This window comes from Podarcis cretensis (genome assembly GCF_951804945.1).
Source record: "Podarcis cretensis genome assembly, chromosome: 6".
NCBI classification, from domain to species: Eukaryota; Metazoa; Chordata; class Lepidosauria; order Squamata; family Lacertidae; genus Podarcis; species Podarcis cretensis.
The window spans coordinates 1539526-1599640 of NC_137175.1; the positions used below are offsets into that span (position 1 = coordinate 1539526).

General features: G+C 47.6%; 2 protein-coding genes across 2 annotated transcripts; one reads left to right on the forward strand and one right to left on the reverse strand.

The window, feature by feature from the left end:
* Window positions 1-18818: 18818 nt before the first annotated feature.
* On the reverse strand, window positions 18819-25660 carry LOC307217882 (uncharacterized protein). The gene is made up of 7 exons (XM_079979905.1): window positions 25238-25660; window positions 23437-23577; window positions 22052-22210; window positions 21595-21732; window positions 21295-21477; window positions 19854-20021; window positions 18819-18995 (listed from the first exon to the last, which is right to left on the reverse strand). The coding sequence occupies exons 1-7, from the start codon at window positions 25320-25322 to the stop codon at window positions 18973-18975; spliced, it is 897 nt and encodes a 298-aa protein (XP_079836031.1). The 5' UTR covers window positions 25323-25660; the 3' UTR covers window positions 18819-18972.
* A 10143-nt stretch (window positions 25661-35803) lies between these two features.
* Window positions 35804-44450, forward strand: LOC307217836 (actinia tenebrosa protease inhibitors-like). The gene is made up of 8 exons (XM_079979791.1): window positions 35804-35909; window positions 37889-38056; window positions 39252-39404; window positions 39933-40088; window positions 42084-42221; window positions 42333-42515; window positions 43914-44090; window positions 44255-44450. The coding sequence occupies exons 1-8, from the start codon at window positions 35822-35824 to the stop codon at window positions 44278-44280; spliced, it is 1089 nt and encodes a 362-aa protein (XP_079835917.1). The 5' UTR covers window positions 35804-35821; the 3' UTR covers window positions 44281-44450.
* The last annotated feature ends 15665 nt before the right edge of the window (window positions 44451-60115 follow it).

Consider the following 60115-nt stretch of genomic DNA (forward strand, 5'->3'; position numbering starts at 1 on the left):
CATCAAGCCTAAAAACAGAAAAAATAAGAGTAAATAAACCATAAGATTTCACTATCTTCTAAACATCTTCTAATATTAATAATGTGAATGTTTATTTAAATCCTGCCATCAAGTCTATTGAGTTTCTTTGTTTCTGCAAATATAATATAAATGGTTCCCATTCTCTTTCAAAGTCGGTGTTGTCTTTTTCTCTTAATCTATCTGTCATTTTTGCCAGTTCTGCATAGTTCCTCAACTTCTCTTGCCATTGTTCTTTAGTTGTTACTTCTCCAGTTTTCTAATTTTGTGCAATCAACATTCTTGCTGCTGTAGTGGCATACATAAATAAAGTCTTCGTTTCTTTTGGTATGTCTTGGCCTAGAATACCTAGCAAAAAGGCTTCTGGTTTTTTTTTACAAAAGTTATTTTCAACATTTTATTCAATTCATTGTATATCATTTCCCAGTAGGCTTTTACCTTTTTACAATCCCACCACATATCATAGCAAAAGGCTCTAACCAACTGAGCTATCCAAGTATGATACCTTTGGTACATCTATTTTGGTTTTATTTCATGTCTGTATTTGGTTGGTAGCAATCTCTAATTGTATATGGACTATGTAGGTCATCAGATCCTGTTTAATAACACTATAATTTGCAGAATTTATAAGGAGCTTTTTTAAAAAAAAACAAACCTAAGTGCTTTTAAAAAGCCAAAACCAGAAACAGTAGTGACTCCCCCCAACTGGGATTCCCCCCAGGTGACATTAAGGGACCTGGTGCCTCTGATAGTGGAGGGAGAACAGAGCCACTGGGTGGGGGGCCCGATTCATCCTCTGTGAATATGTATTAAAACACCAGAAGAGACCCAGGACATCCTCCTGGGCTTGGCAGACTGACATAAGCCAAAAGGATAGCAAGGGCAGCTCCAAGTGCAGCTTCTATATATTTTGATTCATGAATTTCAACTCTTTCATTTGCTTTGGGGACCCCATTTTGAGCAAGAAAGTGGTGATTACTGAATTCTACACCAGTGCTTCCTAAAGTGGGTGATAGCACCCCCTGGTGGGGAATGACCATGGGGCAAGGGAGTGGCCGGGGGCAATGGAGGTGCAAATGACTTTCAAAATTTGAAAAGCTGGCATCTTTGCATCAGGTTCATCCGCTTTGTGCAATTAATTAACTTTCAAGTGGATTTTGAACTGTTTTGAATTTCACCTTACTAGGTTGGTTCAAACCCCTACTCTGAATAATGCTATGTGTAGTGTTGGAGGAGGAGACTCTGGAGAGTCCCATGGACTGCAAGAAGATCAGACCTCTCCATTCTGAAGGAAATCAGCCCTGAGTGCTCACTGGAAGGACAGATCCTGAAGCTGAGGCTCCAAGACTGGCCACCTCATGAGAAGAGAAGACTCCCTGGAAAAGACCCTGATGTTGGGAAAGATGGAGGGCACAAGGAGAAGGGGACAGCAGGACGAGATGGTGGGACAGTGTTCTCAAAGCTACCAGCATGAGTTTGGCCAAACTGTGGGAGGCAGTGGAAGACAGGAGTACCTGGTGTGCTCTGGTCCAGGGGGTCACAAAGAGTCGGACACGACTAAATGACTAAACAAAAACAAAGTGTAGGAGGCACTGCGGATGAGTTTATGGAACCAAGTGGGCAGTGGCCAGAAATAACTTGGGAATATCTTCTTCGACACCTTGCTTTCCATGGAGGAGCAGATTGCAGCTACAACAAAGGTGGCATTTTTTTCATCTCCGCTAAGCTAAGCAGTTGGCGCCTTACCTCTCTCGCCCTGACCTAGCTACTGTGATCCACACGACGGTCACCTCCAGACTTGATTATTGTAACTCGCTCTACATGGTGCTGCCCTCGAGACTGACCCAGAAACTCCAGCAGGTGCAGAATGCCGCAGTGAGACTCCATATGGGGTCCTCGCTGTGGGATCACATTCACCCGGTGCTATAGCAGCTGCACTGGCTGCTGATGGAGTACAGGATCAGGTTCAAGGTGCTGGTTTTAACATTTAAAGCCCTTCACGGCCTAGGACCCTCATACCTATGGGACCGCCTCTCCTGGTATGTCCCACAGAGGACCTTACAGTCTTCAAACAAAAACATCTTGGAGGTCCTGAGCCACAGGGAGGTTAGGCTGGCCTCAACCAGAGCCAGGGCTTTTTCGGCCGTGGCCCCGATTTGGTGGAACGCTGTCACAAGAGACTAGGGCCCTGCGGGACTTGACATCTTTCTGCAGGGTCTGCAAGACGGAGCTGTTCCACCAGGCACAGCTTTGTTCCACCAGGCACACTTTGGCCAAGGCACAGTCTGACCCCCTCCTTTGGTAATCCTCACAGAATGCTAGCCCAGTGGTTGCCATTAATTTGATTCTGAATTGATTTTAGAATGAATTGATTTTATGATGCTGCGTTACTTTTATTGTTGTTAGCCGCTCTGAGCCCGGCTTCGGCTGGGGAGGGCGGCATATAAATTTATTGTTATTATTATTATTATTATTATTATTATTATTATTATTATTATTCCCTTCCAGGCCCCAGGCTCAAATCTCCCCAGCGCAGTAGCTCAGGGGCTTTGAGAGATGTTTTCCCCCACTGGGGCAGCAGCGGATGTGGGGCTCCTCTTGACACCTGATGTCATGCGATACAGAAGCCAGACTCAGCAGATGCAAGTAAACTCATGTTTTATTTGAGGGTAGAGGATACCAGCAGGCTCTCCAGAGATGGAAGGAGGGAGCATGGCAACATACTGACATCTGATCCTGAGGCTGGGATCTTCTCAGACAAGGTAATCAGGTTCAGGGACTCGGTCCTCCTCAATGGGGTTTTCAGTGGGAAGTGCTGTAGGAGAATCTTCTGGGACCACTTGGATTGTCAAACAAAGACACCAGCCAAGAATATAGTAGCAAAACAAGAAAAGAGAAAGAGTCACAAGGCGGAAAAGGAGGCAGCCAAGTGATTGAGCATTTGGCCCTTGCAGCAGCATTGACAGAATCATAGAATTGTAGAGTTGAAAGGGGCCCTCAGGGGTCATCTAGCTCAACCCCCTGCAATCCAGGAATCACATTCCTCACAGACAGACAGACAGACAGACAGACAGACAAACAAACTCTGCTTTTAAACCTCCAAGGAAGGAGAGTCCACAATCTCCCAAGAGAGACGACTCCACTGACAAACAGCTCTTAATGTCAGAAAGTTCTTCCTGATGTTTAGTTGGAAATCCCTTTCTTGTATGTTATGTACTAAGCCTGAATCAATACTCAGGTAGGATCCTAGAATGCAACAATCTGATTGGCCTGCAGGAGCCACCCAGTCAGACCCCAGGAGGAAGTTTATCAGCCTATTAGGCAGGTAAGATACTAGGATACAACAACTGATTGGCCTGCAGCAGCCCAATCAGGCTCCAGGAGGGAAAGATAATAAACCAATCAGACGGGACTCATTGTGTAAATAATGTATATAAAGCCTGAGGTTTTGGGGGGAAATCATTCACTGTTTTTCGGGCTGCAATAAAAAGCATGATATCACTACGCGACTCTGAGTAACTTCAAGTAAAGTAAGAGTAACTTCATTGTAACTTAAAGACTTTGGTTCGAGTCTGTAATAATAAAATTTAATCCTATCTTCTCTCAGTCTCCTTTTTTCCAGGCTAAACATACCCAGCTCCTTAATCCGCTTCTTGTAAGGCTTAGTTTTGTAAGATGCTTAACCTGTGCAAGACATTGTGCAGATATGATTCTGTTCTAAAGAAAGTTCCGCAAGTAAAGTTTGAATAATATTTCTAGGGGCCTCGACAATGTTTCATTTCTGAAGGAATTCATTCTAATGCTTCCAGCCTCTTCAAACTGTGCAATATTTAATATCTGCAACATTTTTACGGCAGGAAAGGCGCTAGAGTTTATAATTCCAACTTCATGTTCTTGCATTCATGGGAATAATGCAGAGCCCTCCATAAAGGGGGAAGGAATCACAGACCCTTCTGCCTGGGCTATTTGGGTCAGTCCAGCTCAGGGACTGAACTTGGGGACCTCCTTGTGGCTGCTGGTTCAAATCTCTGCAGCCCTCTCGCCTCTCAACCCTTTCCCAAATGCTCTGACTCCAAACCCTCCTTCTGAGGTCAGCAAAAACACACCGGTCCCCCTAAACCTCGTCTTCAGAACAGAGTGATGCAGGTCAGGAAATGCATATATGCACTGACACCATTTTGGGTACAGGATAGGAGTCAGCCTATTGCAAAGGCTGTTTTTTCTTATTACTAAACATGGAGGTAATATACAAATCCTCCTTATTCCGGGGATTTGCAAGGCAATGTGTCAAATACACTGCAGCTGCCAAACTGTCATGTACTATTCTGAGAATAAATTTGAAATCGGGGTGTCAGAATTTCTAAGGCAACCTGCATTCTTACAAGGCTCCCCCACCGTTGGATTTTGAATCCAAAGTTTTACCATCCTATTTCAGATACCATCTCTTATCCTGTGATTTCAAAACACTACATTCACAAACATCACAGCCCAGAATAACTAAGGAGATAGCTCAGAATAACTAAGGAGATAGTACAAGAATGCTTGGCTAATTTAGATGTATTCAAGTCTCCAGGGCCAGATGAACTGCATCCAAGAGTATTAAAAGAACTGGCAGATGTGATCTCAGAACCACTGGCAGTCATCTTTGAGAATTCCTGGAGAACAGGCGAAGTCCTGGCAGACTGGAGGAGGGCAAATGTTGTCCCTATTTTCAAAAAGGGGAAAAGAGAGGACCCAAATAATTACCACCCAGTCAGTCTGACATCAATACCAGGGAAGATTCTGGAGCAGATCATTCAGCAAACAGTCTGTGAGCACCTAGAAAGGAATGCTGTGATCACCAATAGTCAGCATGGATTTCTGAAAAATAAGTCATGTCAGACTAACCTGATCTCGTTTTTTGACAGAATTACAAGCCTGGTAGATGAAGGGAACGCAGTGGATGTAGCCTACCTTGATTTCAGCAAGGCATTTGACAAGGTGCCCCATGATATTCTTGTAAAGAAGCTGGTAAAATGCGGTCTTGACTATGCTACCACTCAGTGGATTTGTAACTGGCTGACTGACCGAACCCAAAGGGTGCTCATCAATGGTTCCTCTTCATCCTGGAGAAGAGTGACTAGTGGGGTGCCACAGGGTTCTGTCTTGGGCCCGGTCTTATTCAACATCTTTATCAACAACTTGGATGATGTACTCAAGGGCATCCTGATCAATCAAAATGTTTATTCGGCTTTACGCCCATCGTGAAACACAACTCAACAAAACAAATCAAATAAAACAGTGGACTCGTACAAGCCACAAGTAGTATAACACAGTTTACAACTCACAAGGACAAATATCAGCCATTCATAAGAAAAGTTTAAGATTAAGATTAAAATTAAAAAAAAAATTGCACTACACTAAAATCAATATCTGATGTCGTTATAGAAAATTCTTATAACTATCAATAATCAGCTAACATTCCATTCCGTCTCTTGTACGAGAGGACGGCTGTTAGGAATTTAGCAACCTGTAGGGTAATATAAGGATCCACATCTTGAAGACCCCAGGCAAGCTGTACGTCTACTGGTTTGTCAGCCATAGGCTGGATTATGGGGTTTAGTATGCTAGCACGGGCTGAACTGTGCAAAGGGCAGATAAACATAACATGATATAGAGATTCAGATGTTTTCATTTCACAAGCACACGTTGAAGGGACTTGGCCCTTAGTGAATCTATGTCTCAGCACGTTTGTTGGAAAGACATTGAACCTAGCTCTAATGAAGGCATATCGGTGAGATGCGGCCATAAGCGATGTTAAGTAGGATGGAGTGCGGTAGATAGGGGTTATGCTGAAATTTAACGGCGAGCAGGCTCCACCACCAGCTACGAAATTTTGGTATAGCTCCGCATCATCCAGCCTTTGATTTATACACCTTTTTGCCACATTTAGATCCAGTTTGAGCAATTCAGTGGGCGAGATCTCATAGGACTGCAATTTGGCAAGGATTTTTCCTGACCACAAATTTGTGAAGTCATCACGCCACATGCACTGAATGAGATAGTGGTTTGGGAGTTTATGCCATAGGGATATCCAATAGATCAAAACTCCTCCATATAACTAACTCCACTGACGGGATCTTCATTTCTAAGCGAATAGCCGCATTACTTACGCATGTTGGTAATTTTAAAAGTCGGCGTAAGAATTGGCTTTGAAGTGACTCTAATGGTGAGAGGTTTGCAAAGGCAGCCCATAAAGGTGCAGCATAGGCCATTGTGGCCATCACTTTGATGCTATACACTTTCAGGTCCGCAGGGATGAATAAGGCCCCCTCAGAGTAGAAAAAATGAAGGAGGGAGTGTGATAGGGCTTTTGTCTTGTTTTGAAGATATTCAACATGCGCTTTCCACCCTAAATTATATTGAAAATAAATTCCTAAATATTTAAATTTGTGTACTTGTTCGATTTTCGTGCCCTCCAGTTTCCATGAATAAAGTTTTCGACTCCTTGAAAATATCAGTACTTTGGACTTGGTGTGGTTAATAGACAGATGATTAGAATGGCAATATGTCGCAAAAATCTTTAGTGCCCTCCTTAAACCCACTCTGGAGTAAGAGAGTAGTACAGCATCATCTGCGTAGAGAAGTAAAGGACAACGGTAATCTGCTATACGAGGGGAGTGGATAAATTTATGTGAGACGGCTAATGGGTTCCTCATATCACTGATAAATAAGTTAAAAAGAAGCGGCGCTAAAATACAACCCTGGCGTACACCCTTATTTACTGGCACTGGGTTAGTCAGGTCTCCAGCAGGGGATGATCTCACCCTGGCCACGGACCCGGCATGAAGTTGGAAGATAAGCCACAGGAGCCTTCTATCTATTCCCCAACTGGCAAGTTTATCCCATAGTAATTTCCTCGGGATACTATCAAACGCAGCTTTCAAATCTATGAAAGCTGCACAAAGTTGGCCCCGTCGAGGTGTCGAGTATTTCCGGGCTAAGTGATAAAGAATAATTGCCTGGTCTGTTGTGGATCGGTTTAATCTAAATCCATCTTGCTCATGTCCAATCAGGTCAGCCTCAACTGACCACTTCATCAACCTTGCCAGCAAAAAACGGGCATATATTTTCCCAATGGACGATAGCAGACTGATATTCCGATAATTCCCTGGATCACCGGGAGGGCCTTTTTTGTAGATAGGAATTATAATGGCCTCCTTCCACATTCCTGGAATTAAGCCCGTGGCATTTATTGTGTCAAACGTTTTAGCTAAAATCCCTGCCCATCATGCCGAATGAAGCTTTATAGCCTCAACAGGGACCAAATCTGGCCCAGGGGCCTTACCAGTTTTCAACTCAGCTATCAATTCTAGGATTTCAGCAGGGTCGGTATTGGGCCAGACGGGAAGGGGATTAGAAGGTCTCCAATGAGTGGCCGGAGCTTCTACCACTGAGAAATATTTTCTCAGGAACTGCTCCCATGTAGGGGCTGGGATCACCGTTAAGGGATATTTCGTGTTTCTTCCCTTTATTAAGGACCAAAATTTCCGGGAGTTATGAGATTTTGAGGCAGAAATTATAGTCTGCCAACGATTTAAATGCCATTCCCGTTTGGCCAATTTCTGGGCCTGTTTGTATGCTTTTTTAGCCAGGGAATAAGATGGAGGTAAGGCCGGAGCACCGGAAAGTTTATAGTCATTATATATTGTATGTAGATGGAGTCTGGCTAGCTTGCAAGCAGAGTTGAACCAAGGGGCGCCAAATTTAGAGTCATCTGATAAAGCATCACTCCTGCCTTATTGACTTTTGCATCCTTTGATATTCTAGTGGGGGTGTATGCTAGATCATAAGGTTGAGCGCCAGGGTCAATCCACCACTTAGACTTTTTAAGAGCCTCCCAATTTGAGGCTATCCGAGCGTTAAAATCGCCTCCAGTAATGGAGGGGACATTGGGATATTTAAGATAACAGGAAAGTAAAAAATCCTCTAGGGATTCCCATCTAGAAGTAAGATCAGCTGCTAACCCTCCCGGAGGGAAATAGACATTTGTAACCAGTAAAGAGAAGTTTCCTCCAGAGATCAGTCCGGTAATAGCATAAGGCAGAAATGCATGCACTAGTGAAGGTTTAGCCCGAAGTTTAAGGGAGATGGCATCCTGATCAAATTTGCAGATGACACCAAACTGGGAAGGGTGGCTAACACCCCAGAGGACAGGATCACACTTCAAAATGACCTTGACAAATTAGAGAACTGGGCCAAAACAAACAAGATGAATTTTAACAGGGAGAAATGTAAAGTATTGCACTTGGGCAAAAACAATGAGAGGCACAAATACAAGATGGGTGACACCTGGCTTGAGAGCAATACATGTGAAAAGGATCTAGGAGTCTTGGTTGACCACAAACTTGACATGAGCCAACAGTGTGACGCGGCAGCTAAAAAAGCCAATGCAATTCTGGGCTGCATCAATAGGAGTATTGCATCTAGATCAAGGGAAGTAATAGTGCCACTGTATTCTGCTCTGGTCAGACCTCACCTGGAGTACTGTGTCCAGTTCTGGGCACCACAGTTCAAGAAGGACACTGACAAACTGGAACGTGTCCAGAGGAGGGCAACCAAAATGGTCAAAGGCCTGGAAACGATGCCTTATGAGGAACGGCTAAGGGAGCGCTGGGCATGTTTAGCCTGGAGAAGTGGAGGTTAAGGGGTGATATGATAGCCATGTTCAAATATATAAAAGGATGTCACATAGAGGAGGGAGAAAGGTTGTTTTCTGCTGCTCCAGAGAAGCGGACACGGAGCAATGGATCCAAACTACAAGAAAAAAGATTCCACCTAAACATTAGGAAGAACTTCCTGACAGTAAGAGCTGGTCAACCGTGGAATTTGCTGCCAAGGAGTGTGGTGGAGTCTCCTTCTTTGGAGGTCTTTAAGCAGAGGCTTGACAACCATATGTCAGGAGTGCTCTGATGGTGTTTCCTGCTTGGCAGGGGGTTGGATTCTATGATTCTATGATCCATGCAAAGAATGTGGCACAAAGTAATAATATTAAGAAGAACAGAAGAGAAGCCTCTGGATCAGGCCAGGATCTGAGCACAAGAGCAGCCCTCTCCTGTGACCAGTGGAGCAACTGGTATTCAGGAGCATATCCAGCCTCTGACCATGAAGGTCCCAGATGCTTCAACCTTTTCTCCTAGTGGAGTTGCTCCATCTCCTCTATCATATGTCATATAAAGCCTTTAGTAAAGACGCACAGATTGTCAAGAAAAGAGCAGAATACCTAATCCTGGACCCCTTCTGGCCAGCTTCTTCCACTTCCCCTATTGACGTGGTGGAGCTGGACTTTCCAGAGGAGTTCTTCTGCATTGCCTGGTGGTCAGAGTGTTGAACTAGGACCTGGGAGAGACCTGGGTTCAAATCCTGACTTGGCCATGAGGCTCACTGGATGACCTTGGGCCAGTGGCTTCCTCTCAGCTTAGCCTACCTCACAGGGTTGTTGTGGAGATTAAATGAGAAAGGGGAAGAACCACATATGCCACCTTGAGCTCCACAGAGGAAAAGGTAGGCTATAAGCAGAATCAATGAAGCCAGAAAAATGACCACCTGGTAGGTCCCACACTCAGTACCTGAGATGGTTTTCCTGCAGGCTTCCTCGCAGGCCTCTGTTGTCTCAAAGTTGTTGTCATTGCCCCCACAGCCACTGTAGTTGAATTGGAGGCACTGGTCCTCCAATGGGTCGTAGTAATAATGGGAGATGGATTCATTGCATGCTCCATATTCAGACGGCAAGAAGCACCTGTCGCTCAGATCTGTTGGAGGCAGAACAGGGGGGCGTCCATGAGGGGATGTTCTCAGTCTCCAGGGCACTTAGGTTGGCATTGCGGCTGCTGCCCCCATCTGTTGCCCAGAGAGGAGAGCTGTGTGAGAGGGGAACAAAGGGGTCAGGGATTTTGACAGTACCTGAGTATACGCAGCCCAGGCCACACCCAATGGAGCAGCACTTCTGGAGGAAGGGACAGTCTTGGTCAACTTGGCAGGTGTCCTTGCAGCGGGCAAAAGCTGCTACCTGTGGCACAGGGGGGCAATCACCAGGGTGCACTGGAAAAAAAGAGATGGTAAGGGGGAGATTGAGGGTTGGACTACATGAGCCTTTGGGCACTCTTCCAATTCAGCAGTGATAGTATTCTGTGAGGTCTTTTCCTTCTGCCCTACCTGCAGAGGCAAGTGTCCAGCTTTACCTTTGCCCAGGAAAGCCAATGGGTGGACCTGCTAAGTCCCTCCATAATGGGCTCTGCTCCCTCACCCTTCTCAAGACCAGGACCTCTAGCTTTTCCTGATCACCCACCCACCCTATAAGAACATCAGAAGAACCTGATGGATCAGGCCAATGGACAACCTGGCCCAGCATCCTCTTCTACCTCTTTTTCAAATCGGAACTAATGAAGGTGGTGAAGGTCCTGTGTGAGTGTCTGGAGGCAGTTGGAGGATGGATGGCGGCTAACAGATTGAGGCTGAATCTTGACAATACAGAAGTACTGTTTTGGGGGGACATGAGCTGGGCAGGTGTGGAGGACTCCCTGGTCCTGAATGGGGTAACTGTGCCCCTGAAGGACCAGGTGCGCAGCCTGGGAGTCATTTTGGACTCACAGATGTCCATGGAGGTGCAGGTCAAATCTGTGTCCAGGGCAGCTGTTTATCAGCTCCATCTGGTATGCAGGCTGAGACCCTACCTGCCCGCGGACTGTCTTGCCAGAGTGGTGCATGCTCTGGTTATCCGCTTGGACTACTTCAATGTGGTCTATGTGGGGCTACCTTTGAAGGTGACCCAGAAACTACAAATAATCCAGAATGCGGCAGCTAGACTGGTGACTGGGAGCAGCCACCAAGACCACATAACACTGGTCTTGAAAGACCTTCATTGGCTCCCAGTAGGTTTCTGAGCACAATTCAAAGTGTTGGTGGTGACGTTTGAAGCCCTAAACGGCCTTGGTCCAGTATACCTGAAGGAGCATCTCCACCCCCATCGTTCTGCCCGGACACTGAGGTCCAGCTCCGAGGGCCTTCTGGCGGTTCCCTCACTGCGAGAAGCCAAGTTACAGGGAAGCAGGCAGAGGGCCTTCTCAGTGGTGGCGCTCGCCCTGTGGAACGCCCTCCCACCAGATGTCAAAGAGAAGAACAACTACCAGACTTTTAGAAGACATCTGAAGGCAGCCTTCTTTAGGGAAGCTTTTAATGTTTGATGCATTACTGTATTTTAATATTGTGTTGGAAGCCGCCCAGAGTGGCTGGGGAAACCAGTGGCTGGGCGGGGTATAAATAATAAATAATATATTATTATTATTATTCTCACAGTGGCCTCAGTGAGATTCCCACAAGCAGGATTTGAGCACATGAGAGCTCTCCTCTCCTGCAGTTTCCAAAAACTGCCCTAGCTACCTACAAGTAATCAGGATGAAAGCTCAATAAAGTCATCAGAAGGCGTCTCCACCTCATATTCTGCAAACTGACTGGCAGAGGCTTTTCCAGAACTTTCTCTCCCAGCCTGACCTGGAAATGCCAGTGGGGATGAATTGGGCATCTTCTGCATGAAATTCATGTGCTCTTCCCCTGAGCTTCCCCAGCTTCCGGTAGCATATGGTTGCCTGCACTTTTCTGAACAACAAAAAAATGATATCCAGAGAAATGTTTCCACGCATGGATCTGGCAAGAGAGAGGAGAAGAAATTTCTTACCAGAATGTTGCTCATCAGAGGCAGATGTCGGCTCAGCCCAGAGGGCGAGGAGCCCCACAAGGAGCACGAGGGCACCAGACTTCATGGTGGGTCAGGCTAAGTGGGGTGTCCCCTGCCCAGCTGGCCTGCTCCCTTATATTGCCCAGAAATGCAGAGTCACAGCCGGCCCAGGAAGATGGCGAAAGTGCTGGGCAGGACAGAGCGGAGCCTCTCCCCACACCCTGCGGCCCACAAGGTTTTGTAACAAACTATCCCAACAGCTGCAAAGATGTAGATAACATTTCCACAGAAGATGGGTTGCTTGAAATGACACCCCCTCCCCAAGGAAGAAGGGGCTTCTTGGCTTAGATTCTGCAAGCCAGGATGCCCTTCCATGGGGTTCCCAGCTGTACCATCAGCGGAGAGAAAGGGATGGTGGAGCCCATGGGCGTAGCCAGAAATTATGTTAGGTGTGGGCAGGACCTCATTTATTTTATTGATTTTTGTTTATTGGGGGGGCAATCCCCCCCCCGCCCTCCCTTGGCTACATCCATGGTGGAGCTCTGGTGGCAAAGACCCTCCTTCCTCTCCCAAGCCCCTTTTAGGTGTCTTCCTCACTCGCTGAAGTGCTTAGCCTGTGTCCCTCTGAACTGGCTGGACCAGGGCGAATGGCAGTTGCTTGAAATGACACCCCCTCCCCAAGGAAGAAGGGGCTTCTTGGCTTAGATTGGGCAAAGTAGGATGCCCTTCCATGGGGTTCCCAGCTGTACTATCAGCAGAGAGAAAGGGATGGTGGAGCCCATGGGTGGAGCCAGAAATTATGTTAGGTGTTTGTAGAACTTCAGTTGGTTATTTTGCATTGGTTTTTATTTATTTGTGGGGGGCAACTGCCCACCTGCGCACCCTTGGCTACACCCATGGTGGAGCTCTGGTGGCAGAGACCCTCCTTCCTCTCCAAAATCCCTTTGGGTGTCTTCCTCTCTCTTTGAAGTGCTGTTTCTCTCTGAACTGGCTCAAGTTGCAAATGGAAGATGTTCCTCCATCCCACAGAGATAAGATTCCCACCTTTGCACCTGTAACGTAATTTATTGGATTCCAGAGGAGCCAGACTTAGCTTTCTCAGAAGCGATAGAATTATTTTTGTTGTTTATTAATTATTGTTGTTGTTTAGTCGTTTAGTCGTGTCCTCCTCTTCGTGACCCCCTGGACCAGAGCACACCAGGCACTCCTGTCTTCCACTGCCTCCCGCAGTTTGGTCAAACTCATGTTCATACCTTCGAGAACACTGTCCAACCATCTCGTCCTCTGTCGTCCCCTTCTCCTTGTGCCCTCCATCTTCCCCAACATCAGGGTCTTTTCCAGGGAGTCTTCTCTTCTCATGAGGTGGCCAAAGTATTTATTAATTACCTTCCATTAACCCTAAGGTCCATATGTGTGTGTGTGTGTGTGTGTGTGTGTGTGTGTAAGAGAGAGAGAGAGAGACTTCATGGTTGGTCAAGTAATAAAAAAGGTTACTCCAGCTACTTCTGAAGTGAGAGGAAGAACAGTAGGTCCTCTGTGTGGAGAAGATGGAGAAATGCTATTGGGTGACAGATAGAAACCGGAACGGCTCAACATTTACTTTGCCTCTGTTTTTACCCAGAAGGAAGGTGATGTTCAACCTGGTGAGAACCAAATAAATGATGTAAGGAGGGAGCAGCAGCCCAGGATAGGAAAAGAGATGGTGAGGGAACACCTAGCTACTTTAAATGAATTCAAAACTCCAGGGCCTGATGAGCTGCATCCAAGGTTACTAAAGGAGCTTTTGAGTGTAATCTCAGAGCCTTTGTCTATCGTCTCTGAGAATTCTTGGAGAACAGATGAGGTCCCTACAGACTGAAGGCAGGCAAATGTTCTCCCCATCCTCAAAAAGGCAAAAAAAGAAGACTCAGGGAACTACTAAATGGTGAGTTGACATCAATACCATGAAAGGTCCTAGAACAACAACAAAAAGTCATGAACAGGCAAAGATCACCAGTGTGGAAGCAATGATTCTTCAACATGAACTTCGTTGGACTGGTCATGTTGTGAGGATGCCTGATGATCATCTTCCAAAGCAACTACTCTATTCCGAACTTAAAAATGGAAAGCATAATGCTGGTGGTTAACAAAAGAGGTTTAAAGACTATCTCAAGGCAAATCTTTAAAAATGTAGTATAAACACCAACAATTGGGAAACACTGGCCTGTGAGCGCTCCAGTTGGAGAACAGCCTTTACCAAAGGTGTCCTGGGCTTTGAAGACACTCAAACTCAGGATGCAAGGGAGAAACGTGCTAGGAGGAAGGCACACTTGGCAAATCCACACCGTGATCAATTCCCACCCAGAAACCAATTTTCCCACTGTGGAAGGGTGTGGGGATCCAGAATTGGCCTCCACAATCACTTACGGACTCATTGTTAAAATAGCATTTATGGAAGACAATCTTACTCGGCTATGAGTGATCACCAAAGAGAAGACCTCCTTCTTAGGAGGTTTTCAAGTAGAGCTTGGATGGCCATCTGTCAAGGATTCTTCAGCTATGGTTTCTGCATTGTAGGGGGTTGGACTAGATGACCCTTGGGGTACCATCCAACTCTGAAATTCTATGATTCTATGATTCTATGCTGTGCAGAGTCCCCTGCCCAGCCTGCCTGCTGTCTTGCATTGGCCAGGATTGCTGAATCACAGCTGGCTCAGGAAGATGGCGAAAGTGCTGGGCAGGACAGAGTTGGCACCTCTCCCCACACCCTCCTGCCCACAAGGTTTTGTAACAAACCATCCCAACAGCTGCAAAGATGTGGGTAACATGATTTCCACAGAGGTGCCTGAGTGAGGAGGACTTGCTTGAAATGACACCCCCAAAGAAGAAGGGGCTTCTTGGCTTAAATTCTGTCAGCCAAGAATCCTGCCCACCCCAGACCTGGTCGTCTCCAGTGCTTTGCAAAAAGGGAACATTTCCATCCTTGCATCTCTATCACAGTTAATTTGATCCAGAGGAACTAGGCTTTACTTTCTCAGGGGGGGGGGGAATAAATATTATTGTTTATTAATTAACTGCCCTGTGTGTGGGAGAGAGAAAGAGAAGGAAATGGTTCTGGAGAAAGTTTGTAATGTTTTCCAAAAAATGTTTTTCTTTGAGATACAGTATTTCACATGGAAATATTTAGTGAGTTTGTAGAATACTTGAGTACAGTATGAGATATTATTTCACAGGATCATAGAATTGTTGCATTGGAAGGGAACCCAAGCATCAAGCTTCCTCAACCTTGGCCCTCCAGATGTTTTTGGCCTACAACTCCCATGATCCCTAGCTAGCAGGACCAGTGGTCAGGGATGATGGGAATTGTAGTCTCAAAACATCTAGAGCACTGAGGTTGAGGAAGCCTGATCTAGCCCAACCCCTTGGAATGCCAGAATCACAGATGACCACCCAACCGTTGAATGCCTCTTACTGGCAGAAATTTCATCTTAACATTTAAGACAAGAATCTCCCTTCTTGTCATTTGGATCCATTATCCTCTGGAGCAGCATAAAGCAAGCTGGTTCCATTTACTTGCATATATTCCGAGCTGTAAATCGTAGAGGCATCATTGTGATCCATGTCCCTAATTGCTGGGCTACTTTGCCTCCCCATCCGTTCTATGTTTGTTTGTTTTTTGCATCTGCACAAAGAACTCTGGGACTGGTAGTACTTGTGAAAGTAGATCCCATAGAAGAAACACACGTACAAAGACCTCTCTGATTCTCAAACGCCAAGTCCTAGTTCGATGGCTCGAGCACATTCTCTCTCTGTTCTAGAGAAGCACCAGGACCAGCAACTTGTTGTTCACATGGGGACTTGCTCTACCTGAGCCGCACTTCTTGCGATTGGCACCAGCAAATCTTACCAGATCTGGACAACAGGGGTGTGTGTGTAGGGCAGGTTTGCAGAGAACGTAAGAGCAAAAAGAGAACATCTCCCGGATCAGGCCAATGGCTCCATAATCCAGTGTCCTCTGCCCACAGTGACTAACGGGATGCCTGGGGGAACCTGGATGAGCTGGAAAAGTACTTTCCCCAAAAACCCAGAGTCCTTTCTGTTGGGGATAATTCAGACTGAAATTCCCAGGTGTCAGAAAAGGTTGTTTATGTATGCTACAACTGCAGCCCAGGTTTGGTTAGCCCAAAAATGGAAAACGAGTGAGGTTCCAACCAAAGAAGAATGGCAACTTAAATTGACAAAATATGCACAACTTACAGACTTAACAATTCTCTGATTCTATATGTTAAGAACATACATTTAAAGAAGATTGGAAAACATTTATTGAATATATAGGAAATAATAGTGTGCACCTGAAAACATTGACAGCATTAAGATAAATCCAACAGTGTAAATAAGTTTTGATGGACGCAATAATGGAATACTGAATGGTTTAGTTTTTGTAAAATATGAGGGTATTTTTATTATGCAAAATGAACCATGGAACGAAAAGAAGGGAAGTCATTGATATGTTAAAATGAGTATTTTAAATTGTAAAACAGAAAATTTAACAATTATAAAAAAGAAACATAGAAAGTTGCTTAATACTAAGCCAGACCATTGTTCCGCCCAGAACTGACTCCAGGCTGTCAGAATTTGCAGGAGGGATTCCACCAAAGGACTGTTATGCTGGTGATTATTTTATTATTGGACTATCTGTCAGTATGCTTTTTGCTACGTTTTTATTATGTTTTTCTCATTGATGTTCTGTAATGTGTTTTTAATATTGTACACTGCCCTGGGATCTTTTGATAAAGGGTGATATATAAATTGAATAAACCATAAAACAACAACAACAACAACAACATACCTAGAACTTTAGGTTTCCACACTTAAACTGGATTAATTGGCTCTGTGACCTTAGCACAAGGACTCCAGTTTAAAAAAAGAATCAGATTTTTGCGGTTTGTGAAGTAACAGGGAAAGGCATTGAATATTGTGGGATGGGTGAAGGAAAATGGGAGTATGTGCAAACACCCCACAGTCAAATCAGGACAGATCTTCCTTGTCTTATGATTCCGTCCAGAGGCGGATGTCAGCTCAGCTCAGAGGATGAGGGGCCCCAGAAGGAGCACAAGGGCACCAGACTTCATGGTGGGTCAGGCTAAGTGGGGAGTCCACTGTCCAGCCTGCCTGCTGCCTTGCATTGTCCAGGATTGCTGAATCACAGCTGGCTCAGGAAGATGGCAAAAGTGCTGGGCAGGACAGAGCGGAGCCTCTCCCCACACCCTGCGGCCCACAAGGTTTTGTAACAAACCATCCCAACAGCTGCAAAGATGTAGATAACATTTCCACAGAAGATGGATTTCTTGAAATGACACCCCCTCCCCAAGGAAGAAGGGGCTTCTTGGCTTAGATTCTGCAAGCCAGGATGCCTTTCCTTGAGGTTCCCAGCTGTACCATCAGCAGAGAGAAAGGGATGGTGGCGCTCCGGTTGGAGAGACCCTCCTTCCTCCACAAACCCCTTTCTGGGTCTCCTTCTCTGGGGTCTGTGAGACTCAGACCTGGCTGGACCAGGGCATGTTGTTCTTGCCAGTGGAAGATGCTCCTCCATTCCAAAGGAGGGGGCCAAGGGAGCCCACCCCCGACTTGGCCCTCTCCACTGCTTCGCCCAGAGGCAGCCTTTCCACCCTGGCATCTGCAGGGCTGCCAAGTGGAATGAGCTCCGCCCTGCATAATCCACCACGTGGCACTGTGCATTCACACCATCTGTATGCCAATGCCCATCGATTGCAGAGGGGGGCATTCAAATATTTGGCTCCTAGGTCCATCTTTAACATGATTTATTTGATTGCAGGGAAGTCAGGCTTTCCCTGATCAGAAGAGATAGAATCGTTGCTGTTGTGCCAAGGGCCTTCTGGCGGTTCCCTCACTGCGAGAAGTGAGGTTACAAGGAACCAGGCAGAGGGCCTTCTCGGTGGTGGCACCCACCCTGTGGAACGCCCTCCCCTCAGATGTCAAGGAAATAAACAACTATCTAAAGACATCTGAAGGCAGCCCTGTTTAGGGTAGTTTTTAATATTTGATGTTTTATTGTGTTTTGAATATTCTGTTGGAGCTGCCAAGAGCGGCTGGGGAAACCCAGCCAGATGGGCAGGGTATAAATTATTATTGTTGTTGTTGTTGTTATTATTATTATTATTATTATTATTATTATTATTATTATTAGTGTATGGCAGCGCCCCCTGGTGGGGAATTAGCTGGGGTGGCAGGGGATGCTGGAGGTGCAGATGACTATCAAACCTTGAAAGGCTGGCATCCTTGGATCAGGTTCATCCGTTTGGCTGATTTAATTAACCTATATAGTTTGAACAAAGGCACAATTACTTGTGCAACCTGAAAATTGCCACTATTCCTTCCTTTCGTTATTATCTTTTATCTTCCCATTCTTTTCCCTGTTCAAAAATTAGCTGACCAGTCAGGAGCTGTTATTTGCTCAGCCATCTGGTTACTCGCCCAATCAGAAGCACCATAGCTAACCCTAACAGGCTACGCTGATACTGCAGCTGTCAATGAAAAGTGTGAACAAGCAATCGAAACCGGCTTCAGACTGGTATTTACACTTCCTTTTGTTTTACTTCGGAACAAGAATGCAGTTTATTTTGAGTGACAGGGCATCAGGTTTCTGCACAGACATCACTCCTGTTCCATGACATGTTTGTGACATATGTGGGAAACTTTGAGAAACCTCTTAAAGCGGGAGCACCCATTGTTCGGGGCGTCTCTCTGCTTCCTTTACATTGTAGTTTGAGGTTTTGGTGCAACAATAAAGATCAGGCCTCCTGGCTGCTGTTTTCTTTCAATATCTTGGCCGAAACCTTTTCTCTGATGATCCAACTCGAGCCTGCTCTGAATACTGTAAGGGGGAACTGGGGATGAGTTTATGGAACCAAGGGGGCAGTGACCCAAAAAAGGTTTGAGAAAAACTGATTATCCTCTTCAATTCCAGGCCCCAGGCCCAAATCTCCCCAGCCCAGCAGCTGAGGGGCGTTGAGAGATGCTCTCCCCCCACTGGGGCAGCAGCGGATGTGGGGCTCCTCTTGAGGCCTCATGTCATGCGATGCAAGAACCAGACTCAGCGCATGCCAGAAAGCTCAGGTTTTATTTGGGGATACAGGATCCCACAGCAGCTTCCCCAGAGATAGAAGGAGGGGGCATGGCAACACATTGATGTCTGTTCTGGGGTTGGGGTCTTCTCAGACAAGGTGATCAGGTTGAGAGACTCAGTCCTCCTCAGTGGAGTTTTCTGGGGGAAGAAAAGAAAAAGAGTCAAGGGGGCGGCAGCCAAGTAATTGGGCACTGGCCCTTAGGGCAGGCAGCAGCAATGACGGAATCATACAATTGTAGAGTTGAAAGGGACCCCCAAGGGTCATCTAGCCCAACCCCCTTAAAGAAGGAACGACATTCCTCACAGACAGACAGCCAAACCCTGCTTAAAGGTAAAGGTACCCCTGCCCGTACAGGCCAGTCTTGACAGACTCTGGGGTTGTGCGCCCATCTCACTTAAGAGGCCAGGGGCTAGCGCTGTCCGGAGACACTTCTGGGTCATGTGGCCAGCGTGACATCGCTGCTCTGGCCAGAGCCAGAGCCAGAGCCAGAGCCAGAGCCGCACACGGAAACGCCGTTTACCTTCCCGCTGGTAAGCGGTCCCTATTTATCTACTTGCACCCGGAGGTGCTTTCGAACTGCTAGGTTGGCAGGCGCTGGGACCGAGCAGCGGGAGCGCACCCCGCCGCAGGGATTCGAACCGCCGACCTTTCGATCGGCAAGCCCTAGGCACTGAGGCTTTAACCCACAGCGCCACCTGCGTCCCTCAAACCCTGCTTATAAACCTCTAAAGAATGAGATTTCACCACCTCCCAAGGGAGACCATTTCACTGATGAAAAGCTCTCACTGCCAGAAGTCAGAAGCTCCTTTCTTGAAGCCGTTGGTAAACTCACCCATGGGTAGGGCAGGATGAGACCAGCAAGGCAGCTGAGAGAGAACCCTGTGGACCTCCACAGTCTGCCCCCTGCCCTCCACATGCACACTTATAAATATTTAGAGACAGAGATAAATAGAGAGACAAAGAAGCTCAGACACACATGGAGACAAGAATCTTACCTGTTTGCCCACAGACCATCATGCACTCCAGTTTGGTGGGAAACCGATTGCCATTCCCCCCGCAGAGCCCATAGACAAATATCTCGCACTTCCTGGTGGCTGAGTTGTAGTAGTAAAATTGTGAATAACCCTCACATGGACCAGGGTCCTTTGGCAGCTTGCAGACCTCTGAGGCCACAGAAGGGGGAGAAAGAGAAAGCAGAGAGGTTTTTCTTAGGGCAGGAAGGTGTCAAGAGTTTTTAATTCCAACTTCATGTTCCCTGCATGCATTCCTCCATAAGAAGTCACCACCACCCCACCACCCCGCTAGAGGGAATGAATCACAGACTCTTCTCCTTCCAGGCAGAGAGGAATTGCGCCTGGGCTCTTGGGCCAGCCCAGCTCAGGGACTGAATCTGAGGACCTCCTTGTGGCTGCTGGCTCAAACCTTTGCAGCCCTCTCGCCTCTCAACCCTTTGCCAAATGCTCCAACCCCAAACCCTCCTTCCAAGATCTGCAAGAACATATCATTTTGGGCACAAACTAGGAGTCACCCTATGGCAAAGGTTGCTTATCACCGAACATGGAGCTAATACATGACTCCTCCTTATTCCGGGGATTTGCAAGGAGTGTCGTCCTCTTTTAAGGAATCCTGAGGGCAACGCGTCAAATACACCACAGCTGCCAAACTGTCATTTCCACCTCCCAGAGAAGGACTTTGAAATTGGGGTGTCAGAATTTCTAAGGCCACCTTCATTCTTGCAAGGCTCCCCACCGTTGGATATTGAGTCCAAAGTTTTAGTGTCCTATTTCAGATACCATCTCTTATATTGAAATTTCAAACTGCCCCAATCACAAATGTCCATACAAAGATTATGGCACAAAGTGATAATATTAAGAAGAACATAAGGTGAGGCTCCTGGATTAGGCCAATGGCCCATCTGGTCCACCATCCTGTTTTCGCAGGGCCAGCCAGATGCTTTTGGAAATCAGCAAGCAGGATCCGAGCACAGGACCAGCCCTCTCCCTTCCTGTGGCTTCCAACACCCATATCCAGCCTCTGTCCAGCTAAGAAATCCCAACCGCTCCATCCCCTCAATTATATGAAACATAAAGTCAAGAACAGAGCAGTGTACCCAGTCTTCCCAGAACTCTGGACCCCTTCTGGCCAGCTCCTTGGATGGGGTTGCCAGCCTTCCCAGAGGGGCTCTACTGCCTTGCCTGGTGGTCAGAGTGTTGAACTAGGACCTGAGAAAGATGCGGGTTCAAATCCCCACTCAGCCATGAAGCTCACTGGGTGACCTTGGGCCAGTGGCTTCCTCTGAGCTTAGCCTACCTCACAGGGTTGTTGTTGGGGTTAAATGAAGAAGGGGAAGTTCAACTCCTTGGAGGACAAGGGGATATATAAACACAATCAATGAAGCCATGAATATGAAGTTCTGGTGGGTCCCAAACTTGGTACCTGGGCTGATTTTCCCGCAGGCTGCCTCACATGCCTCTTTTGTCTCGAAGTTGTTGCTGTTACCCTCACAGCCACCATAGTGGAACAGGATGCACTTCTTCTGCGATGGGTTGTAGTAGTAACGTTGGAAGGCTGCTAAACATCGTCCAGTTTCGGGTGGCAGCTGGCATCTGTCACTGCGAACTGTTGGAGGCAGAATGGATGGAGGTCCATGAGGGGATGTTCTCAGTCTCCAGGGCACTTAGGTGCCCAGAGAAGAGAAGTAGGGAGGGGGGAAGGGGCCAGGGGCTTTGCCAGTACCTGAGTCCATGCAGCCCTGGCTGCACCCGGTGAAGCAGCACTTCTGGGTGAGGGGGCAGTCTCGGTCGTCTCTGCAGGTGTCATTGCAGGGGGCAAAGGTGCGCACCAGTTCCCATCTGGGGCACACGCCAAGGTGCTCTGGAAAAAGGAGATGGAGAGGAGGAGACAGCAGTCAGTAGTGAGATGGAATTTTGTTTTGAATGCCAGGACTCACTCTGGAACGTGTGAGGATATCATCAAGAGGAAATAAACTCCTGAGCATGTGCAGAGTTCATTTCCCCTCCTATGCTCCTACCACTGGCAGCCGCCGCCACCACACCGCTTGGCATGAGGGAGAGGAGACTCTTTGAGTGAGCCCCAGCACCTCTTTCTTGGCAGAATCCTCTGCCAGCCACGCACATGTACACACAACTACCCTCCCCACCAGGTCCCCATATCTCCCACATCCAAGAGATACCTTCTTCAGCCACTTGGCAAGTCTTCCCGCACCCATTGCTGCAGCACTTCTTGCGTGGCAAGTTGACTGAGCCACAGTCCTGGTCATTGTTGCAAATCACAGAGCAGTTCGCAGCCTGGCCTGGCTGGGGGCTCAGCCTGGGGCAGTATCCAGGGTAGACTGGGGATGAAAGGAGAACCTAAGAAGAGCATCTGCTGGATCAAGCAGGTGGCCCATCTGGTCCAGTGTCCTGTTCTCACAGTGGCCAGGCAGATGACCGAAAGGGATCTGAGCACAAGAACACGTTCCCCCCTCCTGTGTTTGCCATGACTGGTATTCAGAAGCATTTGTTGGGCCGCAAGCCAACACTGAGTGCACTCCCAACATTTTCTGAATGTATTTTCTTCAGCTGAAATCAGCTATCTGGCTGCACAAATTAAGTAAGAAGATGAACTAATAATTTAATTTGCAAATCATGGAATTGAGTGTTTACTTCAATCTTTACACAACTGAGGTAATTCAGCTTTGAATTTATGCATGTTTTTGGTTCTTTGTCAGTCCTTCTGAACTGCACTGTGATCTTCGGATGAAGGGCTGTATAGACATTTAATAAATGAATAGGTCTGTTTTCTTTTTCTTTTTTTTTTTTTAAAAAAACCATTAATACTTGAAGGAAAGGAGCCAGTTCCTCTTCCCTTGAAATGAATGCGGTGCCCCTGACCTGACCTGCTTGCACACCTGAGAGCAGGTGAGTCTCTGGACTGAGGCTGTGCACAGCCTGCCTCCCACCTGTTGGTTGGACTCTGCTGGCCCTGCGCCAGGTGGAGGTCAGCTGCCATGTCTGGACAAGCCACACCAGGGCGGGTGGGATGCTGCACTGCAACGCCTCTTGCCTGACTCTGAACTACAGCATTAAAGCCTACATGGGTCCAGGCAGGATATGCAGCCAAACCCTGTTTGCATGGGTGGCTGATCAAGAGCACATTTCAGTCAGAAGGTGAGGCAGATAGGAGGTTCCTGACTTCATTTCTCCCCCTGTTATGTACTGGGTTGAATAGGATCCAAACTGCAGCAGTCTGATTGGCCCTAGAACAATAGGATCCAAAAGGCAGCAGCCTGATTGGTCCTAGAACAATGCAGCAGTATGATTGGTTGGCAGGAACTACCCAATCATGCTCCAGATAGAAGTGAATCCACAACCTGATTGGCTTACAGTAGAATTCCGGAATTAGCCAATCATGTGCAGCCCATTGTGTAAATAATGTATATAAAGCAGATACCTTGAGGGGACTTTCATTCCTCCTCACCACTATGAGCTGAATAAAGAGCATGAAATCACTTTGCGACTCTGAGTATATTTCACCCCCCCCCCCCAAAAAAAGAGGTGCTGATGCCCCTTTGCTTACCCTCACGTGGGAGCATGCACTTTTGCCCACAGCCGGTCTGGCAGCAGCGCTCGCTCCCTGGGCAGCTGTTGTCCGTAGAGCAGAACTGGCCGCACTGGGTGTCATCGTTTTGGATCAGAGTAGGACAGGTGCCAGGCTTCTCTGTGATGGAGAAAGAGAGAGAGGGGGAGAGAGAGAGAGATGGATTACTAAGCCCTTCATCAGTGCTGGAAAAGAAGGCATTTCAACTCCTCGCCGCTGTGAAAATCGAAAGCTTCTGCCGCTTAAAGAAAGAATGTAAGAGCAGCTTGCAGGATCAAGCTATTGTCTTCTCTATGCCAGCATCCTGTTCATATCTTCATCATTTCCTGGGAGATGGGCGGGGCTTGCTTCTAGGTACAAGGTGTGTGTCCTTAAGTCTCTCCTGCAGCTTACCTGAAAGTGGGTCTGGGCTGCAAAGGCAAGTTTTCCTCCTGCCCTGCCTCAGAAGCCCAGCAGGTGGCACCAAATCTGCACCCCTCAAGTCTGCTGCTCCCAAGGGGTGCTGCTCTTGGCCATAGCGGGGAGGGGGTGTCAGAAAAGGGCTGGCATTTCTGAGGCAATGTATTAGTGGACATCCTACACCCCATCTTAATGTGGATTGGGAAGCCCTTTTCGTTAGTTACCTGCTCTTCACCCTTAGGTCCCAGGGAACATTACAACCTTAAAACAAAAGATTAAAAGCAGTTTGAAGCAACTTACACCCACAAAAATAGGGAGATTCAGATTCCCTGTTCTTTGAATATCTGAACAGGAGAGCTGAATCATTGGCTTAGGGCAGTGGTTTTCAACCAGTGTGTTGTGGCACCCTGGGGTGCCTTGAATGATGGGCAACACTGGCCTCTGTCTCTCTTTCCTTCCCTCCCTCTTGTGTCTCTGCCTCCCAAAGGCTTGCACAGCTGTTTATTGTAGCAGCCCTGGCTATAAGCTCCACAGGCAAATGGTGCGTCTGGGGCTGGCCGGGGGATGCTGGTTGCCAGGAACTGAGGCGGCCTCAGAGTAAGCAGGTGGGTGAGGGAGCCCTGCCAGGCAGTCCGCCAGCCCTTGCTGTTGGGAATGGACAGATGAGTGGCAGGCTGGCCAGCCGACTGGCCGTCACTGCTTTGGTCTTTCTTGCTGTGGTCAAGACCTGCCTGGGAGGTGAGTGTCCGCTGCTGCTGTTGCTGCTGCCTGCCAAGGTAAGGTGCTGGCCTCATGTTCACCTTTGACCAGTCTCTGTTGGGCCACTAAGGCTGGGTGTATCCTCTTCCCAGGCTGTTGTGGGGCAATGTGGGGAGGCACCTCTTTTGGGGGCAGGAGGGGCAGCTCAGAGACCAGGGCAGTGGGAGGGGCTGTCCGGAGGACTCCCAATGAGAGGGGAGAAGAGAGGAGGCTGAAGGAACACTCCACAAGAAAGGGCCAAAGCTAGGCTTTCTGTCACCCGGGTCAAAGACCCAGTCTGGCGCGCGCACACACACACACACTCAACACATTTATTCATAGAAGCCCTGGCAAAGTCTCATTGCTGGGAAGGGGAGCAAATTATATAAGGAACACCTTGGCAAGAGGGGGTGTCCAGTGGCACAGCAGAGTGGCAGAATGCCCCCCTCTCACTGAATTTCAGCATTCCCAGTGGGGAATGAAACCACACACCTTCTGCATGCAACTCAAGGGCTGTTCCCCTGAGCTTCCCCAGCTTCCTGAAGGAATTTTCATGACTGCACTTCTCTCAACAACAAATGATTGCTAGAGAAATGCTTTTGACGCATGTGCCTGTAAGGAGAGAGGAAACAGGATTCCTTACCTGGAAGCCTCTGAAGAGAGGCGGGTGTCAGCTCAGCCCAGAGGGCGAGGAGCCCCACAAGGAGCACAAGAGCACCAGACTTCATGGTGGGTGAGGCTAAGTAGAGAGTCCACTGCCCAGCCGGATTGCTCCCTTATATTGCCCAGGATTGCAGAATCACAGCAAGCTCAGGAGGATGGTGAAAGTGGTGAGCAGGACAGAGAGGAAATTCTCCCCCCCCCCCTGACCAGGTTTTGTAACAAACGGTCCCAACGGCTGAAAGGTTGTGGGCAACCTTTCCACAGAGGTGCCTGAGTGAGGAGGACGGCTAGAAATGACAAGCCGAGGAAACCCATACACCCTCAAACTTGCTCTCTCCAGTTCTTTGCACAGAGCTAACATTTCCACCCTTGCACCTCTAACGTCATTTATTTGATCTCAGAGGAGCCGGACTTCGCCATCACAGAAGAGATATAATTATAGTTATTGTTTGTTAATGACCTCTTGATTAATTACAGGTTGAAAAATTAAAGCACAGTCTTATAAACAGTCTAAAACAACTTGCAATCATAAAAACAAGGTGGGTGGGTCCTAAAAACACACATCTCAAGTGTCAAAAAGCCAGGTAAAAGAGTTGCTTCTTCAACCAGCTCTGGAAGCTGAGCCATGAAGATGCCATCTGCTGTGGAACCAGGTTCAAGCTCCTTGTATTAATGGCAAAGCCCTGAACAACTTGGGTCCAAGATCCCTCAGGGATCACCTGAACCCTGATATTCCAGCTCGATCACTGAGATCATCTGCAGGAGCATCTCCCAGGAGAGGGAGGAACAGAAGCTGTTATCTGACCTGCTAGAAAGGAGTGGGAGAAACCTGGCCGAAGGATCCCTCATGAGGACGTCGTGAAAGGAGGACACAACGCCAGCTCAGTTGGTGGACTCTTTCAGCTACCCATGAGGGGTTTCTCAACTTGGTGCCCACCAGACTCCACCTCCCAGAACAGCCAGAAGATGCAGAGGCTCATGGGAATTGCGGCCAATTCAGAGGGAGGCTGCCATAGAGAGTGTTTCCCATGGGAGCTTAGAAAGATGGAGATTGGGACAAGGGAGTCCAAAGAGACACTCACCTAGAGGCATCTGACCAGACACAGGTCCCAGCTCACCCCAGAAGGCAAGGAGCGCAACCAGGCAGAGGCTGATGGACTTCATGGCAAAGCAGGTCTGAGTCACCTGCCTGCGCCCAGGAGGCTTTATATCCCGTGCAGAAGGAACTGACAGCACATTTGGGAATCTCTCAGCTCCACCCAGAATGAACAGAAAGCAGAAAGGAATGGATTGGTTGGGAGAGGCTGGAGAATCTGAGTGACTGGAGAGGAACCTTTCCAAGCCAGCACCCCATTCGTAGGCAGGCGATGACTCTGTCCTAGGCGTGCCTCTTCTGTTATCAAAATGCAAAGGATCACAGAAATGAGGAGCTGCCACCAGGAGCTTCCAAGCACCAAGGGAGACCTTGAGTCCGGGGGGGCTTGTGCCTGGGGCATTCAGAAAGAGGGCATCAGCCGTGCCAAAGGGGAAAGGGCTCTTGGCTGCAGGAGGCAGGTGTATTCCCCTCTCCAATGTGGATGTCATTGCCCACCTGGGCTGCTTTCATGAGAAGAAGAGGTTCCAGGTGAGGTGGGAACAGAGCTGAACTGGGAGAAGGAGGAGAAAGTGCTTACCTGGATACTGGCTGGAGGCAGGTGTCAGTTGACCCCAGAGAGCAAGGAGCCCCACAAGGAGGAGGAGGCCACCCCACCCCATGGTGGACAAGCTAAGTCTACTGCCCAGCCCACGACTCACTTATATCTCAGAAAACAGGTTCAACAGGGGATTCCCAAAGAGGGTGGTGAAGGAAGAAGGGACAGAGGTCAGGACAGTACGTGGGACAGAGTGGACATTCTTTTCTTTCCAAAAAGGTTTTGCAACAAATGATCACAAAGCAGCTAAAGCAACCTGAACTATTTAATATCCTCAGCAATCTGGGCCACCTCACTGCTCATCCCATCTTTGGATTGTTTGTGAAAAAGTTGAAAAGCACAAGTCTCAATACTGGTTCTGGATGAACTCTGCTTTCTATTACTCTCCACCTAGAGAGCTGTCTGGAGAGCAGTTCCTCCTCTGCTCTCCCTGCTCCCCCAGGTTTCCTTATGATACACCTGTGAGCCTGCATGAGCCCCTCCCATCCAGATCCCCAGACGGGATCACGCCTTCCTCAGCCTCCAGCCTTCCCCAAGGGAAGAATGGTCCCTAAGGTTGATTCATGGCACCTCAAGGATGGAGGCAGCAAGTCTGGCTCCAACAGAGGACATGGCAGCTCTTATCAGCTGGCTCTACCTGTGCTCAGGTTTGCCAGGAAGCTCTGTAGTTAGAGCCCTCCTGGCACTTTCCCAAAACTCTTTGGATAGTGCACTTCTGTTGATGCAGCTTAGAATAGCATTAGCCTTTTCCTCTTCCTGCATCACAGTGTTGACTAATGTTAAGCTTGTGACCTATTAAGACCCCTAGAACTGTTCCATGTGGTCAATGGAAACAAAAGCCAAAGAGAAGCAGGAGCAAGGCAGCATTTCTGCACTACAGGGGGTTGGAATAGATGACCCTCAGGTCATTTCTAACCCTACTTTTTATGATTCCCCCTGTCCTGCTCTCTGCAGAGGTCATCCATCAGGCCACCTGAACCCAGGTTGGAATGGGTCTAAATATTCAGCATCATTCAAGAATGCTTGCAGCTGCCACCAGTCTGAATATTTCTTATTGATTTTCCAGAATTGTTCCAATAGCAGCCTCATTATAACTGCCAATTTTATCCAGTTAATACAATTATTAAAACCACACACACACACACACACACACACACACACACAAAATTTAGTTAAACTGGTCTCCTCACATGCTAGTTTTGATGGGTTCCCCTTTGGGTTTTTTGGTGGTTTTTTTCTGAGTTCCAAAATCCTAATAATTTCAATTACATTCCCTTCAAAATAGCAATCCCTTGTATAACAGCTACAATCTTATGGTTTCAATTCATGTTAATATGTTAAGCAACATAAAGTTTCAAGTGAGGTACTCAGTCTGTAATCCTTGTCCTTTCCTGTGTGTGGTAATCCCCCCCCCCCCATGATATTTCCCAACCATATACAGTATGTTGTTTGTCCTTCATTCTTTCCCATCATGACTCGGGGGAAGCAGTTGTCTCACAGTTTCCCAGAAGCCTCTGCGTAGCTTCATCCTGGGATTCAATAGCTTCTTAGAGATCCCTCTGTTCCAACAAATAAACTCACCATTTTCCCCCAACCTGGGAAGAGCAGTCTGATTCCAAACTGCCAATGATTAATAGGAAAACCTCTGACCTTGCAGCTGGCAGCCTCCTTTCATAGAATCATAGAATCATAGAGTTGGAAGAAACCACAAGGGCCATCGAGTCCAACCCCCTGCCAAGCAGGAAACACCATCACAGCACTCCTGACATATGGTTGTCAAGCCTCTGCTTAAAGACCTCCAAAGAAGGAGACTCCACCACACTCCTTGGCAGCAAATTCCACAGCTCTTACTAATGTTTAGGTGGAATCTTCTTTCTTGTTGTTTGGATCCATTGCTCCGTGTCCGCTTCTCTGGAGCAGCAGAAAACAACCTTTCTCCCTCCTCTATGTGACATCCTTTTATATATTTGAACATGGCTATCATATCACCCCTTAACCTCCTCTTCTCCAGGCTAAACATGCCCAGCTCCCTTAGCCGTTCCTCATAAGGCATCGTTTCCAGGCCTTTGACCATTCTGGTTGCCCTCCTCTGGACACGTTCCAGTTTGTCAGTGTCCTTCTTGAACTGTGGTGCCCAGAACTGGACAAAGTACTCCAGGTGAGGTCTGACCAGAGCAGAATACAGTGGCACTATTACTTCCCTTGATCTAGATGCTATACTCCTATTGATGCAGCCCAGAATTGCATTGGCTTTTTTAGCTGCCGCGTCATTCTTACATAACTCCATAGAGAACTTCATCCTATTAGAATGTGAGGAAGATTCCTACATGTGCCTCGATTCTCTTCAATAAATCTATGTATGAGAACTTTGTAGAGTTTTTTCTCCATTTTCTCTAAAAAAACTTAATCATAAATGACCAAGAGATATTATCAAAAGCTTTCTCCGCATCTAGAAAGACTAAAGCAGCCTGTTTTTCATTTCTTACTTCTAGATACTCAGTTAGATTAATTACCGTACATTTCTTATATTGCCTTTCATTTGTTGTCCTGGTATAAAACTGCCCTAGCCTCTGTGGACTGGCTCATTCAAAATCCTTAGTCTATTAGCCAAAATTGGAGCAAATAGTTTATAGTCACAGTTCAATAATGGAATAGGTCTGTATTTTTTTGTCTTTGTTAAGTCACAGGCTTGTTTAGGAATCAAAGTAATAAAACGTCCTTCCAAGAGGCTGGAACCACCCCAGTCACCAAAATATTGTTCATAGTATTCTTAAGTGGTTCTGTAAGTGCATCCTGAAATTTATTGTAATAAATTGTGGTAAGTCCATCTGGCCCCAATGTCTTGCCCATCTTCTTTATTGCCATCTGCAATTCTGATATTGATATTGGTACGTTCAAAATTTGCTGATATATTGCCCCATAACTCTTTCTCTTTTCTTCGCACAGGAATGGAAACTAAGGGGAAGTGAGTCACTCAGCATAAATGCATCGTTTGAGAAGATCCCAACCCCAGAAACAGATGCCAATGTGCTGCCATGCCCCCTCCTCTATCATTGGGGAGGCTGCTGGAATTATTTATCCCCAAATAAAACCTGGGCTTTCTTGCATCTGCTCAGTCTGGTTCTCATGTTGCATGACGTCAGGTGTCAAGGGGAATGCCCCAATGTGGGGAAAGCATTTCTCAAAGTCCCTGAGCTGCTGGGCTGGTGAGATGTGGGCCAGGAAGGGAAGAGGATATTTGTCAAGTGTGGGGGTCACATGGGATTGCTATGAGGAATTATTAAAAAATGGAGCAAGCCATTGTGTCAGCGATGAAAGCATTGCTTGACTGGGCTTGAGTCATTGACAATAATTTCTGATCAAATCCCACAAGCCTCAGCATCTCTGCCCATTTTCTCTACTGCCCATTTTCTCTGCCTGACAAGCACATATAAGCATTCTAAATACAGACCAGTTGCTTCACCAGGCATCCTCAGTACATAAGATAAGGAGGTAGCTTTGATGTAGCTTTTGTTAATCTTTAGGTAGATCTTAAGGGCCAGGAAGAGAGTTCACAAGGAGATGGTAAATACTATCTTTCCTTGCCTGTCCTTCCTTTCCTGTTTACTGCCTGTTTATGCCCTCCGGGGTTTGCTAAATGCATTCCTCCTTGATTCCTGTTTATTTAGCCTGAAATATGTGTGCATGCTCAAAGTAGTTCTTAGTAGCTAAAAGGATTTCTCTGATTTAACTTTGTACCCACATGTTCATTTTTTGAAATGCTCAGAGAAAATCTGATTGGTAGAAAAATCCTTTATTATTACTATTATTTTAAAACTTATGCAAAATTGTGCAAAATGCAGCATCATTAAACAGGAGCTAATGACATAGCCTGCATACGATTAGAGATCACTGTTATACAAATATGGACATGATATCTACCCGAACATTGAGGTCCAGCGCTGACGACCTTCTGGCAGTTCCCTCCCTGCGAGAAGCCAAGTTTCAGGGAACCAGGTAGAGGGCCTTCTCGGTAGTGGCACCTGCCCTGTGGAACACCCTCCCACCAGATGTCAAAGGGAAAAACAACTACCAGACTTTTAGAAGACATCTGAAGGCAGCCCTCTTTAGGGAAGCTTTTAATATTTGATGCATTACTGTATTTTAATATTTTGTTGGAAGCCACCCAGAGTGGCTGTGGAAGCCCAGCCAGATGGGCAGGGTATAAATAATAAATTTATTATTAGCATTAGTATTGTTGTTGTTGTTGTTTAGTCGTTTAGTCGTATCCGACTCTTCGTGACCCCATGGACCAGAGAACGCCAGGCACTCCTGTCCTCCACTGCCCCCCGCAGCTTGGTCAGACTCATGCTGGTAACCTCGAAAACACTGTCCAACCATCTCGTCCTCTGTCGTCCCCTTCTCCTTGTGCCCTCCATCTTTCCCAGCATCAGGGTCTTCTCCAGGGAGTCTTCTCTTCTCATGAGGTGGCCAAAGTCTTGGAGCCTCAGCTTCACGATCTGTCCTTCCAGTGATCACTCAGGGCTGATTTCCTTCAGAATGGAGAGGTTTGATCTTCTTGCAGTCCATGGGACTCTCAAGAGTCTCCTCCAGCACCATAATTCAAAAGCATCAATTCTTTGGCGATCAGCCTTCTTTATGGTCCAGCTCTCACTTCCATACATCACTACTGGGAAAACCATAGCTTTAACTATACGGACCTTTGTTGGCAAGGTGATGTCTCTACTTCTCAAGATGCTGTCTAGGCCTGTCATTGCCCTTCTCCCAAGAAGCAGGTGTCTTTTAATTTCGTGGCTGCTGTCACCATCTGAGCATTAGTATTAGTATTATTCTATTATAATCATCATCAACAACAACATCATCAAAGCAAAATAAAGCACAGGTATGTGAGTGCATGGAAGTAAAGGTAAAGGTACCCCTGCCCGTACGGGCCAGTCTTGACAGACTCTGGGGTTGTGCGCCCATCTCACTTAAGAGGTCAGGGGCCAGCACTGTCCGGAGACACTTCCGGGTCACGTGGCCAGCATGACATCGCTGCTCTGGCCAGAGCCAGAGCCGCACACGGAAACGCCGTTTACCTTCCCGCTAGTAAGCGGTCCCTATTTATCTACTTGCACCCGGGGGTGCTTTCGAACTGCTAGGTTGGCAGGCGCTGGGACCGTGCAGCAGGAGCGCACCCCACCGCGGGGATTCGAACCGCCGACCTTTCGATCGGCAAGCCCTAGGCGCTGAGGCTTTTACCCACAGCGCCACCTGCGTCCCCTGAGTGCATGGAAAGTAGCAACTAAAGCCACATTTGCCATACAAATAATGGTTAGGGAACACAAGGTTACAAAACAAGGAGCCTTTCATACCAAAGGAGAGCATGCACCCAAAGTCACTGTAGCTTCCCACTAGGCAATCCCATTGCCCCCAGGGGGAGGCAACATGACAATTCCTGGACATCCCATGAAGCTGAATGCTGGAGGACTCAGGACAGATGAAAGCACATTGGACTCTTGCAGACTTAAGCTTGTCCTTCTACTTTTCCGCAGGGAGAACTTGCTCTTTAGCTGTGAATCAGAGCAAACGTCAACAAGTTGCTGGTCCTCGTTCTTCCCTAGAACAGAGAGAGAATGTGCTTGAGCCATCAAACTAGGACTTTTTGAGAATCAGAGAGGTCTTTGTACGTGTGCTTTTTCTGTGTAATCTGCTAGTTCAAGAACTACTAGTCCCAGAGTTCTTTGTGCAGATGCAGGTGGGGAAAAACACACAGAACTGATGGCGAGGCAAGCCCAGCAAACGGTATTGTTCTCAGCGATGATTATAGGATTTACAACACAGAATATAGGAGAGTTAATGAAGCCAGCTAGTTTTCTGACAAGGAAGGAAATTCTGGCGAAACATTAGGAATAATTTTCTACTGTTAACAGCTGTTTGACTGTGGGACAGACTCCCTTGGAGGGTGGTGGACTTCATGGGAGGTTTGAAGCAAAGGTTGGGTGGCTTATGTCAAGGAGTCCTTATGCCCTGTGATCCTGCGATTGCAGGTGGTTGTACTAGATGGCCTTTGGGTTCCCTTCCAGTGCCACAATTCTATGATCCTGAGAATAATCTCTACTTCACAAGTATCCTGCAGAACTTACTGAAATATTTCCTTGTGAAATATTGCATCTCAAACAACAGCCTTTGACATGGTCGATCACAAACTCCTGGACCACCGCCTTGCCAACGTGGGGATCCAGGGCACAGTCCTTCAATGGCTGCGCTCGTTTCTCTCTGGTCGGGGACAGAAGGTGGCGCTTGGGGGGGAATTGTCATCCCGCCACTCCTTGGTGTGTGGAGTGCCCCAGGGTGCGATACTCTCCCCGATGCTTTTTAACATCTTTATGCGCCCCCCTCGCCCAGCTTGTCCGGAGTTTTGGGCTGGGTTGTCATCAGTATGCCGATGACACCCAACTCTGTCTGTTGATGGATGGCCACCCTGACTCAGCTCTACATGGGGCTGCCCTTGAGACTGACCCAGAAACTCCAGCGGGTGCAGAATGCCGCGGCGAGACTCCTTATGGTGTCCTCGCTGTGGGATCACATTCACCCGGTGCTGTGCCTGCTGCATTGGCTCCCAGTGGAGTACAGGGTCAGGTTTAAGGTGCTGGTTTTAATTGTTAAAGCCCTGTACGTCCTAGGACCCACGTACCTACGGGACCGCCTCTCCTGGTATGTCCCACGGAGGACCTTACGGTCTTCAAACAAAAACATCTTGGAGATCCTGGGCCACAGGGAGGTTAGACTGGCCTCAACCAGGGCCAGGGCTTTTTCGGCCGTGGCCCCAATCTGGTGGAACTCTCTGTCACAAGAGACTAGGGTCCTGTGGGACTTGACATCTTTCCACAGGGCCAGCAAGACAGAGCTGCTCCACAAGGCCTTTGGCCAAGGCACAGCCTGACCCCCTCCTTTGGCAATCCTCACAGAACTCTAGCCCAGTGGTTGCCATTAATCTGATTTGAACTGACTGAACTGATTTTATAATGAAATGATTTTAGAATGTTGTATCATTTTACTGTTGTTAGCCACTCTGAGCCCGGCTTCGGCTGGGGAGGGCGGGATATAAATAAAATTTTATTATTATATTATTATTAACCACTCCAAAAAAACTTTTGGAAAGGATTATGAACTTTCTCCTGATCCATTTCATTCTCTCTCTCTCTCTCTCTTTAACACACACACACACACACAAACAACAACACTGGCCCCTTGAAACAGAAGCATACAGTTCATTGCATCAAGATTTCATTTTTCTTTCAATGCACATATGATTTGGTCTAAGATGGCACCAAACATTGCATGTTCATAGCCAATCAGGGATGAAGTACGATAGATAATACCAGGAAGCCAATTCAAAGTGAGATGAATGCCTCCGCTGTCACCCTCAGCAAGTGTTTGACAAATGGCTGCAGAGTATTACGGCAGAGACATGTTCCACCCGTGCTCATGCATCTCATCTTTAGTGCCCTTGGAGATTGCATGCAATATTTCTTCTGCACTGCATCACAGTTCAAACGTGCCATAATGGACACGCACACTTCTGACTGCCAGCTCTGCATCACGGAGACAAAGTGTTCCATGTGCATGATAAGATCCCTATCAGTTGCACATAACATCCTAGTGCCTTTGTGATTTTATCCATAAAACAATGCAAGTTCTAGAACAATGGGGGACACCTCAGGCCCTAGATATCTGCACTTGGAGCAGAAATGCTACAGGCCCTGGATTCTGGGTGGATTGTTTTAATGGCCATTTTCGGCTCTCTTTTTTAATCCAGCTCATGCAGAATTCTGCTCTGGAACCTCTGCACTAAGCCACTTTTAGAGTCATTCATCGCAGGCTCCCTAAAACCTGCTATTTGGAATGGACACAAAATTCAACCTGCTGAAATATCACAGTTTCATTTCCTTATTTCGGCCATAAAAATACATACACATTTAGACATGCATAGATGTGTATAGATACCAAGCCCAGAAATTAGAATAATAGAATTGTAGAGTTCGAAGGGACCCCAAGGGTACTCTAATTTGGAATCACGGCTGAAGAATCCCTGACAGGTGACCACCCAACCTCTGCTTTGAAAATCTCCAAGGGAAGAGGACTTCTGTATAACAGACGCCAGATAAAGAAAGGAAAGTGTGGATCTCTCTAGTGACAGAGGTCACAGAACTTTGCCCTCTGAGGGGGTCTTTTCTGGCTTGCTCCGGCTAAAATGAGCTTGAGGCATCCTCATCATGGAAAGCGCAGGGCCCTTTGAGAGCAACAACATGAGACTCTCCCAGTATGTGGTCAAGGACGAGAGGTCCAGCCAATTCTTGAAAAATATTGAGCCCATTGGTTGATTCTCCTTCATTGGAGGTTTTTAAGCAGAGGTTGGATGCTTTGGTTGAGATGCCTGGATTGCAGGGGGTTGGACTAGATGACCCTCTGGGTCCCTTCCAACCCTATAATCTCTCATCCAATCTCTCTTTAGAGATACCCCAGAACTGGATTTCCACTACGCAGCCACCCCAAGGCTTCGTGGAGAAAGAAGTAATTCCACAGAGCCTTTTGCCAGTTCCTGGCTGTGCCCCTGCCTGGGAACCGAGGAGACCATAAATCTGCAAAACACCCTCCTCCATGCCCATCAGACCAAACTTTTCCCTGGGCAGCAGCTGCTGCCAAATCCCTGCCCTGTCCTTCTCCCTCTCTGGAACATTTCAGCCTCTCTCCCGATCCCCTCCCTGGAGCTCCATTGTTCAGGGCTGGGCTGGGCTTCTTGCCTGAAGCCACCTGCCGTCCTGGTGAGGTCAGAGTATAATAAGGTGCTTCTGCCTGAGCTGTGGAGAGAACTCACTCCTGGGTCCACCATGCACCATCCTTCCAGCCTCTTCCTCCTGGCAGGGACCCTTCTGCTCTTGCACCAGCTCCCTCTTGCACCTGCCAAGCTCATTGTGGGTGAGTGGCGCCTCCCCTTTCCCTTCAGCGCTCTCTTCTCTTTAAACCAGCCCTTCCAAGTGTCCCCCAATGCTCAGGGGTGACCCTGTTAACCTGCCTTGTCTCTCCTCATCATTAGCCTGCCCTTTTCTCCCGACACGTTTTTGATTTTACCAACCAGCTATGTTAATAAGTCCATTTTTATCTTTTGTTGCAGTGCCCCTAAAAGGCATGGGGCTCATAGGTCAGTGCCTACTCTGCCTATTTGGTCATCTGGCACAGTTTTCCTTGGATTGTGGCCACCAGCCTTCCTTCCCCTTTTGCAGCAGGGGGGGAAAGAGAGGTTAATGTTATGCTAGTCTGCATCAACAGAGGTCTGGTGTCCAGATGAAGGGAAGGAAAAGTACCGCCCTTTTCTGCTTTGGTCGGACCCCCACCTACAGCACTGTGTCCAGTTCTGGGTGCCACAATTTAAGAAGGAAGTGGAGAAGCTGGAACATGTGCAACTGAGATGATAAAGGGTCTGCAAACCAAGTTGAGGGAGCTGGGTATGATTAGCCTGGAGAAGAGCAGACTGGCAGGTGATCCCAGAGCAACCTTCAAATATCTGAAGGGATGCCAGATGGAAGATGGAGCAGGCTTCAGAGGGCAGGATCTGAACCAATGGTGACAAGAAAGGAGATTCCTAAACATTAAGAAGAACTTTCTGAGAGTAAGAGATGTTTGACAGTGGGACTGACAACCTCAAAGGTGGTGGGCTTCAACTTTTGCCTGGTCAAAAATGAGCCACACAAATAACTCTGGGTGTTCACTGGCCTTAGGAGCACAGGAAGCTGCTCTGCCTGTCAGTCCATGGAATCATAGAATTGTAGAGTTGGAAGGCCTCAAGGGACCTCTAGTCCACCCCCCGCAATGCACGAATCTCAGCTAAAACATCCATGACAGATGGCCATCCAACCTCTGCTTAAGAACCTCCTCCCAAGGGAGACCAGACCACTGTCAAACAGCTCTTACTCTCAGAAAGTTCTTCCTGATGTTTCGTCAGAATCTCCTTTCTACACCACCCTGAGTGGCCAGTGCCTTTCTAGGGTGTCAGACAGCTAATTGTCCAATATTCCATTGAGACATGTTGCATTGTGAAATATCCAGAAGTCTCTGGTGACAGCAAACCAACTACAATTCTGGTGGCATTTGAGTCTGTTGAGGTGGCCAAGTGAAAAGGGAGGCAGGGCCTGCTCCTGCACCTCCAACCCTGAAGGAGAAAAGGGGGCTTCAGCGGGCGACACAGGCTGCACAACTCTTTAAGACGCAACTTAAAGTACCCACGCTCCTGCGCTTCTGACTTCCTCCAAGAACCTCATGCCTGTGTCTTCCTGCAGCTTCATCAGGGGGCTTGATCCTCACTGGGACAGAATGCCACCAAAGCCTGTTTTTGAATGGCAGGTAGGGTGGTGCTACCTGTTGGGTAAGACAGAAGAAATACTTCAGGCCCAATCTGAGAATCATAGAGTTGTAGAGTTGAAGGAATCCCAAGGGGCTTCCAGTCACAGCTGTCAACTTTTCCCTTTTCTTGCGAGGAATCCTATTCAGAATAAGGGCATTTCCCTTTAAAAAAGGGAAACGTTGGCAGCTATGCTTCCAGTCCATCTCCCTGCAGTGCAGGAATCACAGCTAAATAATTCCTGACCAGTGACCATCCAACCCCTTTTTGAAAACCTCCCCCCCAAAAAGCCTTCTTAGAAAGTCCAGTCCACTGCTCAACAGTTCTTACTGTCAGAAAGTTTTTCCTAACGTTTAGCCAGACCCTCTTTCCTTGTCATCTGAATGCATGGATTCAGGTCCACCCCTCTGCTGCAGGAGAGAGCAAGCTGTGCTTTTGGGGCTGCCTTCAGAGGACTTTGCAAGTCTATTGCTAGTGTTGCTCCTCCAACATCAGAAGTTCTGGGATCTAAATTCTGTATATTGTTTTCGATTTTGTTGCGTCTCTTCTCATCCCGCAGATATCTGCAGACTTCCTCCTCAGAGAGGCAACTGTCTGGCCCTGTTCATTCGCTGGTACTACAACCCGAGGGTCGGGAGGTGCCTGGTTTTTGTTTATGGGGGCTGCTTAGGGAATGCCAACAACTTCCACAGTCGCAGCGCCTGTGAACGCCGGTGCATGCGCCCAGGTAAGACCCCGAGACAAACGCTCAGGTGGAGGCGGAGGGAGGAGCCAAAGATTTTCAGCCAAAATCATTGGAATAAGTGGAGCTGTGAGAATAAGAGGGTTGGACCAAGAAGAGAGGTCCTCGTGCAGATCAGGAATGGGTAAAGAAACAGGAAGCAGAGAGCAGGAATATTTGGAGGGATGTAGAAAGTGGGGTCCCCAAGGATTGGCACTGGGACCTGAACTTGCTGACGTGTTCATAAATGACCTAGAGTTAGGGGGGGGAGCAGTGAGTTTGCTGATGGTACTTTCAGAGTTAAGAAGCGATTGTGAAGAGCTCCAGAAGACCTCTCCAAACTGAGTGAATGGGAGGTAAAATGGCAAATGCAATTCAGTGTAAACAAGAGTCAAGTGATTCACATTTAAGACCACTCCAGAATTGCAGTTGCACATAGATGTTCCAAATAACTCAGTTAAGGTCTTGACTCATTGGGTAGCAGCTACAAAAATGGCAGATTCCATCCTAGGGATCACTAGGAAATGAATTGGAAATAACATTTTAAATATCATGATGCTGTTCATTGTGGCTCCTGTCCAAAAACAGAGGTATTTACTTGCAAGTAAAGAAAGTAAGTTTGTAGCACAGCAGTCAAACAATACAAACTCAGCAGCTAGGAAAGAGCAGAAAGAGCAGAGGAAATGCAATAATAAACCCAACAGGTTTCTCCTCCTCCCCCACCAAGCTTTAAGCAAAGGTGGAGAAGGCTCAGCTACTCACGAGAAATCCCTGTCCCGGTGAGCCTTCCTAACCTGGAGGCAAGCTCTTTCCCCGGGCGGGCAGGGAAGTCTCCTTCCTATTCTCTATGTGTCATCTCTCCCTGAGAGGAAGCCCTTCTTACATTCTGGAAATTAAAGACTCGGGAATGCCAGGAAGGTCAACAGCAAGGTCACTCCATGCTGGCTGCAAAAGTCTCTGGCCCAGAGAGAGAGAGAGAGAGAGAGAGAGAGAGAGAGAGAGAGAGAGAGAATGGCCACACACTGCATGGGGTGGAAAGAAAATGACAGCAGGGAAAGTCACTGAAGCCAGCAAGTGCTCTAAGACGTTTTGGGTTACTTATCGTAAATCAGCCCACATAGTTTGCTGGTTAGGAAGGGCTTGTAATTTCCCAGGAGGTCATACCAGCGAAGGAGTCAGCCTGCCCCGTGTTCTCTTCCAGCAACAACTCTTTCCATCAAGCCTGGCACATGTCCTGCTCGGGTTGAAGGTGAGGTGATGTGTGGCCAGTTCTGCTCCACGGATGCCAGCTGCCCAGGGAATGAGCGCTGCTGCCGGACCATCTGTGGGCGACAGTGCCGGCTCCCTTCCGAAGGTAAGGGCAAAGGGAGGTTGCAGTTCTGGTTTTGGGGACCCTCGGACAGGAGATGCCAGGAGAGAAGAAGACCAGCACCCAACTCAATTCTGCCCCAAAGGCGCCCTTGGCAACCCATCTCCATGGACCCTCTCATCTTGTGCCAGGGATGGGTAAAGTGTGGCCTTTAGGATGTTCCTGTGCTCTAGCTCCCAGCATCCTCTGCAGCCAGCATGGCCAATGGTCAGGGATGGGGGAAGTGGAGTCTAAAAACATCTGGAGGGTTAGAGTTGTCCTCCGCGGCTGGAGGCAGAAATATTTCTGAATCCCAGTGGCTAGAAACCACAAGAGGGGAGAGGGCTCTAGTGCAGGTTGGCATCTTGTTGGCCACTGTGAAAGCAGAAGGCTGCTCTGATCCAGCAGCTTCCTCTTGTATGTTCTTAGTGTCATCATGGCACATCAGCCACATGTGATCTGCCCAAAGGTTCTCCATGGCCTTTGCAGAATCGCCTTCTGCCTTCCCACCTGTTGCTCCCTCTTCCTCCCCAGCCATCCCCGGATACTGCCCAAGGACGCAACGCCGGCTGGACCGCCCCTGCTTGACCAGCTGCTCAACCGACTTGGACTGTGGCTTCGGTCTCCACATCCCAAGGAGGAAGTGCTGCAGATACGGATGCCACCAGCTGTGTGTAAAGGCTGAGGAAGGTACGGCTTTTCCAGCAAGGACAAAGAACAGCTGGGCGATGCGTGGGAACCCAATCAGAATGAAAAGAAAAAGTGGTTGGGTGCCACTCCCTGACTCTCCACTCCCATGGGTGTTTGCATTTAAAGGGAAAACAACCTAATTCACACTTGCTGAACTAAGACACCAACCGAAATGCAGCTCTCTTTTAAGGTTCACAATTGTCTGGATTTTGTGATGCAACTCTGCAACAGAAAATTCCTTACCGAAAGGAGAAGGGTGCAAAACAGTACAGTGGTACCTCTAGTTGTGGATGTGATCCATTCTGGGGTGCTGTTTGCACCCAGAAAAGTCCACAACTAAAGTGGCACTTCTGCGCAAGCGTGGAGTGCGATAGAGCGCTTCTGCACATGTATGAAGCATGCAGAACGCTTCTGAGCATGCACGAAGTGTACAGAATGCTTCTGCACGTGCAACGTGGCAAAACCCAAAAGTATACACTTCCGGGTTTGCCGCATTCACAATCTGAAAATCCGCAACATGAAACAAACGCAACAAGAGGTATGACTGTAGTAGAAATAATGTACCAAACTGCACTGTATCAGCGGAAATTTATTGCAAACATTGGCAGCATTGCATACTCCAGTTTTCATAAACTGTTGTGCAAAGTGATAGGGAAATGGAGAGAATGTTCAGGGTAAAGGAGAAATAAGTTTGGAAAAGAGAAAGCCCACCTTGACAGATTGCTCCATCCTTCAGTATCAAGATGTGTTATGGTTAAGGGCAGGGAAGAAACGAGATTCAGCTCACACTTAAAATCAAGCCCATTTCCTTCATGCTTTCCAAAACAATATGCAAACTGAAACACAGCCATCCTTCAAAATTCACACAGCTCCGAATTTTGCAATACAGTTCTCCAACCACAGAATGTGAACAAAAATGCATATGACAGGGTAAAGTGTGCATTAAAAAGGCATATGTTTGTGAAAACAGCATACATAAAATGTGTTGTATTAAGGAAAATTTTCTTTGCAAAAGCGTGTATATTAAGCATTCCAGGCCTGAGTTGTGTGTGTGAGAGAGGGGACTACATTTCCACCATCCTGATTTCAGAACCCTTATTCTTGCAAAAATACTAGGTCTTGTGTTTGCGGCTCTGAAAGCCCATTGAGATCATCAGGAGGAAGAGAGCCTGTCCTGGCAGCTGGTGGGAGGAAGGAGCAGAGCCTGTTACGGAGAGACTCAGACTCTCCATCGGGCTTCCTCAGCAAAAGTATGGCTGGTTGTAGAGCCTCCTTGGTCAGGGGCAGTGTGCTTCTGCATACCAGCTGCTGGAAACGGAGGCCTGTTGCCTTCAGGCCCTGCTTGTGGGCTTCTCCGATGGGGCATCTGGTTGGGCACCATGAGAACAGGAAGCTGGACTAGATGGGCTCTTGGCCTGATCCTACCACAGAGTTCCTCCTATGTTCTTGACTAGGCTCATGTCTCACTGGGCACCAACAAAGCTTCTCCTTGTAGAATCATGCAACTGTAGAGTTGGACAGCCATCTAGTCCACCCACCCCCCTGTGATTCAGGAAGCACAGCTAAGCTACCATATTTTTCGCTCCATAAGACGCACCTTTTTCCTCCTAAAAAGTAAGGAGAAACGTCTGTGCGTCTTTTGGAGCGAATGTGTGGTCGATCGCTGGCTCCTTGCCCAGACCTCTATTGTTGAATGTTCTGCAGACGGAGGCTGTTTGTTCCCCCAGCGACATGTGACTGGCTGATTAGATTATCTGTCTGGAAACTGTAGAAACGGCTCCCTTTCCTTTCCTAAAGAAGCTGCAGAACTGTGAGTTGAACCCCATAAAAACAGGATTTTTTCCCTTTGCAAAATAAGCTCAACGACTTTGAGCTGATCCTCAAAAAACAGGGCTTTTCCCCTTTCCTCGTCTAAAAGCTAGGCACGTCTTATGTCAGGTGCGTCTTGTGGAGAGAAAAATACAGTAGTTCTCTTCTCCAACTCTTTTCTTCCAGAGCACCCTGGCGTGTGTCCCAAAAGGGAACTGGTGTACACCTTTGTGCCCTGCAATGATACCTGTAAAGATGACCGAGACTGCCCCCTCACCCAGAAGTGCTGCTTCACTGGGTGCAGCCTGGGCTGCCTGGACTCAGGTACTGGCAAAGCCACACCCCTTTCCTCACACCTTTTCCTCTTGGGGTACCCGGGCAGTAGCACAGAGTTAGTCAGCCCACACCCCAAACCTTCCCTTCTTCTTCCTACAGTCCGTAGTGACCGGTGCCAGTTGCCTGCTGATGGTGGACCGTGCTACGGCTACATGCCACGATATTACTACAGCCCGTCGGAGAAGAGGTGCCAGCGGTTCATCTACGGCGGCTGCAGGGGCAACAGCAACAGGTTCAAAACCAAGAAGGCATGCGAGAAGGCCTGCGGGAAAATCAGCCCAGGTACAGCGCATGCCTTTCATGCACTAACAAAACCTCCTTGAAAGGGAGTCACAGCCCACATGTCAGAGGAACACAATTGTGCTCAAAGAGGCTTCTTAAAAGAGCAGGTCCCCATGATGCATTCTAAGCATCTCTTCAATGCACATTTAAAGCATGTGACTTCCCCCACAGAATCCTGGGAACTGTAGTTTGTTAAGAGGACTGGAAAAGATAGCTCTGTGAAGGAAAGCTGAAGTTCCCAGGATGCTCTGGGGGGAAGTCATGTGCATTGAGTTTGCTTTTAGGAATATTATTTATTTGTTTAGCCAAAGCCACTGCAAAACAAAATACATAAAACAGAATGAAATACATTAAACAGAACTGTGTAAACACTGCACAGCTAAAATATTTATTAAAATCAGGCGTTCTGTCAGATAAGGGTCTGCTCCCCTGAAGAATTTAACTTACCATTCCCACAAATTTTTGTCCTTAAAATTGCAGATCTAAGGGAAAAACGAGCCTCTTTTTCAGAGGTATTGGGGGGCCTGTCCTCCAATAAAATCCGATACCCAATCAATGGCTCAACTATGAGATTTAAACCTTTGAAGAAGGTTGCTCTTCAGTCTTCATAGATTGAGCAAACCAGGGAGTTGTAGGGTAAATCTTCAGCCACATGACCAAACTCTCCATTCAGAAGGAATCTGGCGATATTGTCCTTCAACTACGGCAGTGTGCGTGGGGCTGGAAGTGTGGGGCTGTAAAGGCTTTCTCCATTTGACAATTTAGCCTGCATGACTTCCTCCCGCCCTTCTGTTCAGGTCCAGTTCCTGTTCTTGCGTGCGTACTTACTCTTTATTACTGCTGTTATTTATTACATTTTTATACTGCACTGTATCCGCAATTTCAAGGCAGCTCATAACATAAAACCACAATATAAAAACACAAAATAGATAATAAAAATAAGAGCAAGAACAACCCGACTCCCCAACACATTGTAAAAGGTCATAGGATGTCAATCAACCAAAGGCCTGGTTAAAGAGGAACGTTTTTGCCGGGTCCCTAAAGGTGTATAATGAAGGCGCCAGGCAAACTTCCCTGGGGGTAGCATTCCATAGATGGGGAGCCACTGCAGAGAAGGCCCCGCTCTCGTGTTGCCACCCTATGGACCTCTTGAGAAGGAGGCACACGAAGGAGGGCCTCAGAAGATGATCTCAAGGTCCGAGTAGGTTCATATGGGGAGAGGCAGCCTTTTGCCTCCCATTGATGTATGAGTTATTTCTATATGGTGCTAATGCTTTTGCTCTCTTGTTTTTTTATGGGCAGAGAGGGGTGTTTTATGTCGACTTTATATTCTGCATTCATTTGCTATACAATTGTGTGTGTGTGTATCCACCACCACTTTTTCTACTTCCACCCCAGATGTTTGCGAGCTGCCCAGTGAGACTGGCCCATGTCGCGCTTACTCAGAATTCTTCTACTACAATTCAACTCTTTCCTCCTGCAAGAAGTTTGTTTATGGCGGTTGCAAAGGGAATGACAATCGGTTTTACACGAGACTGGAGTGCAAAATGGTCTGCGGAACTTCAAGTAAACCAGGTGAAAAAGAAAGAGGATCTGTCCTTCAGGGATGGGACTGGCTTGGGAAACGGACAGGAGACGGGGTCTTCATCATCTGCCCTGCTGGCCACGGACTCTTGTGTGCCAGTTCAAGGCGAGAGTCTCCTTCCTGCCCTTTAACTCTCTCCCTTTCCTTTCCACAGCAAACTCCACCACAACATCTGATTGAGTCATTCATTGACATAGCCCCTTGTCTGCACGATTCTCCAGACTGACCCCTCAAAGTCCGAGGAAGAGACAGCAACCTGGTACCCTGCCCTGGGGCCCTCGCCTCCTTCCCACCTCCAGGGAGGCTGGTGGGGTCAACTCTGCTCTCCAAAAATAAAGACATGAGATGTTCAGCTGCATCCTCTGAATCTGGTTCTTAACATAAAAGTCTGGCCGCTGGATCAGACCAAAGGCTTACATAAGAACATAATGTAAGAGCATAAGGTGAATTGGCTGGATCAGGCCAATGGGGGCCCCTCTAGTCCAGCGTCCAACCAGATGCCCTAATGGGAAACCAGCAAACAGGATTCAAGCACAAGAGCAAGGAGGGGAGAGAATTCAGATTCAGAAGCACCCCTGCCTCTGATTATGGAAAGCATAGCTATTGGGGCCTGTAGCCATCAATAGCCTTCTCCCCCTCCAGGAATTTATCCAATCCAATAATAATAATAATAACAACAACAACAACAGCAGCAATAATAATAATAATAATAATAATAATAATAATAATAATAATAATAATAATTTTATTTATACCCCAGCCTCCCCAGCCAAGACCGGGCTCAGGGCGGCTAACACCAGATATAAAACAATTGATTAAAATACAACTTAAAAAACAAGATTAAAATACAACATTAAAACATTAAAATGCAGCCTCATTTCAGTGGAACTCAATCAAAAACTTCTTTGGGGATAAAAACGTCAAGTCTTCACCAAGGCCAACTATCCAGACTGGTCCTGCGTGGGCCAGAAAAAAGTCAGGGAAGTCCCCAAATAGGAGTTCCATCACAGAAGGAGAAAGGAAAAGGGAAAGAGGGGGAGGGGATCAAGTTGATTCCAAGCCAAAGGCCAGGCGGAGCAACTCTGTCTTACAGGCCTTGTGGAAATGCCATCCAAGTTGGTCGCCATCGCTGCTTCCTGGGGGAGCAAGTTGCAGCTCTGTGCATTGATGCCTCATTAGTTTGCTCTGCATTTCACACTTCTCATAGCCCTGCTAAACTGAAAGAGTTTTTTTCAAATCGAAATTACAAAATTTGAGGGTGTGCCATCTTCGGCAGTGAAATATACTTGGAGTCGAGAGTGGATTTCATGCTCTTTATTCAGCTCATAGTGGTGAGGAGGAATGAATGTTCCCCCAAAATATCTGCTTTATATACATTATTTACACAATGGTCTGCATGTGATTGGCAAGTTCCAGGATCCTTTCACCTGGAGCTGGATTGGGTGGCTCCTGCGGACGAATCATACGGCTGCATTGTTCTAGGACCAATCAGACTGCTGCATTCTGAATCCTATTGTTCTAGGACCAATCAGACTGCTGCATTCTGAATCCTATTGTTCTAGGACCAATCAGACTGCTGCATTCTGGACCCTATTGTTCTAGGACCAATCAGACTGCTGCATTCTGAATCCTATTGTTCTAGGACCAATCAGACTGCTGCATTCTGAATCCTATTGTTCTAGGACCAATCAGACTGCTGCATTTTGAATCCTATTGTTCTAGGACCAATCAGACTGCTGCATTCTGGATCCTATTGTTCTAGGACCAATCAGACTGCTGCATTCTGAATCCTATTGTTCTAGGACCAACCAGACTGCTGCATTTTGGATCCTATTGTTCTAGAACTAATCAGACTGCTGCATTTTGGATCCTATTCAACTCGGTACATAACAGGCAGCCATCCATTTTAGAAGGTTTTCCTGCTAAAAAGATCCCAAGCATCTCTTTCGCCCCGACCTGGTGCTGTCGTGATGCTTGGAACTACAACTCCCATCAGCCCCCAGTCAGTGCTGTTGGAGGGGAGGAGATTGCAGAAGTCATAGTCCAAAGAACCAGGGGGGAACTAGGCAGGGCCAGCCGGAGACATTTTGGTGTCTGAGGCGAACCACAATTATTATTATTATTTGATTTTGGTATGAAGCTTTACTGCACATAGAATCATATTAGGAGTAGGGGGGGGGCAATGATCTTTCAAGGCAGAATTAGTTAGCTCAGTGAATCTGGTTTATACATCATTCCACACAACCAAAGGCATTTCCCAAAGCAATTTACGAAAACAATAAAATACAAAATATAATATGCATTAAAAGAGGAGTGTTTGGTTTTTTAAAACAGCAGCAACAAACAGGATAACCAAAACAGGATTAGAATTATTTATTATTTTATTTATAAAATTTGCTTAACGCTGTTCAGTCAAAGATCACAGGGCGGTTCAAAAAATACGAAATGAGAAGACAAAATACACAATAAAACAAAAGCAGACCAATAACCCCCCTCCCGCAAGCCCATTTAAAAGGCCATAGAATGTTAATCAGCTCAAGGCCAGGCTGAAGAAGAACATTTTTGCCTGATGCCTAAAGATATATCATGAAGATGCCAATGAAGATATTTAATGAGCCTCCCTGGGGAGAGCATTGCACAAGTGGGAAGCCACCACAGAAAAAGCCCGTTCTCGTGTTGCCGCCCTCCGGACATCTTGCAGAGGAGGCCCAGGAAGGAGGGCCTCCAATGGCAATCACAGGGTTAATATGGGGAGAGGCAGTCCTTGAGGTATTGGGGTCCTGAGACATTTAGGCTTTATAGGTCAAAAGCAGCACTTTGATTTGTCCCGTCCGTCCCCCCTCGTGAATAATACTTTATTTAGAATTCAGCAATAACAAAGGAAAAAACTACAAAACCATCAATTCATTACAATTAACCAATGTTAACAATATATAAATAGTAAAAAAAAAAATTACATAACACCACTTTTAACTTACTGAAGTTTTCATATTACACTTTTCTCTCTTTATCTCTTTCTTAACATATCAAAAAGAGAAAGACCAAGAAAGGAGGCACAAAAAAAAGAGAAGAGGAAGAAGGGCGAAGCAGGGAAAGGGGAAAAACAAAACAAAACAAACACATTTGGCTTCCTATTAGACTCATTGCATTATTATTTCTACAGTTTTTTGACACACAGTTCCAAGTTATTGTATTTCTTTCTTTGTTTTTGTCAGATATTGAAAAACATTATATTCGTTGTTCTACAATGATCATTCTATTTCTATTTCTAGAATAGAATAGAAAAAAAGCAGCACTTTGAATTGGTCCCAGAAACTAATCGGCAGCCGATACAGTCAGGCCAGGATCAGTGTAATACAGACATACCTCAGAAGTCAAACGGAATCCGTTCCGGAAGTCCATTTGTCTTCCAAAAAGTTCAGAAACCAAGGCACAGCTTCCAATTGGTTTCTGATTACGCAGGTGTGCCGGAAACAATAGCGGAAGCCGTGCCGGACATTTGGCTTCCCAAAAAACTTCGGAAACCGAAACACTCACTTCTGGTTTTCGGTCATTCAGGAGCTGGAATGTTTGACTCCCAAGATGTTGGGGAACCAGATACGACCAGATATGCTCAAACCACCTTGACCGAGTGAGCAAGCTTGCTGCCGAATTTTGCACCAGCTGAAGTTTCCGAACCATATTGAGGCAACTGAGTAAGACCAACTCCACCCTCCTCAGCCCCCCACGTTCCAGTGATATAGACCAGCTCAACCTCCTCATCTACATGGATCATGGATGAGGGAGGCCTTACTCTGAGCCAATTTAGCACTCGGCATTCAGCAGCTGCTTGGGACGCGGGTGGCACTGTGGGTTAAACCACAGAGCCTAGGACTTGCCGAACAGAAGGTCAGCGGTTCGAATCCCCGCGACGGAGTGAGCTCCCGTTGCAGGTCCCAGCTTCTGCTAACCTAGCAGTTCGAAAGCACATCAGAATGCAAGTAGATAAATAGGTACCACTTCAGCAGGAAGGTAAACGGCATTTCCGTGTGCTGCTCTGGTTTGCCAGAAGCGGCTTAGTCATGCTGACCACATGATCTGGAAGCTGTACGCCGGCGCCCTCGGCCAGTAAAGCGAGATGAGCGCCGCAACCCCGGAGTCAGCCACGACTGGACCTAATGGTCAGGGGGCCCTTTATTCAGCAGCCGCAGACCTGATAGGATAACTGGCTGATAGGACAACTGCAATTCCCCAGGTTGAGGTGAGCATGTTCCAGAGGTCAAGCTTTTTCTCAGCCTAGATCCCAGGATGTATTAACTGCTGGGGGCAGCTCTGCAGGTCAGATGCTCAGCACCTGGGCTTCAAAAGAAATCCGCCCTTGGACTTTTGCCTCTGATTGCCCAGGTTCATTGTGTGGAGACTCAGTCTCTAGTTATCACTGCATGGCAACAATTGCCCTCCCTCCATCTTCGGGGAGGTTGCTGGGATCGTCTTCACTCTCCAGGATAATAATAATTAAAAAAATAATAAATTTTATTTATACCCCGCTCTCCCCAGCCAAGACCGGGCTCAGGGCGGCTGACAACCGACATAAAACAAATTGATTAAGATACAACTTAAAAACAAGATTAAAAGACAACATTAAAATGCAGCCTCATTTCAATAGAAACTCAAATCAAAAACTTTGTGGGGATGAAAATGTCAAGTCTTCACCAAGGCTAACTATCCAGACTGGTCCTACGTGGGCCAGAAAAAAGCCAGAGAAGTCCCCAAATAGGAGTTCCATCACAGAAGGAGAAAGGAAAAAGGAAAGAGGGGAAGGGGATCAAGTTGATTCCAAGCCAAAGGCCAGACGGAACAGCGGAAAGAAATCAGATCCTGAGTCCAGTTCTTGAAGCTGCCTGCCTCTGCTGCCTGTCCAAAGCCCGCCTTATCCTGCTGACCCTCCCCACATCAGAAAAGCAAGCAGCCCACCCCCTCACCCCACGTAGCAGGGCAGTGTAAAGGGGTCCTTGGTCCTGGTATGAATTGTGAGGGAAGAGGCAAGTGCTCTTTATTTCCAAGGTGGCACCTAATGCAGGCCTGCAGCAGGGCGACTTCCGGTCTGGAGTGGTGCCAGCATCATGGTGCCCTCTTCTCTGACCCTTGGCCATGCTGGTAAGGGCTGGTGGGTGACGGAGCCCAACAACAGCTGGAAGGCACCGTGCTTGTTTGTTTATAAAAAAACAATTATAGATCACTGCATCATTAAAAACATACATGGCAGCAGTTTACAAGAATAAAACAAAAGCTACACAATAAAAACCATGGAAGAGTTAGAAACAGCCATCCATTAACCACTGTGGATGGATGTATTGTTAATTGCCTGCCAAGACCTTGTGGGATAGTTTATTTTATTTTCATTTTCTATTAATTTATTAATTTATTATTTTTATTAAATTATTTAACATAATCATTACAAAATATTGCAAATACATACATACATATATATTTCTGATAAGCACACATATACAAAAAAAGAACAAAAGAGATAAAGGAAGAAAAGAAGAAAGAAAAAGAAAAAATAAAGAGAAGAAGGAGAAGAAGATAATACAAATATCTCAATAATAAAATTTCTATCACTTACACTGCACTTCCTATATACATTTTAAGCAAGATTGTATCCAGCAGAAGTTTCAAAGTTGGCACAGAATTTCCAGTGGCAGGGTGTTCCGCAGGACTGAGCTGATGACACTCCTCTTGCCCACCCTCCCTGGCAACCCTTGCTGGGGCCACTGGGAGCTGGGGCTCCAAAAGATCCTGAGAGCCTCAGGCTGGAGAAGGCTGCTGTACTCTTTCTGCACTGGCAGGAGAGGAGAAACAGAGTCAGGACCAATAGCTAAACTAATGGGAACAGAAGAGAGTCCCTTTGAGCAGGACCGTCTTAAGCATATCCAGCGACGTGGTGCAAAGTTCTCTCTGGCGCTCCCCCCACCCCCATTTCCCAGAGATTTTTAGGGAGGACGGCGCTGCCGGCGGGGCGGGAGGAGGCGGGCAGCAGCTGGAGGGCGGGGAAGAGGCGGAGGCTGTACGCGGCGCCTCCCGCCACAGCTGGCCACTTCGTGCCGCAGTGGCCACAGCAGATGGAGGCTCCAGGCGTGGTGCGGTGCTGCTTCGGCGTGGCATGGCAAGGGCAGCGAGCTGATTCCGGTGTTGGGATGTGTCCAGGGAGACAGGGGCAATTGGCAGGCCCCAGCTGGCTCCAGCCACCGGCCGGCAGCCGGGCAAACTCCGGTTCTTAGAACAGCATCTATCAGCGACTCGAGCCTCGGAAGACTTCAGAGACTGAGCACGCTCTAACTGGCAGAGTGAATAACTTTTCACATTCTTAAAAAACCCTGAAGCATTTGTACTTGGTATTATAGGTCAGGACATTAATAGGCAAGATGTTAAATTGTTTTTATATGCAACAACTGCGGCAAGAGTATTATTAGCCCAGAAATGGAAACAAGAAGAAATTCTGACGAAAGAAGAATGGCAGACGAAATTAATGGACTACGCAGAATTGGACAAAATGACAGGAAGGATTTGAAACCTGCAGGACCAGAGATTTACAGAAGATTGGAAGAAGTACCATATTTTTCGCTCTATAAGACGCACCAGACCATAAGACGCACCTAGTTTTTGGAGGAGGAAAACAAGAAAAAAAATATTCTGAATCTCAGAAGCCAGAACAGCAAGAGGGATCTCTGTGCAGTGAAAGCAGCAATCCCTCTTGCTGTTCTGGCTTCTGGGATAGCTGCGCAGCCTGCATTCGCTCCATAAGATGCACACACATTCCCCCTTACTTTTAGGAGGGAAAAAATTAGTCTTATAGAGCAAAAAATACGGTATATGAATTATTTGAAGAGCAACTGTAATCAACAAATTACGCTAGTAGGACTACAAGAAGTTTTGTAAGGAGAAATATACGAAGTGTTACAAAGTAGAAAAAGATAGAGATATTGGTTATGAGTTTGAAATGTAATAGGGAAAATAAGAATTGCATACTAAGAGATTAGATTGGAAAATTTTCAGACATGACTAATGGAAGTCAGAAAAAATTTGAATAAGATGCAAAAGTATGTTTAAAGGTAAAGGTAAAGGTACCCCTACCCGTACGGGCCAGTCTTGACAGACTCTGGGGTTGTGCGCTCATCTCACTTAAGAGGCCAGGGGCCAGCGCTGTCCGGAGACACTTCCGGGTCACGTGGCCAGCGTGACAAAGCTGCATCTGGCGAGCCAGAGCCGCACACGGAAACGCCGTTTACCTTCCCGCTGGTAAGCGGTCCCTATTTATCTACTTGCACCCGGAGGTGCTTTCGAACTGCTAGGTTGGCAGGCGCTGGGACCGAGCAGCGGGAGCGCACCCCGCCGCAGGGATTCGAACCGCCGACCTTTCGATCGGCAAGTCCTAGGCGCTGAGGCTTTAACCCACAGCGCCACCACTGTTTAAAATGATATGTTAAAAAAACTAATAAAAAATTATATATTTTTTTAAAAAAAACTTTTCACAACGGAAGTGGCAGACAGAGGCAGATGCAAGCATATTTACAGGTGTTTATTCAGCATCAGGAACAAAGGAAAAACATGCCCGCTTCCCTTCGTCTCCAAGCAAAACACAGTATAGCCAGTGGCGTAGCGTGGGGGTGCAGGGGGGGCCAGCCGCACCGGGCGCAACATTGGGGGGGGCGCTCGCACTCGCAGCTCTCTGCCCCTACCTGGCTCACTCTCTCTCACTGCAGTGCTGGCTGTCCGAATCCGATCCGAGCTGCCGGGTCGCCGCCCACTGTGGAGGGGGAGGGTGCCAGGCATGCGTTGCAGTGAGGAGCGGAGAGAGAGCGAGGGAGGGACTATCTGGGGGAGGGACAGTGCAGCGGCCGCCCAGCGCAGCGCTGAGCGCGGGAGAGAACCACACCCGACCAGCCCAGGCAGCAGCAAGAAGAAGCTGGCAGTGGCGGCAGGTTAGGGGTTAGGGGCGCAAATTACTTGCCTTGCCCCTGGTGCTGACAACCCACGCTACGCCGCTGAGTATAGCAAAAGCAATGCACAATGGAAGTTCCCAGCCGACTGTGCTGGAAGTAAACAGGCATGTGACCTACAACAATCCACACATCTGTTCTAAAGGGGGAATGGAACTATATCCTAACAGCTGGGAGGCGCTGCACCCAGCCTCCGTGTGCTGGTCCCGGGGGGGGGGGGGTACCGTGCGGCATGGTCCGTGTCCAGTCCAAGACTGAAGCAGTGTCCAAGACAGGGAGTCGGGCGTGGTCAGGAACTCTGGCAGAAATCAGGACAGGGTGCCGGCAGGAACAGGTAATCAACAATGGTGCTCCCGCAACCTGGGACTGGGCGGGCTGGGCTTTATCTCCTCTGAAGCATAGGGTGGCCCCGGTCCACAGGTGACTCGCCTCTCCTGGCCTGGAGGTGAGCACTCCTTCTGCGAGAACTTAGTTCCCTCCACCTCTCTGCCCTGAGCCTCTGCAGCTCAGGAGAGGCTGGAGGGTTACCGGACCCAGAGGCAACCTCAGCTTCCCCTGACAGGGCTGAGAGAGGAGCACCTGCAGGCAATGGGTCCTCCATCACCTCCGGAGCCAGAGCGGATTCAGCTGGTATCTGCTCCTGAGGATCCGGCACAGGTGAGGGCCCTTCAGGTTCAAGCCCCTGCCCCGGCTCAGCCGGCCCTGGAGGCGGGGACTCCTGTGCAGGCTGGGATTCCTCAGGTTCAGCCTCTGAATCCAATTCCCAGGCCATCACACTCCGCCTCTTCCCTGGCGCCCTCCAGAACTTGGCACCCTGGCACCCCACGCCACTAGCCTCTATGGGTAAGCCTTTGCGGAATTTATTAAGAAAGGAGAATCCTCAGAAGCCCTTTTTATTGGGTATAGTGGGTAGAGAGATACCAAGACAAGATAAAAAAATTCTTATATGCAACAACTGCGGCAAGAATTTTGTTAGCCCAAAGATGGAAACAACGGGAGTTGCCAACAAAAGAAGAGTGGCAGATGAAAATGATGGACTTTGCAGAACTGGCGAAACCGAAGGGGAAGAATCCGGAACCAGCAAGACCAAGCATTCCAAAAGGACAGGAACAAATTTATATTACATTTGAAAGACAACTGTAAGCAATTAACATCATTAGCAGGGTTACCTGAAGATCTGTAAGGTGAAATTGCTACCTATTCAGGTTGTGTAATTTTAGGTAATGATATATCAAGGTTAGGAAACGAAGCAAAATGTAAAGATGTAAAGTTTAATTTTGTAAACCATCAGACGGGAGGGAGGGAAGTTATGAGGCTTAGTCGAGGGTACAATGTTACATAAAGTGATTATATGTAAAACCAATAAAATTCATTTATAGAAAGAAAGAAAGAAAGAAAGAAAGAAAGAAAGAAAGAAAGAAAGAAAGAAAGAGTGTTATGTATTGAGCTGATTCCTAGAACAATAGGATCCAGAATGCAGCAGTCTGATTGGTCCACAGGAGCCACCCAATCCAGCTCCAGGTGGAAGTGAATCAGCAACCTGATTGGCCTGCAGGAGCAGCCAATCAGGCTTCTGGAAGAAGTTAAGCCGCAACCTGATTGGCCTACAGAAGCAGCCCGGAATTAGCCAATCACACGCGGCCCATTATGTAAATAATGTATATATAGCTAGATGTTTTGGGGAAAGTTTCATTCATTGCTACTAGGAGCTGAATAAAGAGCATGAAATTCACACTCGACTCAGAGTATATTTCAGAGAGGATCCCTGCAGATTTCAGACCTGCTGCAGATAGACATGCGCAGGTCCAGCAGCCAGGTCTGTGTGACAGAGACTGAGTGTTCCTGCTCACAATAAGATCCCTATCGGTTGCACATAACATCTAAGAACATCTTAATGCCTCTGTGATGCTATCAAAGGTATTGTGCAAGATCAAAGTCACTTGCGGTTCAGAACAATGCGGTTGGGGGGGGGGAGAACTTGCAGGCCCTGGACAGAATCACAGTGGGAAATGTAGCATGCCAGGAAGACCTGCGAGTGAGAAAGAGCTCCTGTTCTCTAGCTCTGTGCTGTAAGGGAAACAGCAGCTGTCATAATCCATCCTGGTTTCCGATTTGATCCTGGAATTTGGTCCCAGGAACAAGCCGCCGCTTGTGCAGCCAGTGGTGCCGTGCTCTCACGGGGGTCACTGCTGCCAAAAGACGTCCGAGCCAGAAGATTTGCACAGCACCAAAAGACGTGTGTCCCAATTGTAATTGGGGAAATGCTGGCGGGTATGTGCTCATACGCATTTCTGCTTGTCTCTCGGTTTCCCCATGGGAAGAAACGCTCTTTAACACAGAATCGGAGCAAACCTCAGCCGGGTTTTTAACAGATTGCTGCTTGTTCTGATTCAGTACAGTGGTACCTCTAGTTGCGCATGGGATCCGTTCCGGAGCCCCGTTCATACCCTGAGCAGAACGCAACCTGTGTCTGTGTATGCAAGGGTTGTGATTTGCCACTTCTGCGCATGCACATGACGTCATTTGAGCATCTGTGCATGTGCAAACGGCAAAACCCAGAAGTAACCCTTTCCGGTACTTCTGGGTTGCCGCGGGACGCAACCTGAAAACGCTCAACCTGAAGCAAACGCAACACGAGGTATGACTGTACTACAGTCGTACCTTGGATGTCGAACAGAATCCATTCCGGAAGTCCGTTCGACTTCCAAAATGTTTGGAAACCAAAGCGCGGCTTCCAACTGGCTGCAGGAAGCTACTGGCTGCAGGAAGCAGCAGAAGACCCATCGGACGTTCAGCTTACGAAAAGTGTTTGCAAACCGGAACAGTCACTTCCGGGTTTGTGGCGTTCGGGAGCCAAAATGTTTGAGAAGTAAGCAGGTTCTGCCAGGGAAGACAGTGTGGCAAATGGAAAACCGCTCAGCCCCACACTTTCTTGGCATGGAACAAGCAGAAAGGTAGAAAGGTAAAAAGGTAAAGGTAAAGGGACCCCTGACCATTAGGTCCAGTCGTGGCCGACTCTGGGGTTGCGGCGCTCATCTTGCTTTATTGGCCGAGGGAGCCAGCGTACAGCTTCCGGGTCATGTGGCCAGCATGACTGAGCCGCTTCTGGCGAACCAGAGCAGCACACAGAAACACCATTTACCTTCCCGTCGGAGCGGTACCTATTTATCTACTTGCACTTTGGCATGCTTTCGAACTGCTAGGTTGGCAGGAGCAGGGACCGAGCAACGGGAACTCACCCCGTCATGGGGATTCAAACTGCTGACCTTCTGATCAGCAACCCACAGCGCCACCCACATCCACAGCGCCACCCATGTCCTGTCCCAGTTAAATTATGGAACTCCTCCCGCAGGAAGCAGGGATGGTTTCCAGCTTGGATGACTTTGAAAGAGGATTGGATAAAGGATTAGAGGAAGAGCAATGCTTCTGAATCCCAGTTGCTGGAAACCACAAGAAGGGGAGAGTGTGACTCCTATGTTTGGGTCCTGCTTGGGGTTTCTCACAAGCATCTGTGAGAGCAGGATGCTAGGCTAGAAAGGCCATTGGGCCTGATCCAGCAGGCTCTCCTTGTGTCCTCATGTCCTCAAACTCTCAGGCAATGTAGCTTTAGGTGCTCATGAGAGTCAGGGACACAGGCATAAACAAGATCAGGACCTGCTCCAGCCAAGACCGTCTCCTCCCCATCACAAGGCTGGAGGCATGGACAGGGGAGCAGGGGAGGCGGGGAGGCACCAGGGCCAGCACCAGTTGGACCGTGTCCTTCACCATGCAAGGTCAGTGGTGCAGCTATATCATTCCAATAATAATAATAATAATAATAATAATAATAATAATAATAATAATAAATATTCATAATAATAAATTTTATTTATACCCCACCCTCCCCAGCCAAGACTGGGCTCAGAATGGCTAACACCAAATATAAAAACAATTGATTAGAATACAGCTTAAAAACAAAATTAAAATACAACATTAAAACATTAAAATGCAGCCTCATTTCAGTGGAGGTCCATCAAAAACTTGGGGGGGGGGATAAAAACGTCAAGTCTTCACCAAGGCTAACTATCCAGACTGGTCCTACATGGGCCAGAAAAAAGCCAGGGAAGTCCCCAAATAGGAGTTCCATCACAGGAGGAAAAAGGAAAGAGGCAGAAGGGATCAAGTTGATTCCAAGCCAAAAGCCAGACGGAACAATTCTGTCTTGCAGGCCCTGTGGAAAGAAATCAGACCCTGCAAGGCCCTGGTCTCATGAGGCAGAGCGTTCCACCAGGCCGGTGCCAGTGTTGAAAAGGCCCTGGCTTTGGTTGAGGCTAATCTGACTTCCTTAGGGCCCGGGACCTCTAGGGTGTTGCTATTTATGAACCTCCATGGGGCAGACCGGGAGAGGCAAAGCAGCTTGGGTGCCTTGGCAGAAAGGCAGGATATAAATGCAACCATTGAAATAAATAAATAAAGGGTGGCAGCTGATGACCTTGAGGTAGAAGTAGTGAAAGAGCCTCTCATTGGTCAGAGACAGTACGGTGTAGTGGTTAGAGTCAGACCTAGGAGACCAGCGTTCAGATCTCCCACTCATTGGCCAGGAAGCTCACTGGGTGTGACCTTGGCCAGTCACTGCCTCTCAGCCTACCCTACCTCTCAGGGTTGCGGTGGGGATGAAACGAGATGGAGAAGATCCACCTGGGCACCACCTTGGTCTCCTTAGAGAAAAGGGTCTAGGTGTAAATAAATAAACAAACAAACAAACCCATATACTGAAAGCACATTTCAGGCACATTTTCCCCACCCACCCCAAAGAATCCTGGGAACTGTAGTTTGTTAAAGGTGCTGGGAATTGTAGGTCTGCAAGGGGAAAGCTACTGTTCCAAGGTTCCTTGCTTTCAACGTATGCTGTGGGTGTGTTTGTAGCCAATCGTTGGTGTTCTGCTAAGCCTGAGGCTTCTTTGGGTCTCACTTCAGTGGGTGAAATCCACCAATCATACTGCTGCATTGTTCTAGGACCAATCAGACTGCTGCATTCTGAATCCTATTGTTCTAGGACCAATCAGACTGCTGCAGTTTGGATCCTATTGTTCTAGGACCAATCACACTGCTGCATTTTGGATCCAATTCAACTCAGTACATAACAGTGGGGAATGATTCTCAGAGCAGGGAACAGAAGTGGGGTCCCCAAGTCAGTTCCCTGCCTGCCTTCTTGGGGTGCCGCCCTGTTGCAAATCAGGCATCAGAAGAGTCCTGCTGGCCCCATTCAGCCCCTTGGGATCTCGCTTCCTGTTGCCCAACCAGATGCTTCTCAGGAGTCACATGCTTTTCTCCTTTTGTTCACCAGAATTGCGTCTGCTCCTTATTAATCTATTGTTTCCTTAGAACAAAGTGTGGACATTATTTCCAAGAACTGGGTCAGGACTGTCTTCATGGAAAGGTGGAGACTCAGAAATGAACGGAATGATCCTTTGTCCGGAAAGAGAAAGCCGATGACAAGAGTTCCTTCTATTTTTTCCGAGGTGGCTTTGCATTTGCAAGAAGAAGTCTTACGTCTTTGATACTTATCGCTTAGTTCAGGGGTCAGCAAATGTTTTCAGCAGGGGGCCGGTCCACTGTCCCTCAGACATTCTGGGGGGCCGGACTATATTTTGCTGGGGTTTGGGGATGAATGAATTCCTATGCCCCACAAATAATCCAGAGATGCATTTTAAATAAAAGGGCACATTCTACACGCTCATTCCTGGACCATCTGCGGGTCGGATTTAGAAAGCTCCTGGGCTGGATCCGGACCCCGGGCCTTAGTTTGCCTACCCATGGCTTAGTTCATCATTGTCGGCATCACTGTTCATTAATCCACTTTAGCCAAAGAGCTATATGAAACCAAAATATACAGAGAGCTCAAAAATCAGGCGACAGTGACGGCCACGAACCTGGATGACTTTAAAAGAGGATTAGACCAATTCATGGAGGAGAATAAGGCTTTTGATGGCTCTGCTCTGCTTCCAAAGTCAGAAGCACCAACGCTTCTGAATACCAGTTGCAAGAGACAACTGGAGAAGACTCTTGGCTCAAATCCCGCCGACTGGTTTTCCATTGGGGGCTCTGCCGTTCAGATGTAATGGGTGCAAATGTGATCTAGCAATGGCCCAAATCAAACCAATCTCACTTTCAGCTCACACTTTCCCCACCAGATATGTCTGCCACCAAACCATATTGTGGAGTCCTCCTGGCCTTCTCTGTGGGGTCTGGATCCTCCAAACAGGGCGGGTCTATCCTTCTGGCCTGCCCTTTTCATCTCATGGGAAGATGGTGGCCTTCCCATCCCTTTGACAATAGTTCAGACAGAGTAGACCAGGACAGAGAAATGAAAGGACTCTTTCATGCGGCACGTAGTTAACTAGGGAACTCACCCTCCCAGGAGGCAGAGATGCCACCAACCTAGATTGCTTTAAAAGAGGGTTGGACAAATTGATGGAGGATGGGAGGGCTATTGATGGCTACTAGCCAAGAGGACTATTCTTCTGAAAACCAGCTACTGGATACTGCAGGAGAGGAGAGTTCCTCTTGTGCTTGAATCCTGCTTGTGGGCTTCCGAGTAGAGGCACCTGGTTGCCCATGGATCCCGCAGATGTTCTTCTTATGTTCCTATGTTCTAACAAGCCCCATGGGGTTCATGTTGCTGGGAGCCTCCCTGGCAAGACCCCAGTTTGGAAGAGGACATGACATCTTTGGGGTTACTCCTTGGTAGAGCTGCCTTAAAGGTAAAGGTAAAGGGACCCCTGACCATTAAGTCCAGTCGCAGCTGACTCTGAGGTTGCAGCGCTCATCTCGCTTTACTGGCCGAGGGAGCCGGCGTACAGCTTCCGGGTCATGTGGCCAGCATGACTAAGCCACTTCTGGCGAACCAGAACAGTGCACGGAAACAGCGTTTACCTTCCCGCCAGAGCGGTACCTATTTATCTACTTGCACTTTGACTTGCTTTCAAACTGCTAGGTTGGCAGGAGCAGGGACCCAGCAACGGGATCCCCGTCGCGGGGATTTGAACCGCCAACCTTCTGATCAGCAAGCCCAAGAGGCTCTGTGGTTGAACCCACAGCGCCACCCATGTCATACTAGAGCTGCCTTACTAATAAGAAAAAGAAAAAGAAAGCAGAGAGCATTTCCCAACTCTGACAGCTACATATCTGGCCTGGAAGCTTTGTGCCTAGTTCCAGGACTGTGGAAACAAGCTAGGTTGCTCCATAGTGAGTGGGAAATGATCTCTGCACATGCTCAGAGAGACTGTTCTTAATTTTAGTCTCTGCATAGCTCTCAGCCTGGTTGGAAGGTTGGAATCTTCCCTCTGTGGCTCAGCATTCAGGAACTTTTGGAGTCCAGCTTTCAGAGGAAGGTGAAGCTCTCAGCCCTACAGAGTGCAATAAAAAGAGAGGGGTTTAAAACATTGTTTCGCAAGTGTAAACACAGGGACAGAGAGATCCTTTCAGAGAACCTATCTAGGGTTTCTGTCACCTCCAGTTTGACAATGAACAGGAAGGGTTTGGTGAGAAAATATATCAGAGAAGAAGGGGGATTCCAACTAAACACCAGGAAGAACTTTGTGAGCTATTCAACGGTGGGACAGACAACATCAGAAGGTGGTTGTGAGATTTTCAGCAGAGGTTAGGTGGTCATCCTCCAGGGATTCTTTAGCTGCGATTACTAGATATCCCTTGGGGACCTTTCCCTAAACATCGACGGGAATTTGCCGCAGGATCGGACAGCTTTGTGTCCAAAAAAAGGATGGAACTTGGTTCTCATTCCTCAAAAGCTCGTTTTGGCCAATTATCCAAAGCCGTTGGGCCCATGTGCTGGGATGGATTGCATGAAGCACCTGCTGACCATTTTAAGCGGCATTTTTCCAGGGGTGGTAAAAACATCTGACATAGTTGCCATAGAGTACTTATATCAAGACGGTCACTCGGTACGAGCTCTGATCATGTTTCTAGATCATAACCTGGTAAATTTTATTTTTAGAGCCAGAAATCTATTCAAAAACAAAAGGATAGAGCTACTA

Bases quoted from the DNA above. Each gene is read 5' to 3' on its own strand.
- LOC307217882 (XM_079979905.1), bottom strand. From the start codon at position 25,322: ATGAAGTCTGGTGCTCTTGTGCTCCTTGTGGGGCTCCTCGCCCTCTGG. The intron at 23,578-25,237 runs GTAAGGAATCCT...TCTCCATCACAG, and splicing joins CTCTCTTCAGAGGCTTCCAG to AGAAGCCTGGCACCTGTCCT. The intron at 21,478-21,594 runs GTACTGGCAAAG...TGCCTCCAACAG, and splicing joins CCAGGGCTGCATGGACTCAG to TTCGCAGTGACAGATGCCAG.
- LOC307217836 (XM_079979791.1), top strand. From the start codon at position 35,822: ATGCACCATCCTTCCAGCCTCTTCCTCCTGGCAGGGACCCTTCTGCTC. The intron at 35,910-37,888 runs GTGAGTGGCGCC...CTCATCCCGCAG, and splicing joins ACCTGCCAAGCTCATTGTGG to ATATCTGCAGACTTCCTCCT. The intron at 38,057-39,251 runs GTAAGACCCCGA...GTTCTCTTCCAG, and splicing joins ACGCCGGTGCATGCGCCCAG to CAACAACTCTTTCCATCAAG.